At 49.0% G+C, this 70696-nt stretch overlaps 2 protein-coding genes across 12 annotated transcripts; one reads left to right on the top strand and one right to left on the bottom strand.

Annotated features, from left to right (window-relative positions):
* Positions 1–14113: 14113 nt before the first annotated feature.
* ID2 (inhibitor of DNA binding 2) lies at positions 14114–19733 on the bottom strand. 6 transcript variants are annotated; one of them, XM_054545680.1, is made up of 5 exons: positions 19339–19702; positions 17096–17170; positions 16047–16706; positions 15667–15730; positions 14114–14888 (listed from the first exon to the last, which is right to left on the bottom strand). In XM_054545680.1, exons 3-4 carry the CDS (start codon positions 16599–16601, stop codon positions 15674–15676), a joined length of 612 nt encoding a protein of 203 aa, XP_054401655.1. In that variant the 5' UTR covers positions 16602–16706; positions 17096–17170; positions 19339–19702; the 3' UTR covers positions 14114–14888; positions 15667–15673.
* On the top strand, positions 19035–32354 carry LOC100939321 (putative proline-rich protein 21). Of its 6 annotated transcripts, XM_054548419.2 has the most exons (6): positions 19841–20084; positions 20366–20675; positions 21081–21222; positions 22612–22897; positions 25321–25591; positions 26547–32354. In XM_054548419.2, exon 6 carries the CDS (start codon positions 30008–30010, stop codon positions 31238–31240), a length of 1233 nt encoding a protein of 410 aa, XP_054404394.1. In that variant the 5' UTR covers positions 19841–20084; positions 20366–20675; positions 21081–21222; positions 22612–22897; positions 25321–25591; positions 26547–30007; the 3' UTR covers positions 31241–32354. The 6 variants fall into 6 exon arrangements, with proteins under 6 accessions (XP_063569858.1, XP_063569860.1, XP_054404393.1 ...); XM_063713788.1 differs by lacking the exons at positions 19841–20084; positions 20366–20675 and adding an exon at positions 19035–19091; XM_054548418.1 differs by lacking the exon at positions 20366–20675 and having other exon boundaries at positions 19806–20084.
* The last annotated feature ends 38342 nt before the right edge of the window (positions 32355–70696 follow it).

The following is a 70696-nucleotide window of genomic DNA, read 5'->3' on the forward strand; positions in this document are numbered from 1 at the left end:
AAGAGCTGATTAGGTCATGGGGACTCTGTTGTTATTGTGGGACTCTGTTGTATTAGTGGAGGGTGGGTTATCCAAGCAAGTTTGACTTGAATTCACCCTCTCTTGCTCTCCTACTGTATAAGCCCTTTCTCACATTGCTATAAAGAACTACCTGAGACTGGGTAATTTATAAAGAAAAGATGTTTAATTGGCACATGGTTCCACAGAAAGCACGGCTGGGGAGGCCTCAGGAAGCTTATAATCATGGCAGGAGGTGAAGGGGAAGCTGGCATGTCCTATATGGCTGGAACAGGAGGAAGAGAGCGAAGGGGGAGGTGCTACACACTTTTACACAACCAGATCTTGTGAGAACTCACTATCACAAGAACAGCAAGGAGGAAATCCACCCCCATCACCCAATCACCTCTCACCTGACCCCTCCTCCAACACTGAGGATTACAATTCAACATGAGGTTCGGGTGGGGACACAGATCCAAACCATATCATCCACCTTCTGCATGGGAGGACACAACCCTCACCAGATGCCGGTGCCATGCTCTTGAACTTCCCAGCCTCCAGAACCATAAGCCAAATAAATTTCTGTTCATTACAAATTACCCCATCTGTGGTATTCTCTTATAGCAACATAAAGTGGACAAGATGCTCATTACAAATGCTTAATTTGGGAGAGGAACATCTTCTGTAGTTGAGGGAACTCCCGGCTTCCATGCTTCCTCGTGGCAGTGGAAGATAGCCCATCACATTCCTGATCTTCACTTTAAAAAGTGGCAGGTGCTCAGGTCACCCACATGAGAACCTACAATGCCTGAGGCATTGGGAACTGCCCACCCTTCCTCTAATGTAAGCCCCAAAGTGTCACAATCTGCAGAAACATTCAGGACTTAAGACGCACACTGCACTGTGTATGGATGTCAGGCCAGGTCTTTCCCATTACTCAGGGATCTTCATGACAACTCGCTGTGAGAAGCCACTTTCAATGTCCTCACTGACTGTGCAGGCTTGGTTGCATTTCCCTATGAGCAGGGGCAGTCATATGCATTCGTTCTCAGGAAGAACACAGCCTGCATTAGTTTTCTGTCACTGCCATTATAAATCACCACAAACTGAGCAGCTTAGAATGACACAAATTCAGTGTCTTACAGTTCTGTAGATCGGGAGCCTGACACAGGTCTCGCAGGGTGTGGGCAGGGCTGTGCTCCTCCTGGAGGCTCTAGGAGGGAACTTGTTTCCTTGCCTTTTCCGGCTTCTAGAGGCCGCCTCCCTCCATCTACAAAGCCAGCAGTGTTGCAGTCTCTGACCCTTCCTCTGTAGTCTGCTCTAATTATGGACGAAAAAGGTCCTTTGTTTTTAAAGACTCCTGTGATTAGACTCAGCCTGCCTGATAATCCAAGAGAATCTCCCCAACCCAAATCTGTGCCCTTAGTCTCAGTTGCAAAGTCCCTTTGTCATGTGAGGGGAACACATCAGGAGGTTCTGCAGATGAAGGCATGGACATCTTTGGGCGGATACTTCTGTCTGCCACACATGGTTGTTTTCCCACCTCTCTCACTTGTCTCTGCAGCTTCACTGCTCAGGTTTTACTCCAGAATCCAATTTACTCCTAAATCCAAATTCAGGAAGTTTCTAAAGGATCACTTTCCCTGCACGGCATGGCCGCTTTGCTCCTGTATGTCCTGCGAGCCCATGCTGGTCTCCCTCCTCTTCTATCACCATTGTGTTGCCTCCTCAGGCTTCTGCCCCTGAAATTCCCATCCTTTCCTTGTCCAATGATCGGCCAGAAGCCAGAGCCGCTCACTGGGCTCTGCTCCTCCAGCTCAGTGTTTTGGTGCCACTCACCTGGCGTTGTGTGTTTCACTGTGTCCTGCACTCCCAATGGCTCCATTGAGGCAATTCTTGCTTCCTGCCACGTAATCATGGGTTTCAAGGCTGAGAACTCACATTCTTTCTCTCAACATAGCATGGGGCCCATAAATCCCTGATACTTGTTTTACTTTTTGACTGACTAACCAAAAACATGATGAGAAGAGGACAAAAGACCTGGGGTGGAGATTCTGAGGACCAGGAATCAGGTTATGTAGGGGCTGCCTTAATGTTCATTCCTCATTCAGTCAATCAGTGCTTGTGGTTAATTTTAGTACAAAAAATATTGGTTGATTATAAAATAATGCAGGTTAAATAACTTTTTTTTTTTGAGACAGGGTCTCACTTTATCACACAGACTGGAGGGCAATGGCATGATCATGGCTCACTGCAGCCTCCACCTCCCAGGGCTCAAGTGATCCTCCCATCTCAGCATCCCAAGTAGCTAGGACTACAGGCATGCCACCATGCCTGGCTTTTTTTTTTTTTTTTAAATAGAGATGGGGTCTCATTTTGTTGTCCAGGCTGGTCTCCAACTCTTGGGCTCAAGTGATTCTCCTGCCTTGGCCTCTCAAAGTGCTGGGATTACAGGTGTGAACCACTGTGCCCAGCCAGGAATTTTTAGTAAACATTAAAATTGAAAAAAATCACCCATAGTCACAGCAAAGGGACCACTATTAGTTTTTCTTTCTTTCTTTTTTTTTTTTTTTTGAGACAGAATTTTGCTGTTGTTGCCCAGGCTGGAGTGCAATGGTGCAATCTTGGCTCACTGCAACCTCTGCCTCCAGGTTCAAGCGATTCTCCTGCCTCAGCCTCCTGAGTAGCTGGGATTACAGGCATGCGTCAGCATGCCCGGCTGATTTTGTATTTTTAGTAGAGATGGAGTTTCTCCATGTTGGTCAGGCTGGTCTCAAACTCCTGACCTCAGGTGATTCGCCCGCCCGCCTTGGCCTCCCAAAGTGCTGAGATTACAGGCATGAGCCACCGCGCCCCGCCACTATTAGTTTTTAAAAATGTTTTCCTCCAGCCATATCTTGCTCCTACCCACATGTGCCCTCTCTGTATTATACACAGAAAAAGATGTGCATTTATTTAACAAAAACAGAATTAGACCATTTCATGGGTAATTAATGAAATGAAAGGTAGAATAATGTATAAGAGAGTGCTATTGCAAGATATTTTAAAACTGAAAATGTGTATTTTGCAAAGGGAAAAAGTTCTGAGAAAGAGAAAGTTGAATTATTTTTGAGTCCCTAGGATGACAATAGAAACGTGTGGTCAGCCCGGGCGCAGTGGCTCACGCCTGGAATCCCAGCACTTCGGGAGGGGGAGGCGGGTGGATCACCTGAGGTCAGGAGTTCAAGACCAGCCTGGCCAACATGGCGAAACCATGTTAGCCGGGTGTGGTGCCGCGTGCCTATAATCCCAGCTACTCGGGAGGCTGAGACAGGAGAATTGCTTGAACCCAGGAGTCAGAGGTTGCATTGAGCCGAGATAGTGCCATTGCACTCTAGCCTGGGTGACATAGCAAGACTCTGTTGCCAAAAAAAAAAAAAAAAAAAAGAAAGAAATGTGTGGTTAATGAGACATTCAACTTTGGGGTACATTGCAACGTGGTCATGACGACAGTTACTAAAATCCTAAGAGAAATAATCCAAATCAAGTATGGAAACAAATTAGCCTAATATGCTGAGTTCGTGCAGACAATACTTACCTTCAGTTTAGTAACGTGGTCTACTTTGCAACAGCTTCTAAGAGTTGTGAAGTATGGCTTTTTTCTTCCTTTCCTCCCAGAAACTGCCTATATGATTGCTTACTGAGTCAGTCCTCTGGGGAATGTCTTCATTTTACTCAGCCCTTTTGATATAGCGCTCCATAAAAAAGCAGCAGGGACAACCTGTCCCTCTATAACAAACGGGGTAAGCACTGGCGGAGGTACCTCTGATGCACACTATTCTATTTGTTTCCTTAGTTATAATATTTAGGTTGGTGCAAAATTATTTGTGGTGTTTGCCATTAAAAGTGATGGCAAAAACTACAAATAATTTTGCACCAACTTAATAATTACTACGAATAATTTCAGTTGCTGCAAAATGATTGTGATAAAACAAGTTGTGATTAAAATTTTATAATGTGAAGTTTGGGTGCCGTAATTTTGACAACTTTACCTTGACACAGTATTATTAAATCAATAATAATAACAACAAATGTGTAACCTATAAACGAGAAACATTAAAAGAAATGTGGCTGCTAAATAGTTTGGTTCCATCACTCTCCTGCGCAAAGCTCTCCAAGGTCCCAGTTTACACAAAGTAAAGGCCAAAGCTCTTAGCGCGGCCTGTGAGGTTGGGTGTGATGGGCCTCCCCCATCCTGTCCCTTCTCCTCTCCTCACACTGGGCCCCTGGCTGCCTTGCTCAGGCCCACTGTCCCCCACCAAGCCCCATCGCTCCCCCACCACCCACCGCTCTCCCCCAGCCCTCTCCCCCACCAGCCCCCACCCCCCCACCTCCCCCCACCAGCCCTCCCCAACCCCCGTACCAGCCCCCACGGTCCCCCACCACCCCCCAACCCCCTCCCCTCCCCCCATCAGCCCCCACCACTTCCCACCAGCCCTCCCCCACTCCCCGCCAGCCCCCACTGCCCCCACCAGCTCCCAGCCCCCTCCACCCCCTCCACCCCCCCCACCCCCGTCACCACTCCCACCGCCCCTCACGGGATTTCCCTGGATCGCTGCTGCCGCCAGGCCTTTGCACGGGCTGCACCCACTGCCCGATTCCCCTTCCCGCAGATTCTGCGTGTTCGGCTGCTCCTGTTGTCCACGGTGCTCTCATGGAGCCTGGGGTACCAGTCAGGGCCCCGTCAGGAGACAGAACCCCCCCAAGCTCTCACAGAGAGAGTAAGCTTGCTAACTAGCTAGAATGTGTTAACTGGGGAGCTGAACAAACAGCACTCCAAGCTGTTACAGAGGCAGTGCCGCAGGCAGCATGCCCCCCAGGATGAGGGAGCAGAGGGGAAAGGCGGGAATGACTGAAGCTCAGAAGCTGGAGGAGGGTCCCCGCGCCTGGGAGGCTGAGCCTCTATGCAGGGGCCGCAGGCTCAGGGACGGGGGGCATCAGGCTGGTCCTCTGAGTGTGGGGAAAAGCGCAGTCTGGATTCGGGCGCAGCCACAGGGCGGCCAGGGTGAAGAAGTGCTGGGCGGGGCGGCTGGGACCCCCAGGTGGACGGGAAGTCCCCGGGAAGCACACGGGCTGCGGCCGCTCCCATCCTCCCGCCGCCCCCCTGCGGCTGCTCTCTCACGCCCCCCACTGGCCATGCTAACCCGGAGTCGGCTGGGCTCTGCAGGGTCCCGGCAACCGGAGGTTGAGGACGGAAGACAACACCTTCATACTTCATAACTGGTCACCTAGGTTCTCTCCCCTCTTTCCCTGCTTTAATTGTCTTCGAATGCATATGAGACACACTCATGGTCTGTCTCCTATTGCTGGAATGCAAGTTCCACAGGGGCAGGGATCCCGGCTGTTTCATCCCAGTGTCTGAAGCACCTAGAGCCACGCCTGGCGTAGTCCCATGCATGTTTGCCGAATAAATTAATACATCAGTGTAACTCCATCGACACATCAGAGACTTTCGGTGGCAAGAGGTATCCCCTTGTTTTTGCAGGAGCAGCTCGCTAGGGTGGATGTTTTGTTCCTGTAGACAATAGATTATACAACAAAAATAATTAGCAGGGAGAGTCCTGCTTTTTACCTCTTGGCCTGTGTGAGCTGGCATTGCCCTGCAGCAAACGCGGTTTGCAGGGAGACCACTCAAGGGCATCTACTTGTTTGGGGATGATTCTCTAAAAGTCATTGTCAGGTACAAAGCCAGGACTTGACAAACTTGTCCAAAAATTTCCTTCCCAGTCAAGATATTTTTAGATTGAACCAACTTAACTGGTTTGGATTAAATTTAAACTTGAAATTTTCACTCTTTAAAATATTTTACTTCAGGCAATTAAAGTTTCAGTTGACATTTTTTAAGAGTCTTTTTTTTTCCTACCCTGGGAGGCTTTGGCGAATTCTGGTAAAATTACAACATTAAGAATGGCCTTGTCCTTTTCTCTGCCTAACTTGCTTCCATAGGATTTTTGAAACTTCAAATATTGAAGAATTGTGTGTTTAAGAACTTTCTCTCAGAACTGATGAAACTTATTTAGAGCTTATTTAGAAGATTTTTGTAAAATAAAACTTACAGCGTTGTCCCCTAGGTGGAGAATTACTTAAAACTAAGACCACATTCCAAGAGGTGGCATAATCATATACGTGGAAATACACACGCCATTCTACTTATAATGGCAGCAGGCAGAAGAGGAAGGGAAGCCAGGACGTTCCTAGGCTTCGGCCACTTTTCTTTGCTGCCAAATGCTAAGATTCATGCTAGGCGCCCCTGTCATAGCGATGCAGCGTCTCAGTAGGTGTGAAAGTAGTTCAGAGTCAGAAGGGCGGAGAGTTAGATTGCTGTCTCAGTCAAGGTCAATCTTGAGGAAGTGAATGAGAGTGCCAAGCAGTGTGTCAGGAGGCCGGGGCCTTTTCAGAGAGTTAGGCAGTGGGGGCATCTCTGTGCTCCAGTACATAGAGGACTGGGTTATTTTTCTAACTTACTTATCACAAACATTCCCAAACATATGCAAAAGGAGTGAACGGAGGACACCTATGTGGTGACAGTGGCAGCATTTCACTATGTCTGTCTCATCCAGCCCTACTCTCTTTTTCTTTTTCTGGAGGATTTTAAAACAAATATTATATATTATGTCATTTCTCCTTACAAACTTCAGTATGCATCTCAAAAATACCAATTTCACACCTAAGGAAACAAAATCTTCAATATTATATAATACCCACCCCTCACTCAAATTTCCCCAGCAATCTAAAAAAAAAAAAAAAAAAATCCCTTTAGAGTTTCAGGATCCAGACAAAGCCCATCCATTGCATTTGGTGATGGTATTTTAAGTGTTTTTGGTGCTTGGCCTCTGCTTCTTCGTCATCGGCTTGTTGGGAAGGTTGGGCCGGTTGTCCAAGGACACCCTGTTCTGGGTTTGTCTGAACAGTTCCTGCGATCCCATTTCGCTTAGCCCTCTCCTGTTTCCCATTGACAAGAAGTTAGGTCTCAGGGATTGATGTTACCCCACATTGAATTTTTACTCTTTTCTTTTCCCTAAGAATACTTCACAGGAAGTGTTGCTGATGTCGATCATGTCCCATGATCATGGCCAGTTGATTGGTTTTCTAGAGATTGATCAGTGGGTTCAGGTGATCATCTCTTTATTAACAGCTATTATTCTATTACAAAATTTCTCATCAACCTTACACTTTATGAGTTTACTAAATGTTGACGATCATGGTCTAAGTCAATTACTACTTTAGTTACCACATTACAGTGACTACACTCATCTTTAGGGATTCAGCATGGTGCCTTTCTCTTTCAATCGTAGTTATCTGAAATCCAGCTCGTACTGGAAAGGCAGGAAAATGCTTAATTATTTCTCTTTAATTCTCCATTTTTAGAATGTGCTGGTGCCCTAGAAACCTCCATTGGTATCCAAAGCGTTTTTGCTTTATTTTTGTCTCCTCTTTATTTTTAGTCTTACTTCCTGTCCTAGATCGGGAATCAGCCATTTCTCCAAAAAACTCTGGTTCCTTTTAGTGGTGAGTGGTACTGGATCGTACAAACTGGTGTAAGCGTGTGCTTATTATCACCTGGTTGTCATTGCTTTTGGCATTTTCAGTGGAAAGCTATAAAAATATATTTTTAAAAAGAAGAAAAATGCATTTAAATTGATATTTTCAGTTCAGATATAAGATTTCAGAGCTTTTACTTCTTGAACGTTATGCTGATGTTTCATTTCTCTTACATTGAAAATCTTGGTTCCTAATGACATTAGTATAATTACTTCTTTGCTTATCCTACAATATACATATAATAGTTCAAAAATAACAATACCAATATTATTACTAGCGATGTGGCTACTAAAGGAAGTTTATGATTTCTTTGCAGTTCTTTTTGTCCTTAGAATAGATCTGCTGGGAATGTACAGTGAAACTGTCGAAGGTCAGTTGGGGTCATTTTTCCTCTGTGTGCGTATGTTACTAACTTGAGACGTAATTAGGTCCATTTGTTGTCATTTTTTTCTACTTACATATTGTTTTTTAAATGTAATTTGTAAAAAGTATTCACATATCTCAAAGTCAAAACCATATGACAATATACATTCAGAAATACCACATTTAATACAATATAATTGTAAAAATGGAGAATTAAAGAGAAATAATTAAGCATTTTCCTGACTTTCCAGTATGAGCTGGATTTCAGATAACCATAATTGAAAGAGTTAGAAAGTCATGGAGTCTTTCTCTGTTGCCCAGGCTGGAGTGCAATGGTGCGATCTCAGCTCACTGCAACCTCCGCCTCCTGGGTTCAAGTGATTCTCCTGTCTCAGCCTTCCGAGTAGCTGAGATTACAGGCTCACACTGCCATGCCCGGGGGCTAATTTTTTTTTGTATTTTATTAGAGACAGGGTTTTACCGTGTTGCCCAGGCTGCTCTTGAACTCCTGAGCTCAGGCAATCCACCCACCTCAGCCTCCCAATGTGTTAGGATTACAGGTGTAAGCCACCACGCCTGGCCACCATGCTGCAATTTCTAATGATGAATGTATTCACTGTAATGTGATAACTAAAGAAGTAGTCGATTTAGACAATGATCATCAAAGTTTAGTAAAACCCATTAAGTGAAAGATTGACACGGAATATACATTCAGAAATACCACAGTTAATACAATACTCCCTTTCTAACATTGCTTCCTCTCCTCTATTCTAGCCTCTCCCATCAATAACCATTTTTATTAATTTTAGTTTTTTCTTCCATTTCATTTCTCTGAAAATATAAACAAATATGAATCTATGTGTTACTATTACATCTTCCTTCTCATACAAAAGCTAGCACACCATATACACTGTTCTGCACTAGGCATTCTTCACTTGATGCTTTGTCCTGGAAAGCCCATGTCAGTATATACAGATCTCCTCTTTACATTACATCACCATGTATTAGTATACTAGAGCTTTTCCAAACAGTCCCAAATTTGGGTTGTTTCTAGTCATTTGCTATTAAAAACAATGCCAAATCTATTAACCTGGTGCATACAATATTACATATTTTTGCAATGTAACTTTGGGATAGATTTCTAGGAGGGAGAAAACTGGGCTAAAGAGTAAATGCATATGCAATTTTGCTAGATATCACCACATTCCTCTGCATAGGGGTCAGAGTATTTTATCATCAACAGTATACAAGATTGTTTCCCTCACAGTCTTGTCAAGAGTATATTGTCAAACTTTCGGATTTTTGCCCATTTGTTGGGTGAGAATTGTTATATAGTTTTTCATTTGCACTTGTCTTATTATGGGTGAAATTGGCCATCTTTTTGTATGCTTACAGGCTGTTGATTACTTTATCTGTGAACTCTATTGCTACTGTTTTCCTATTTCTAATTGTGTTGGATTTTTTCGTCTTAATTTTTAAAACATGTATATGAGGGCTGGGTGCAGCGACTCAAACCTGTAATCCCGGCATTTGGGGAGGCCAAGGCAGGAGGAATGCTTGAGCCCAGGAGTTTGAGACTACCTGGGTAACATGGTGAGATCCTGTCTCTACAAAAAAATAGAAAAAATTAGCCAGGCGTGGTGGTGCACACCTGTAGTCCCAGCTACTTAGGAGGCTGAGGTGAGAGGATCAACTGAGCCCAGGGAGGTTGAGGCTGAAGTGAGCTGTGATCGATGCCACTGCACTCCAGCCTGGGTGACAGAGAGACCCTGTCTGAAACAAAACAAAACATGTATATGTGCAGAATATTAGCTTGACTAAAAGCCTTTAAGAGAAGATCTATCTAACATTCAAGTTGCTTGAATGTTTACTGTGACAGATTCCCTTCTACTGCGACAACCAGTTGGTACAGTCTGCCATACTTGTTGGAGCTTCTCTCTCTATCCTTTCTGTCTCTTATCTTGAGTTCATATTTATCTTATCATAAAGATAAACTCTCTGTGCTCATTCTGGGTAATTTCTTCAGGTTCATCTTCCAGTTCATTAATTCTCTCTCCAGTAGTTTTTAATCTGGGTTTTAACATTTTCATTGAGTTTTCAATTTCAATAACTATATGTAAGCACTTTGATGTTGTTCGTTTTCAAATCTGCCTATTCCTTTATATATAATACTGTATATTGTGATTTTTTGTTTTTGCTTAATTTTTAAATTTCTTTAATCATCTTAGTTGTGCTTACTTTATAGCCATTTTAGATCTTTTGTTTCTAATCTTTCTCTTCATTTTAGCTACTGATTCTCTCATGGTAAATTGTTTTCAGTGTTTTTAAAATTTTTGAATTATAAACTGACTTTCACCCAACCATGAAAATGTGAGAATTCTGTGTAGTCTGTATTGAGAAATTTTCTCTCCAGAGAAGCTTTGCACTTCCGGGCACTCCAGGGGTATCACCAGCCAGAAACCCATTTTTGTGTTAATTTCTCCGCATCAAAACTTCTCAAACCAAGTAGGTAGTACATATTTGAATCTCCATTGCCCATAAGGGCATGTTTATGGGTAAAAATTTTCAGAGGAGATTTTCATTTCCCTCTTGAGCTCAGGCCCACACACAAGCTTCCTTATGATCTTCCTGAGCTAATGAGTATTATTTTTTCTAATCTATAACTGAGATTTCAGGCCTTCCAGGATCCTGGATGGTAGTATCAGTTTCAACGCCCTGCTTCACAGGGTTGTAAAAACTTGTCTGTAATTCCTGTTTGGCCAATGCCCTAGTTTACTGGGATTGGTGCCCTCACTCAGGACTGCCACAAATGTGTGCATGCTCTTCCCACTGTCTTTCTGTTGCATCTTCCTTCAGGGCCTCTGGAAAATCTCCTTCCTTCCTTCCTTACAGTCTCAGGCAGTGCTCCTCATAGTGCCTACTTTAGTCAGCCATAAACAAAACACATGTTGTTGAGCTTCTCAACTTATGCTGCCTCTGACTCAAATTATCTTTAATTAAATTAATTAATTTTCTGAGACAGGGTCTCGCTCTGTCACTCAGGCTGCAGTGCAGTGGCACAATCATGGAGCCTTGACTTCCTGGGCTCAACAGATCCTCCCACCTCAGCCTCCTGAGTAGCTGGGACTACAGGCGTGCACTACCACACCCAACTAACTTTTGTATTTTTAGTAGAGAGGGGGTTTTGCCATGTTGCCCAGGCTGGTCTTGAACTCCAGGGCTCAAGCGATGCACCCATCTTGGCCTCCCAAAGTGCTGGGATTACAGGCGTGAGCCACTGCCCCTGGCCTTCAAATTATCTTTACGATGAAATAGAAAAACATCCAACACGTTTCCTGGATCAGCATCCAGAAAGACACTCAAAGTCTGAAGCCCCTTTTTGCAGTAGCAAAATGCATAAAAAATTGGAAGGATGTGTGGGGTGTCAAGCTGAAGGGGATTGGGATGGCTCTGCACCTGCCCTGCAGAGAGCCGCATAAATTATTAGCTGTGGATTTTAAAAGCTCTATAAAGCAGCTCCTTATTGACAAGAATATTATTTTCTATTAGAGTCTACATCTTCACATTCTACTTGAAAGTCCTTTTTATGTTCCTGAAAAAGCGCTGGACTGAGTTCATCTGCCCACTGCCTGGTTGTGTGCCATTGCACACAATTCAATGCTCACCTCTGAAATAGACAGACTGCACGTTAGCCGACCTTCAGGGATGCAGCCATGGCTTTGAAAGCTAAAATTAAATGTAAACTGACCTGTACATTTATTGTTTGAGCTTAGTGTGATCTTGATTCCAAAACCAGTTACGGACAATACAAGAAAGTAAATCACAGTTCCATTTCATTTTCAAAAATAAAATATTGGCTAACAGAATCCACGGTGGATATAAAAAGTAATAATATATGATGTTCACGTAGGAGTTATTTCAGAAATGCATGGCTAGTTCAGTATCAGAAATATCAGTGTAATCCACCAGAGAAAAATAATATCAGTAAATGCAGTCAAAAGTATTTTACCAATTGACTCACAAATTATGATTTAAAATTCTATTAAAAAAAAAAAAAAACCTTCCAACAAGGCTAGCAATTGAAGGGCTCTTCCAAAAATTGAGAAACAGTATCTATTACAACAGAAGCCTACAGTCACATCCTACTAAATGGAAGAAATGTGATCGATTCTCATTAGGATTTGGAATAAGAAAAGGAGGCCAATTCCCACCTCCCACTGCTTTAACTAACGCTGGCGTTCTTGGTTAATAGTTATTAAGCAGTTCAGAAAAATTAATACAAAATTAAACAAAACCTCCAGGAAAGAGAAGGGAAAGCATTCTGGCTTTCATGTGACTTCACAACTCATTTATCCCCACAATCCAAGCATAGTCTCTTTTGAGACCAGGATCCTGTCTGATCTCTTTAAAAATCTCTGGGACAGCACCTAGCATAGAGGTTGGCAGCAGGTACTAATTTGCAAAAGGGGATCCTGTCTGTGCTATGCAGTAGTAAAGATTACATGAGATCCGCACGTGGAAACGGCTGTACACATGCTGGAGCAGCACTCATTTGGAAAGGCCGCACTCCCCGGCGTTTTCTCCCGGGACCTCCTCCACCCCACGGATTTCTCCTCGGGTTCCCAGTGCCCAGGCCCCAAGCCCCAGGCCCACCAGGCCCCGCGCGCGAGCCGCCGTCCTCGTGCCGGCCAGCAGGTGGCGCCCGGGCTCCACGGCCGGAGTCGGGCAGCGCGGCTGGCGCCGCGGGAAGTCGCCTCCGGGAGGGGCCGCTGCGCCTCGGCGGCGGCTCCCGATGTCCCGAGGCCAACGTCGCCAGCTGTGCCCGGCAGGGGCTCGAAAGGGCCCGGGCCGCCCCACGGTCCCGCCCGCATTGCTTCCGTCCGGGGACGCTCCCCAGGGCCATCCGAGCGGACTACGCGCGGGTCCCCGTGGCTGGGGGGCGAGCGTGCGGCCGGCGTCTGCGCCTCTCCCGGAGGCGAGGCCAGGGTCGGGTTGGGACCAGGGCGCGCTTCCCTCCCCGCTGCGCAGAGGTCGGCCGGGGCCGCGGCTGGCGACAGGTGGCGGGGACCTGGGGGCCAGGTCCGCGGGTAGCCTGCGACGGGGAAGCCGCCCCTACGGCCCTCAGGGCGTCCTCCGGGTATGATGATCAACCACAGACCGCCCAGCGCTAGCCCCGGCAGAGCCCAGTCCCCGGCGCGGATCCGCAGGGCGATCCGGGCGGCCGCGGCTCCGCGGCCCCCGCCCTTCTCCAGCGCCAGCGCCCGCGGGGACCGATCGGGGGTCAGGGCGGGGAGGCGCGCGGACTCCTCGGTGGCGCCGCCCGAACACCTGTTCGGCCCCAGGTGAGCCCCAGGTGAGCTGCTGCCCCGCCCGGATCCCTTCCTCCCCCGGTTCGCGTCCACCTGGGACCCGCCTTCCAGAGCCTCCCAGCCCACCTCGCGCCCCGGGAGCGAAAACGCAGACCAGTCTTGAGCACGTGGCCACCCGCGCGGTCTTTGGCTTGGAAGGGCTTCTGCCCGCTGCCTCTTCCTTCCAGCCCAGGGCGGCCGTCAAGGCTGAGGGCGATTGAAAAGTCCGGGAAAATGCGCCCAGCCCAGCCCCGTCTCGGGAGGCCTGAGGGTGGGTGGGGTGGGGGGGGGCTACAGATGTGGACGCAGGCGAAGCCAAGGAGGCATCAGGAGCCCGGGGCCAGGTGACAGCTTAGTTCCCTGGGCAAACAGTAACCCTCTGGTGTTTCTGCCTTCCGTTAAACCTGAAATCATGTTGTGAATTCTGTACAGCCTCTTTTCTTCTCCTGATTAACTTTCATTTACTCCAGAGAAGCGTCTTAACGCCCACTCAGACAGGTAGTGCTTCCACACTCCCAGACTCAACCACAACTCATTCTTGGCTTTAAACTCAGCCCTAAGGCACAGAACCAAGCTTTCCCTTAAGGACTCAGAGGCACTTACTTCTGTGCTCAAAGCCTCCCCAGTCCGTGTCAACTCAGCCCTCTGCCTTACCACACATCTGATAAGATTCTCTGTACACAAGTAAAGGCATCAGGGGTGCTGGTGGGGGGATGAGGAAGGGGATAAAGAAAACAATATGTATGTCGGGGGATGGGGGAGAGAGAGAGAGAAAAGAGCTAGTGAATGCCAGAGATCTTAAAAACCACTCGGAATTCAAGTACTGACTTCAGACATGTTTTATTATAATCTTATACAGTCTACATAAATTTGAACTCGTATTTATTTGGGTTCAGTTATAACATAGCATAATAAAAATCAAAGCACTGATCCTCTGAAATAAAGCAGGCAATCACCATTCAATAAACACACTTGATTTATTTTGTATAAAAGGGTTAAGTTTACAACTAAACTTTTATAAAAAGTTTAGCATGAATAAGTACATCATTACACTTTTTAATGCAGAAATAGACATCTCTGCCACTATACAAGAAAACTCTAATTAAAGAGTTCACAAGGTTTCACTCAAATAGATATATTTATATATAAATATATACACAGCATTCAGTAGGCTTGTGTCAAAAAGGTAATTTCTGACCAAAAGACTTCATTTAAGTGACTGAATACTGGATCCTTCTGGTATTCACGCTCCACCTTTGAAAAAAGGCAAAGTCTGCTTAGATTGGGCAATTCCTTGTGATTTTAACGTTTTCGCTCCCCATGGTGGGAATAGTATATAAAGAAAACCTTCCAACTGCAGAAAGGGCATTTAAAAGTCTTTTTCATAAATAACGAATATCACAGTCCAAGTGAGAGAACACCCCTGGGAAGATGATCATTCTTAGTTTTCCTTCCATTTTTTTTTCTTTTTAAAAAGGTCCATTTAACTTGTCCTCCTTGTGAAATGGTTGAAAAATAAGTTCAGCACTTAAAAGATTCTGTGAATTTGTTGTTGTTGTTGTTGTTGTTGTGCAAAGAAAAAAAAGAAGTCATGAACACCTGCAAAAGATTGGGAGAGAAAGGCATGTTTAAGAGAACGTAACCTAAGGGCAGAGGCGGGCGACTGGCGCCGGGAGGAAGCCACAGTTTGAACATTTAACCAAACACTCAAAGATTGGGCAAACCCTGGCGTCCAGATGCAACACACACACTCGCCTCGACAGCGCAAATTAAACATTAAAATAGCAGAGACTCAAGGGAAAAACTTCCCAACCCAATCTCCTATTTGGATCTCCAACAGCAGTGCTACAGGCGCCAGTCTGCTTCTTGTAACAATTATTTGATTGAAAACAGCCCTTTAGTTAACAGATAGGCAAGTCTGGAATCCCACATCACAGGGTCTAAGGCACAGGGTAGCAATCCTCAACTAGCCCAGAGAATCCCAAAAGACTATAGTTTTAGGGAAGGAGGATCACTAAGGAATTTGTGGCGATAAGATTAATTACAGTGGAGGTTAGTACCTCATAGTACCAGAGGAATCGTAGGAAGAGCCAGGGCATTACATTTGCTACAAAGCCAATACACACGTTCCTCGGCCGCCTTCGTAGTAAGTTATTGGCATCATTTCCTTTTAAAGGAAAATGTTCTGTGATCTCGAGCACCCAGAGCTACAAGCTCCTTCATGTCTAGTGAGACAATGTAGTACGGGTAGCACCGCGAAGTAAGCATGTATTTACCAAATCAGACATTTTATAGATACACAAGCAAAAACACATGCGCGCGCGCGCACACACACCGAGGAGCAGTTTACCCACGGGTGGCACAAGCAAACACTCACCGCTTATTCAGCCACACAGTGCTTTGCTGTCATTTGACATTAACTCAGAAGGGAATTCAGAAGCCTGGAGAGAAAGAGGATAAAGAGTACGAGGTTAAAACAATGTTAAGTAGAAAGGTTTTTTTTTTTTTGAAGTAATCCACAGACCAGCAAGTTCCATTAAACACGTTTATGGTAACAATTCAGATTCAAAGACGCATTAACATGTCAGAACTTACTAGCAATTTCACGCACAGCTCAATCTACATCAGATTCTTAAGAAAATAAAGTTAAATAGCTCATGCGAAAGTCACCGTCTGGGCTACGGATCTTCTAGTGACAGCCCAGACGACCGCGGGAGTGTGCGGCGGGCGGGGCGGGGGCCCCGGAGCAGGTCTTACCTGCAAGGACAGGATGCTGATGTCCGTGTTGAGGGTGGTCAGCGGCGTCCTGGACGCCTGGTTCTGCCCGGGTCTCTGGTGATGCAGGCTGACAATAGTGGGATGCGAGTCCAGGGCGATCTGAAGGTCCAAGATGTAGTCGATGACGTGCTGCAGGATTTCCATCTTGCTCACCTTCTTGTTCTGGGGGATGCTGGGCACCAGCTCCTTGAGCTTGGAGTAGCAGTCGTTCATGTTGTACAGCAGGCTCATCGGGTCGTCCACCGGGGTTTTGCTCCGGGAGATGCCCAGGCTGTGGTCCGACAGGCTGTTTTTCCTAACGGACCTCACGGGACTGAAGGCTTTCATGCTGACCGCGAGGGAAGGCGAGACCGGGAGGGAGCTGGCTGCCCCGAAGCTCAGGCCGCCGCTACCGCTTGCTGAGCTAACTGCGCTTGGCACCGCGCTCGGCTCAGAATGAACCCCGAGCCCGGCGGGGCGGCTTTTATCCGCACTCGCCGGGGCCACACGCTCGGGCTTCCCTTCGTCCCCATTGGCGGAAGGTGGCGCGTCCATCAAGCCGAGCGGGGGCTCCCATTGGCGGACGCGGGCGCGGGGCGTGGGCTTGGGTCTTCCGCATTCGCAGCCAATCCCCGCGGGGTGGGCGGGGCGCGAGCCCAGCTGGGGTGGTAAATAGAGTACAGTACAGTAAGTGCGGGGCGGGCGGGGAGCGGAGAGGAGGGGAGCGGAGAGGAGGGGAGCGGGGAGGAGGGGGGCGAGCGGGGAGGAGGGGGGCGAGCGGGGAGGAGGGGGGCGAGCGGGGAGGAGGGGGGCGGGCGGGGAGCGGGGAGGCGGGAGGCGGGAGGTGGGAGGAGGGAGGCGGGTGCGGGGGGGAGGGAGGCGGGAGGAGGGAGAGGAGGAGGGAGAGAAGGGAAGATGGGGGAGGGGAGGGGAAGGGGGAGGGAGAAGGGGGCAGACCCTGGGCGCCTAAATGTGCATTCCTAATTCTAATTCCAAGCGCGCGCCAAGACCCTTGCCCTGGGGGTGTTCCCAGACCAAGCCCTGCACACCTTGGAGCTGTCGGCAGCTCTAAAATCACAGCTACACGGGCGAGTTCAGCACCGCAGGGGGGAAGCCACAGTTCACTGCAACCCATCGGAGGGAGAGCGTGAGGAAAGATAGAAAGCATTTCAGAAGAAAGTGAAAACGCAAATTAGGTTGTCACTGAAGAGTCACGTTTGTAGAGTGAGTTCGTCTCTTCAGATAAGGAAAAGTTATGTTAACACAAACAAACCACCCACGCACGCATTCGACGACAGGCTTAGTGTGGGCTTTTGCAACCCGGAGCAGCGCGGGAGGCATTACTGTAAACTCAAGAAAATGAGTACTTATTGGAAACCATGCCCAACCTCGCCGGTCGTTAAGGAGCTCTCACAGGCAGGGCGCTTTCAGGGTTCCTTTTCAAGAAGGAGGCAGGGCTATTATAATGATCGTATTAATCGGAAATAATTAGGAGAATTTGCATGTTGAAACTACATTTACATACACTGCCCTTGAAAGGCTGCCGGTCTGTGCCCTTCAGTGTAGGTGGCAAAGTAATGTGATTAATTATGCACTAATTGTGATTTCTGGTGTCACATTCCAACACCTAGAGGAGTTCCAAAGCTTTGTGACAGATAGGTGGCCCTAGCCATTGATTGACATCTTCACACTAAGAAAAAAAATATTCTGTCATATATGAGGTTTGGAATCTTTTCAGCAGTGGTATTGAATACAGGTTCAAGGTTTTTTTTTTTTGGCTGAAAATCTTTAAGAACTCGTTCTTTCAGTCTAAATTTTAAAAAGTGTGCAGCTATTTACTCAAATACCTTAATTTTCACATAACTGTAGCTTATCTAGAATTCCGTCTTGACCACAGTGTGTCAGTTTCTTGTTTTGAAAATATTTGCTCCAGAAAACAATGAACTAGAAAACCCCAGGAAAGGCAATATTCAAATCTTATTTACTTTCTGCCTCAATCTTTACCTACTTTGCATTTCAGAAAGCGGAAGGGGCAGGCCTAGAGGCTGAAAGAAAAGCTCGATAATGGGGAAACTGTTTTTTCTTTCAATTAATGATTAATTTCTCAGCTGGTGGGGCCAGCAGTCTCTGACCGTCACGTGACAGCTATGCGCCCCATGACGCCTCTCCAGGGAGGCAGAGTGGGTGGCGCTGAGGTGGAGCTCACCTTCCTGAAATTCAGCCCCCTCAGTTTGGAGGAAGGAGGTGAATGGTTTCCTGTCCAGCCAGAAATTTGCGGAGGGCCTTCCCAAGGCCAGGCAATGCTGCCTGCGACTCTGTCCCTGACAGCGTTGGACGCACCGTATCTCTTCTGATATTAAGTCTGGAAGTGATTTACTATCCGAGTCCTCCCACAGTTCGAGCCTTTTGATGTACTTTGTGTGCATGTGTTTCTGTCACATACGTGCCACAGTGGAACAGATTTTGTTTTGACACTATTTTGGTTCATGATGTTATACTTTGACTATTTTACAATAATAGCCAATGTAAACAAACATCTTTGGGATTCTCAAATTATTACTTATGATTCTTGGACATTGCAGCTCTTCGATACTGACGCATTCCTAGCTTTTTCCAAGGACACCGTATGTTAACATCCGTGCCAGCCTCATTATCCCCACAGCCAGGCTCTGGGCTGGGCGGTAATGAGCATTGTGCGGTTTCACTTTACACTTTGCAAAGTTGATTAAGGCAGTGCCTTCTCCCATGATCATTTTTGTACCCTGATGTAGTAAAATGGCTAAATATGGTGAAAGTTTTCTGGTGTTTCTTTCTTTAGCTGCCATGTCAGAGTCCAGTCTGCCTGGCTGTGTTGAATTCGATTCTATTGGCACGCTACCCAGTTTTACATTCATTTAAAGATCATTTAAAGGGGATTACGAAGCTGTATAAGTTAATGATTTAAACAAGGCCTAAGTTACTAGTGTGTCTGTTTCAGCACGCCCAATATGAAATCACCTTAAAAATTGCTTTCGTGGGGGAAAATCGTGTCGGAGCATTTTCGAGGTGGGTTTAAAGGCAAGTCAAAATCTGTCTATTGGTGGCTTAGGTGGGTTTGCATTTGAGGCCTGCAAAGTTCAAACGGCCCCAGCTGAAGGGAGGGCTAGATCCGCGGGCGGTGGGAAGGTGTGCAGGGCTTCCGCTGGTGGGTGTTGGTGCGGTCCCCCTCGACTCCCCACCGGGACGCCCCCACCCCGTGGCAGCGACAGACCTGCCCGTAAGGTCCCCCAGCCTGGCTCCAGGGCTCACTCACTCCGCCTCTAGGGCAGGCCCCGCGGCGGCTCTCGCGTCCGGGCCCCTCGCGGTAATCAGAAGCAGCTCCGGGTCGGGAGCTCTGCGCTGGCCAGGCAGCCTTTGCCACCCCCGCGTGATGCGCCGGGGGGCGGGAGGAGCCTGCGGGGGCGGGGGGCGCGTCTCAAGGTCCTCCCTGCACATCTGGCGCAATGGGGAGCGTTCGCCTTTCTTTCCCGGGTTTTGTTCTCACAGCTGTGTCCATTCCGCCCGTGACCCCGCGAGTGATCCCTGACAGGTGATGAATTGGCGGCGGCGGCGGCGGCGGCGGCGGCGCGCGGGCCAGGCCGCGGCGGGGCCGGAGCAGGAGCCCCGGAGCAGACTCTCTGGCGCCAGGCGCGTGACGCCGCCCATTCACGCCGCCCTGCAGCCTTGTCCTCGCGGCGCCGCTCAGGCGGCTGCCATGGCAACCGCGCCGTCACTCAGCGCGCGCGCCCAGCTGATCAATGCCTGCGAGGCCCGGCAGTCCCAGGCTCGCCCGGGCCCGGCCGCCGGCCCGCGCGCACCTGCAGCCGCTGCACGTCTTAAGTTTCGAGTGATTTGGGAAAGGAAGGAGGACCGAGAAGAAAAGAAAAGGGATGGGGGGGGGGGGGGTAGGCGGGTGAGGGGCGGAGGAGAGAACGAAGGAAAAAAGCCGGGACAAGAAGAAAGAAATCTTCCTTTTGCAAAAGGAGGCATAATGTGGCTTAGAGGTTGCCAAAGCAAAAGGTTTTGCTTTATTTTATTTGTTTTTGCAACAGAGGCGTTCAGGGTGGGGCTGGCGCGAGGGAAGGGTGGATGGGGAGAAGGTCACTGTCTTAGCACATGGCGAGATTTATTTACTCCTTTGGATTATTTCGGTTTCTCGCCGGATGGCTTTGATCCTGGATTCCTAAAAATACGTTTGAAAGATTGAAAAGACCCCCCCCCCCGCCCCAACCTCCACACCGTCCTACTGCCTAACTCCTCGGAACCCTCGGAGGTTGCGCATAAACACTTTTTTCTTCCAGAACAGTCCCCCTCTCCGCCCTGGGGGAGCCGGGGAGGATGTGCAGTCCCACTCCTCCTGCTCGGCGGAGCCTCGCGCGCGCAGAGCCTAGCGCGATTCGCGCCCTCATTACCACTACAAAGCGCGGGCCAGACCAATCCCCTTTCTAATGCACCATTTTCGAATGAGAACATCAAGAGGCCAGAAACTTCCAAGTCAGCTTGCAGACGCAGACGCCTCCTGGGGTCCTGGCTTTAAGAACCAGATGCCAACATTCCCGGACAGTTTATGGCATCCGGATCCCTCAAGGGTGCTCATCTGCAGTTGAGAGTGTTAGTAGCAATTATTTATCATCTCTCCTGGAGAGGAGTTCCTGAACGTAAATGTCCTCTGCTGGCCCTAAAGCTGTGTTGTGGGGTGGGGGTTGGGGGGCCAAATGTTCCCGGTCCTGTTGTCTGGTTTAGCAGCATTTGTTGTGGTTTTCGAGGAAACGGCATCTGGATTACATAAGGATTCAAGTTTTTGCTTTACTTGTTTATTTAATGCCTTGGCAAGAGGGAGCCCTTACTCTGAAACCAGATAACCGATTTTGGGTTTAAAACAGCCTTAGATGAAGGGCCACTCGAGGGGAAGAAAATGAGCAAAGCCACAAAAAGCAAACAAGGGAATGTTTATTTTTCTCTTTTTGGATATTTTTGAAGACCTGCCTAACCTCTTAAACTTCTTGTCGCACACAGCTAATAAATGGCATTAACAAAGCGTTTCAACGACTACCACGGCTTAACAGTGGCTCCTCCCCTGTCCTGCCACCATTCAGGCTGTTATTCCTTCCAGGATTCCCGCACCGTCCTGTGTGCCCAGAGCTCTCTAGAGCACCAGGTAGAACTCCCTGCTAAATCCAATTGCTTGCAACCTTCTGATCCCCTTTTAGGGAGATCACTTTTCAGCTTGGTTCAAAGAAAGCAAAGTTTGGGAAGTTTGGCGGAGGGGCCGATTTAACTACGGACACTGCAAATATTTTGTTACAAATGCTGTGAAGTGCCCCGATTTGTGGCTGCGTTAGCTTTCACAAAGGATTTTCCTGTGTCTTTTGTTCCGGTCACCAAATTAAAAAAGAAAACTTGAGCGAGAGATAAGGTCTCGGAAAACAATCTTGGGCCGCCCGCGAGCTGGCGGGAGCAGGGCTGGCGTCGCCTTGTCTGCGCCGCCCCGAGGCGCAAGTCTTGGGGTCCGGCCACCGCAGGGAGCCTAGGTCATGCAGGGACCCTCCCTCCATCCCCTGTGCGCCCCCGCGCCACAGCGCAGCACACAGGCCACCCCTCCTCTGCCCACCAGCGTCCGTGGGAATCTGCTCCAGCCAGCGACAAGGGCGGGCTTGTCCGGAATCTAACTGCATCTTAATATTATAATGCGGCACCAAAAGGCAAAACCCGAGGCCCCGGCTTGCAGTCCCTAACAAGAAACACATTGTGTGCGCTTTTTCTTTTTTGGCTCAAGCCGCGTTCGCGCGCCGGCCCCTCCGCAGCGAGCCAAGTCCATGACTTCAGTGAGGAGGAACCCGCCTGCCTCGCACCACGTGCGCTCCCAGCTGGGGCAGCCGCCCTGTGAGCCCTGTCCGGGTCCCTGGGACGGGCTAGGGACTGGCCGGGACGCACTTGTCCTGGGCACAGGACAAGGGCTTTGGGGCACAGCCCCTTTTCGGCCGGGGAGGCAGGCGAACCGATCGCCCAGGCACTGGTGTTACCCAGGCGGCGCCAGCGCGAGTTGGCTGGTGGACAGATTTTTCAATAGTTTCAACTCCTTCTTCCCCTTGCCGCATTTTTAAGGCGTTTACTCCCAGATTCAGCCCTCTCCTCATAATAATGACAGTTTGCAGACTTTTCCTCTCCAGTTAGAGAGAGTGCGTGCGCGAGTCCTGCAAGACCCCAGCCGCGCGTCACCACGAACCATTCTGCGGGAGGGGCAGGACCTAAGGCTGTATCTCTAGGAGGGAACGTGGAGACACCGCGGGCGGAGGGGACCTGGAGGAGTTCTTGGAGGAGCAGTCCTAGGCACGGGGCGAAGGATTTACGCTCTAGCTGGTGGAGCGCACATCGCCCTGGTTAGCTCTGCGGTGGGTCCTGGGCTCTTCCCGGCCTCTTCCTGCCTCCGCTGACATCAGGGCCTCTCCTGTTTAGTCCTAGGCCTGCCCTTCATCAGGACTCCGCAGAAAAAGATGGGTAAATTAAGGCGTACATTTAATTTTAACCATCATGCCTGACTTTCTAGGATTCTGTGTGAAGAATACAGAGACAGACGTTCCCTTTCAAAGAAAAAAGGGCAACACGAAGGCCCTCTTTAAGGAGAGAGTAAACATTCACTTTAGGTAAAAAATAGTCTTTTACACGCCTGTGCACGGCACACCTCTTTTGCTGTTCACCTTGACCCCAAGACTTTGGAAAGGCTGCCCCCATTTCAGAGAGGAAGAAACGCAGGCACACGTGAATGACAGACTCCTCTGTGGTGGCCTAGACTCCAGCCAGCACTTCCTAGGACAGCCTGCCATTGTGCAAAGGTGTGTAACCTTGACTCCAGGTGGAGCATTGATTACTCTTTTAACCTTGAAATGTATTCCAGTCCTGGACGGCTGGATTGCCAAGAGCCAGGAATCTGTGAAAACAGTTTGTTCTCATTTTTCTTCCAAGTTAACACTGAATGACTGAGTTTGACCCTTTGTTAACTAAAGGTCAACTGACATCTTAGGACTTTTCAAACCTTAGTGTATGTAAGATACCCATGTTTACACCCAGAGTTCTGTGGCCACCTATATAAATTCTGATTCAGTAGGTTTGGTGAGCAGCCCAGGATATAGCATTTTAAGCAAGCATGGCGAGGAGATGCTGATGCCAGTGGTGTGGCGACCACAATTTGAGAAGCTTCAGATAAATAATTGGCCTCTTAAATGAGCCCTGGATAAATGGCCTCTTAAATGAACCCTGCAGTAGGCAGACTGCTGCGTGAGAATGAGCCTACTTGGACCCTTCAAGGCAGCGGTCCCCAACCGTTTTGGCACCAGGAACTGGTTTCGTGGAAGTCCATTTTTCCAATGGGGGATTGGGGGAGGGTTGAGGGAGTGGGGCTGGGGGATGGGTGGTGGGTACTAGGGGTACAGTTTTGGGATGAAACTGTTCCACTTCAGATCATCAGGCATTAGATTCTCCTAAGGAGCCCACAACCTAGATCCCTGGCACGTGCAGTTCACCGTAGGGTTTGCGCTTCTATGAGAACTAATGCTGTGGCTGATCTGACAGGAGGCGGAGCTCAGGGAGTAATGCTCATTCACTGCTCACCTCCTGCTCTGCCTGGGATTCCTAACAGGTCACAGACTGGTACCAGCCCACTGCCTGGGGTTTTGGGGACCCCAGCTTTAAGGAACTGTACACTTGTTTCTAGAAATTCAAGAGAAGGAAAATCTGTTATACTTACCCACATTTTCTCTTTTTCCTTTGTTTTTTCCTTCCTGATATTCCATTATTCTCCCTTTGATTAATTCCTTCTGTTTCAAGAGCATTTTTTGGACAGTCTTTTAGGGTAGGTGTGTTGGTGACATGTTCCCTTAGTTTTCCTGCATCTGAAGTCTTGTTCTTGCCTTCAGTCCTGCGGGATATTTTTGCTGGATATAGAATTTGGGGTTGACAGCGTTTTTTCCTTTTAGCACCTGACCTTCTGTGGTGCTTTCTTCCATCAAGGTTTCTCATGACAAAATCTGATTTCTCATATGAAATCTGCTGTTATTTGAATTGCTTTTTCCCCAATGTAAGTAAGGTGTGGTTTCTCTCTCCTTGATTTGTCTTTCATTTTTGGAAGTTTGCCTATGATCTATCTTGGCAGGGATTTCTTTGGGTTTATTCTGTTTGAGGTTCTCTAGACAGCTTCTTTTGCCAAACCTGGTAAATTTTCAACCATTATTTCTTCACATGCTTTTTCAGCCCTGCCCTTTTTCTCTTCCCTTTTCAGAACTCCAATGACACTGATGTTAGATCTTTTATTATAATCCCAGAGGTCCCTGAGACTATGTTAATATATTTTTTAAAAATCTGTTTTCTCTCTGTTGTTCAGTTGGTCAATTTCTGTTGTTCTGTCTTCAGGTTCACAGATGGTTTCCTCTGCCCTCTCCACTGTTCTTTTGAGTCCATTCAATGCGTTTTTACTTTGGTTATTGTATTTTTCAGTTTTAAGATTTCCCTTTCATTCTTCTTTACATCTTCTGCTTCTTTACTGAGTTTTCTATTTTTTCATCTTTTTTTTTTTTGCCTGTTCATAATTGCTCATTAGAAGATTTTTCTGATGGCCCCTGCAGAGTCCTTGTCAGATTATTCCAACATCTGTGTCACCTCAGTGTTGGCAACTGTTGATTGTCTTTTCTCGTTCAAGTTGAGCTTTTCCTGGTTCTTGGAATGATGAATGATTTTTTTTTCTTTTTTCTTGAAACCTGGGCGTTTTGGGGGTTATGCTATGATCTGGAGCTTATTTAAATCTTCTATTATAGCGGCCTCTGCTGCACCACCCTGTCTTGGGAGGAGGTGCTCCTCACGTGGCCTCCATTGACATTGTGGGGTGGAGGCATCTTACCACTGGAAGGTGATGAATGTCACAGTTCTTACTCAACCTTGACAACCTCAGTGGGGAGAGAGCAGTGCCTGATTATCCCCTGGGTGGTGGATGGGGTGGGTGGGTGTTCAGGCTCCCAGGTGGCCTCTGCTGATGCTCATTGCTGACCTGCAGGGATGACTGTCTGCTCCCCACCGCACCTTCTCTGACACCATCCTGTTGTTCAGGGTGGTGTCTCCTGACAGCAGACTGAGGGGGGCCATCTAGCTCTCCACTCCCCTTTGCTGTTGGGGTTAGAGTTGGGGCCACAGTCTTTTCTGTGGCGTTTGGTTATAGTGGGGCGGTTATAGTCTAAAAGGTTTTGGTTTTTTGGCTTCTCTCCTACAGTCACCATGTAACAAATGCAGACATCTCTGAGATCACCATGCAGTGAGGAAGTCCAAGATGGTGGCAGGAAGAGGCCACATGGAAAGGGCTAAAAAAGGGGCCAGCCTCAGTCATCCCGGCTGAGCACCTGGCTGGGAATAAAAGAGGACTCCGTGGATGTCCAGCCCAGTAAGATGACCTCAGCCCCAGCCACCAACTGACCACGCACACAAGACATAGTGAGGCTGCCTGCTGGAGCCTGGCCAGTGGGACTGTAGAGTAACTCATTGTCGTAAGCCAATACTTTTGTGGGTGATTTGTTTCATAAAGTGGCCTCCAAAAGAGAAATTGGGGGTATAGAGTTTCTAGGTACTATCTTGTGCATTCATTGTAGTTGTAATCATTGATAATTTATTTGTGTGTTTTTCCTGAAAGTTTTATAACAACATGATTTATAGTGTATAAAATAAACATATCCCTACACCCAACAAACTTGCCTTTTTTTTTTTTTTTTTTGAGACAGGGTCTCATTCTGTTGCCCAGGCTGGAGTACAGTGGCATGATCATGGTTCACTGCAGCCTCAACCTTTTGGGCTCAAGCAATCCTCCTACCTCAGCCTCCCAAGTAGCTGGGACTATGGGCATGTGTCACAGCACCCAGCTATTTATTTCTTTTTTGAGACGGTTTCACTCCTGTCACCCAGGCTGGAGTGCAGTGGTGCAATAGCTCACTGCAACCTCTACCTCCTGGGCTCAAGCAGTTCTGCTGCCTTAGTCCCCTGACTAGCTGGGACTATAGGCACATGCCACTGCACCTGGCTAATTTTTGTATTTTTTTAGAGGCGAGGTTTCGTCATGTTGCCTTGGCTGTTGTTAAACTCCTGAGCTCAAGTGGTCCTCCTGCCTTGGTCTCCCAAACTGTTGGGATTACAGATGTGAGCCACTGCACCTGGCTAATTTTTGTATTTTTTTGTAGAGATGGGTTTTCACCATGTTACCCAGCTGGTCTCGAGCTTCTGGGCTCAAGTCATTTGCCTGTCTCAGCCTCCCAAAGTGCTGGGATTACAGGCATCACTGCACCCCGCCTAAAAGTGCCTTAATTTTAAAAGAAATACAGGTTTTATTTTATATATGTCTAGTATATTCTTAGGATTTTTTTTTAACCAATAAGAACCCCTACCAACTATCCCCCAAGATATAGAATTTATAACCCTATGTGATGACTGTATGTTTTGAACCAAAACCAGGTATGATGAATGGCTAACAGCTCAGGGGCCCTGGAGACACAAGGAAGCCTCACTGGTGAGAGGTGACTGCCTGTGGGCCGCACAGTTTCCTGGAAAGGCAGTGAGAGCATCTGGTACCTCCAGACACTGCAGAAACAGTGTCACAGAAACATCTCAGAGGCGTCACTTCTCTTTATCAAGATTTTAAAGTGATTTCAACATTAAAAAAAAACAACAACAATGTAAAGAATTTGAGTGTGGAGTGATGATCATGCTTCCAGGTTTAGGATCAGGCTCTTTCTCCCATTGTCTTGTTGATTTAAGGTGCAGGAACTCCTGGGATGGTGTTGCCCAGTGACACAATCCCAGTGTGGCCATTTCTGATCCTGAGAAAGCAGTCAGGAGTGGGTGGATGCAGTTACAGTTCATCAAGTCCTGCTAGTTCAAGTCATGAGTCCTGAATTCTCCAGGAGGAGCCACTAAAGAAATGCAAAAGCAGGCAATCCTTGCAATAAAGTGGGATGAGGTTCTTTGGTTGCTGCTGTTATGGGGGTGGAGTGCATGTTGGGGCCTGGGGAGTGAGGCTGAGGGCTCCCCCAGTCTGTCCCTCCCTGAGCCTGAGCTCTTGGTTCCCACCCAGTCCTTTGTTTCTTTCGTCTCTAGGAGCACCTGCACCCCTGGTTTGCAGCATGTCCTAAGATGAGTTACCATGAGCCCCAGGTTCCCATATGTAAAGGATGGGCAGCGCTTCCTCACCTGCTTCTCCACTGAGCCCTTACAGAGCCCTCAGATGGAGACTGCTGCTTTCACGTCTTGCAGGCCAGCAAACTGCCAGTGTGAAGGATGCCCAGGTAACCCGCCCACGCCAGAATGGCCAGGAGATGGTGGAACCAGAATCTAAGCCCACGCCCATCTGACTTCAAAGTCTGTGCTCCTGATGTTTGCACCGAGTCACCTCCTAAGACTTGCTGCAACTGGATCACGTCCATTTACCTATCTCTGAGAGAAATGCAAGCTTTAAAAAAGGAAATATTTACTATGGATATTTTACAATAGTTCCAAAACATGAAAGCTTTAAATAAGATATTCTTAACCATCCTCACCACATCTTCAGGTTCCCTTACAGCCACTTTGTTTTGATGATTGCCCATTAGAAAAAAAGGCTATGCTTTCTGTAGGTTTTAAAGGAATGGTGGTGAAATAGGGAGCATTCCCTGAGCAGATCCTGCCTGCGGGCACATCTCTGAGCATTGGACCAGGCGAGAAGAGCCCATGTGTTGGCTGCTTTGGGATCCCAGCACTGCCAATGGCAGGTGGGCTGTGACCCAGGGAGAGAACCTAGCCTTTTGCATTCTCTTGCCCCGTTTGAAAATGGAGATGATAGTGGCGCCCCGCTCAGTGTTATTTTGAGGATTCGAATGTGTCTCAGACGTAGTACCTGAAAAAATATAAGTGCTCAGTAAATACGGTTGCCAGATAAAATGCAGGAAACCTATTTAAATTTAAGTTTTGGCTGGACAATGAATAGAATAATTTTTCTTAGTATGAGTATGTCCTTATATTTTATCTGCTAAATTTAGCAACCTCCTCAGTAAATGATCACTACAATTGCAAAAACTCCTTATGACAGATATAGTAAATCTGTAAAGAAATAGGAACTTGCATTTATTTTTACTAAGCTCTGACTGGTTAAGATAACTGGGCAAGAGAAGACATCTTCGACTAAACTTGCAGCATATAGAGTATAGAGATTCAAATTTGAAGTCCTATAGGACTAGAATGGCCAGAGGTGAACTGTAGTGAGCTTATCTAAAGAGTACCAATTTCAAAAGTTCCTCAGAGACTTAAATGGGCCCACAGACCCCTCCTGTGTCTTTGCATAAGCCAGCTCATTATATCAGTTATAAATTGATTTCCAGAGAAATGTACCCTGGAGGTCCCTCTCCCACTTGAGATAGGACTGGCCAATCCAGATGTCCCCCAGGTGATGTTGGCTCAAATATAGCTCCATAAATTGGAGAATCTATTCAAGAAAACAAGCAAAACTATTTGTGACTGAGTTAGCTAATGCCAGCTGGTATCTTGAACAAACCCAGATCTCTAACATGCTAGTTTATTTCATAGTGTAAAATGTGTGTTACGGATGGGCAGACAGCTCTCATTCAGGCAGTGACAGATGCAAGCTCTTCCCATTTTTGTGGCCCCATTGTATTCAGCTTGTGGCTTCCAAGGTGCCTGGGATCATCTCCACTGAGACTAAGGAAGAGGAAAGAGCTTGGACAACTGCACTTGGCTGGTTTTTCTGGATCAGGCAAGGAATTGGCTCCAACACATTAGCTCACATTCCATTGGTTAGAACTGGGTTTCTCAACTATTAGTACAGGGTGAGTGTAGGATTTTGGCACCATGGGCATTTGAGCTGGCCAAAGGCTAATCAGAGTTAGAACAAAGCCACAAAGCCTGTGAATGGTGTTTATTGTTGTGAGGGGCTGTCTTGTGCATTGTGGAATGTTCAGCAGGATGCTCTCTGGCCTCAGAGACTCACTAGATTCCCATAGAACCCTCCTCTCTCCTCCAGTTGTGACAACCACAGTTGCCTCCTCTCCAGACATTGCTAGATGTCCCCGGGAGGCAAAATTGTCCTGGTTGAGAACCACTGTGTTAGAACTCGGTCACATGGCCACACCTAACTGCGAGGGAGGCTGGAAGATCTAGACGAGTAGTATCCCAGGAAGAAAATAAAACTGATTTAGAGGCTGCTGGCCAGTCACTTTCAGTGACCTTGAGCATACTTATTCCTCTTCAGCTGTCAGGACACTCATGCCTGTTTCTGAGATGTTTTCTGTGTGAGGGGACATAGTGACAAGTGGAGGGGTGACATGTTGGACTTGGGTAGGGTGAAGAGGATTGGAAACCACCATCATGTTTGGCAGCATTGAATGTTTATGACTATTTGAATAGTTGTGACAAGGGTACAGTGAAGGAGGAAATAAACATTTTTGAATACCCCTTTACAATTTGCAAAGCACTTTTAAAGGTAAGAGTGAGTTCCTAGACCATATTAGGGTGAGAATGGACATTGTTGGCTGCCGTATCACTGGGCAGGGGCTTTGAGATTTTTGTCTTCAAAAGGCAGATTAGATTTGGACTAGAAGGAGAAATGTAAAGACCTGGTATTTGAGTGTGTTTGCAGAGGGGAATTGTCATTTGGAAGCCCAAGAAAGGGGATGGCCCATTGGCACATATGGTACATTGTGTTTTCATATAATTATACCTGAATGAAAGCAAGAGGAAACGTGTAGGAAGCTGTTTACATAGTCCTTTTAATAATGTTTACATGAGTTAATGAACATGCAAACGTATCTGATGAAAACATGTCAGTAGTGAAACAGCCTTGTGAAGAATCAGATCTTACCTCAGGCTGGAAAAAAGGACTGGTTTTCCAAGCTCAAATATTGCAGCCAGTGTGAACAGTAGCACAAATGACTTTGAGCTTTAAGACATCCATCCATCCATCTATCCATCCCCTCATCCGTCCATCCCCTCATCCATCCATCTATCCCTTCTTCCATCACTCCATCCAGCCATCCATCCCTTCATCAATCCATCCATCCCTTCATCCATCCATCCATCCCTTCATCCATCCATCCATCCATCCCTTCATCCATCCATCAATCCATCCATCCATCCATCCATCCTTCCTTCCATTCTTCCCTTCATCCATGCGTCCATCCATCCATCCATCCACTCATTCATCCCTTCATCCATCCATCCATCCATCCATCCATTCCTTCATCCACTCATCCCTTCATCCATCGTCTACCATTCATTTGCCCCTTCATCCATCCATTCATTTATCCATCCATCCATCCATTTACATCCATCCATCCCTTTATCCGTCCATTCACTCATTCATCCCTTTATCCATCTATCCATTCCTCCATCCATCCATCCATCCATCCATTTATCTATTCATCCCTTCATCCATTCTTCCATCCATTCATCCATTCATCTTTTCATTCATCCATCCATTGCTCACTCCATCCATCCATTGCTCCATCCAACCATCCATCCATCCATTCATCCCTTCATCCATCCATCCATTCATCCCATCATCCATCGATCACTTCATCCATCCATCAATCCATCCATCCATCCTTCCTTCCATTCTTCCCTTCATCCATGCGTCCATCCATCCATCCATCCATTCCTTCATCCACTCATCCCTTCATCCATCGTCTGCCATTCATTTGCCCCTTCATCCATCCATTCATTTATCCATCCATCCATCCATTTACATCCATCCATCCCTTTATCCATCCATTCACCCATTCATCCCTTTATCCATCTATCCATTCCTCCATCCATCCATCCATCCATCCATCCATTTATCTATTCATCCCTTCATCCATTCTTCCATCCATTCATCCATTCATCTTTTCATTCATCCATCCATTGCTCACTCCATCCATCCATTGCTCCATCCAACCATCCATCCATCCATTCATCCCTTCATCCATCCATCCATCCATCCTTCCATCCATCCTTCCATTCATCATCCATGTGTTCAGCAAGTATTTACTGAACACCTATTATGTGCGAAGCACTCTCCTCAGAACTTAGGAAATACCAGTAAACAAAATCAACAACAATCCTTCACCACCTGGATGTTACAATTTGATGGGAAGAGAGAAAGAAATAAAATTGGTGAGTGAATCACATAGGTTATTAGAAGGTGATAAAGGTGTAGGTGATAAAGGAGAAGTGCCAGGAGCAAGGATTGGGTACAGTTGTGAATAAGGTGGCCCCAATAGGTTGCACTGAGAAGGTGACATTTGCACAGAGACTTGAAGAAAGCAAGGAGAGAACATGACTGTACCTGGGGAACAGCATTTGTGGAAGATGGAACAGCCAGTGCAAAAGTTCCAAGGCATGAGTGCCTGGTGCATACACGGAACATCGAGGCCAGGGTGGCAGAAACGCGGTGAGTCCAGGAAGGGAATAGGAAGTAAGTGTAGGAAGGTGTACAGTGGGGTGGTGTGGGGGTGGAATTGTGGCAGCCAGATGGTGTTGGCATAAGGCCTCTTGGCCCTCGTTAGGATTTGATTTACCATGGTGCAACACACCCATGAGATTGGCAAAAATTAAAAAGTCTGACAACAGAAAATCTGGAAATCTGGTGAGGATGTGGAGCAGTGGGAATTCTCCAATACTGCCAGGGGGCATGGGCATCAATCCCACCACACTGGAAGGCAAAGGGGCATTCTCAGTAGAACTGAAGATGTGCCCATCCTTGACCCCACAGTTCCAGCCGTGGGCATGCGAATGAATGTGCACACGTGTTGACTGCGGCGTTTGTTTGTAATTATGAAAACATCTAAGTTTCCATCTATGGGAGAGGGGATAATGTGGGAGTGCCCTACAGTGGAGTTCTAGAGAGCAGTAAAAATAAATGGACTAGAGCTGTACACGTCAAAATGGATGAAGATAAAAGACATAAGGATGGGAGAAGAACACCTGGCCACAGAAGTATATGTCCAATATGATGCTGGTGTATCCAGAGTGTTCAAACAAACAACACAACACTACTCATTGTTTCCAACATGAGTATGAAAGTATGGAGCAGTGTGGAGGGCCAGAAGTGCTGAGTCCAGATGGTTACTTCTCCAGGCGGGGGCCGAGGACCAGGGCTGGAGGTTTACTCCAGGAGCTTCAGTGGTGCATGCCGAATGTGCTGTTTCTTGGGCTGGGGGACAGAGATGTGCATGCTGTTATACACTCTATATTGAAATGATTATATAACAATATACTAATTTATCATGTAATAAATTTGACCAGAAAAAAAAAAACTGTTCTGTGGCTGCTTCCATGACTGGATTTCACGTTGTAGGTTTCTAAGCAGAGAGTCCAAGAAAACCAAAGGAGCGGCGGAAGGATAAGCCTCCCGGGTGTTCTGGGAGTGTCCCTTTGCCCTTTGCTTGGGCTCTTCTGTTAGCGTCGAGAAAACCTGGGATTTGTGACAACTGGAGTCAACCTGGGATCCTGGCACCAAATGCCAGCAGGAACAATCCTCATCTCAGAAGTTGAGATGGGGTTCTTTCTGGAACATGAGTGCAGTTCGAGAGCTTCAGGTAGAAAGCCCAGTCGTCCTTACCCTGCGTGGCCCACCCAGGATCTTGAACGGGGTCAGCCTCAGGGAGCTATGAGCCTGGTGTCTGAGACACAGCTTGGGCCTTTGTATTGCTGGAAGCACAGGGAACCCTGAGGGTTGATCAACTGCCCAGCAAAGACAAACTGGCATGCTCGTCAGTGTGAGAACAAAGCCACAAGACCTAGGAGTGGCTTTCTGCAGATCTGCTGTTTTTCAAAAAAACTTGTGCTTGAATGTGTATAACATAAAATTTACCATTTAAGCCTTTTGTGTGTGTGTGTGTGTGTGTGTGTGTGTGTGTGTGTGTGTGTGTGTCTTGAGATGGTGTCTTGCTCTGTGGCCTGGCTGGAGTGCAGTAGCTCACTGCAACCTCCACCTCCCAGGTTCGAGCGATTCTCCTGCCTCAGCCTCCCGAGTAGCTGGGATTACAGGCACCAGCCACTACACCCAGCTAATTTTTTATATTTTTGGTAGAGATGGGGTTTTACCATGTTGGCTAGGCTGGTCTCGAACTCCTGACCTCGTGATCCACCTGCCTCAGCCTCCCAAAGTGCTGGGATTACAGGCATGAACCACCACGCCTGGCCCATTTAAGCCATTTTTAAATGGACAATCTGTGGCATTAAGTGCATTCACGTTGTGCCACCATCACCATCATCCACCTCTGGAACTTTTTCATCTTCCCTAATGGAAACTCTGCCCATTAAACAGCCACTCCCCATTCCCCTCCCGCGCAGTCCCTGGCAACCACCCTTCTACTTCCTGTCTCCACAAACGTGACTACTCTAGGTACCACATATAAGCAGAATCATACAGGATTTGTCTTTTTGTATCAGATCTGGGGTTCGTATGCTGAAGGAAACGGCATGCAAACTCTTTTGTGTGAGTGGAGAGAGGACCTGTGTTTTGAGTGTCAAAGGAGTTTCTGCCCCAAGAGGTCTTAGAGTTACCAGGGTGGATCCTTGACTTTTTGGAGGAACGTGTCAGAAGATGTGCTCACTCACATCCCTGAATTCATGGATATTGCCAATGTGAGAATGGCAAACCCAGGGCCTAAGTGTGGCCACTCTTCACGCAGCCCTGGTGGAGCCTTACTGCTGCTCAGAATCCTTTTTTTTTTTTTTTTTTTTGAGACAGAGTCTCGCTGTGTCGCCCAGGCTGGAGTGCAGTGGCACGGTCTCGGCTCACTGCAAGCTCCGCCTCCCGGGTTCACGCCATTCTCCTGCCTCAGCCTCCCCCACCCGAGTAGCTGGGACTACAGGCGCCTGCCACCACGACCGCCTAATTTTTTGTAATTTTTAGTAGAGATGGGGTTTCACCGTGTTAGCCAGGATGGTCTCAATCTCCTGACCTCATGATCCACCCGCCTCGGCCTCCCAAAGTGCTGGGATTACAGGCGTGAGCCACCGCACCCGGCCCAGAATCCTTCTTAACACGGTGTGCCGGCAGCCACAGCCACCTGATAGGAAACATTTGCCATCTGTGGTCTGTGGCATGTAAGTTACTTTGAAAACTGGAGGTAACACAGTCTGAAGCATTTACATGACTTCTTTGTGTCCTTAAGGTAAGTCAGCGGATGTGTGACAAGTGCTTGGAACCTCCCCGGCTGGGGGCTCCCTTGCCTAGAGACCAGCTCCTACCCATGCCATGCCTGTCTTCCAGAGCCCGTGACTCCAGCTCTCATTCCACGAAGAGGACACACTTCATTTCTCCTGGATGTTTTTTGTTATTGTTGTTTATTTGTTTGTTTTGAGACAGTGTCTTGCTGTGTCACCCAGGCTGGAGTGCAGTGGTGCAATCATAGCTCACCACAGCCTCGGCTTCCAGGGCTCAAGTGATCCTCCTGCCTCGACCTCCCAAAGTGCTGGAATTACTCCAGCCTCTCCTGGGTCGTTGAAGTCTGTGCCTGCCCAGGGCTGATGCTCAGCTAACCAGAAGTTTTCTGGGCAGTGTGAGTAGTTTTTCACTCTCCCCTCGAGCGGTGATGCTAAGTCCCCTTTATGGAGTTTGCTGTTCATTTCTCTGCCCACAGGGATTAGAACTTGATAGCAAAGAGGAGTAGGGCATCAGGCACTGGCTGGGCCCGCACGAGGTGTGCATTTAACCCTGAGCACGCCCTGAGGAAGCAGCTGTGCTTCAGGCTCCTTGTGACATGAGGAAGAAGCTGAGAGGCGGAGGCGAGCAACGTGTCTGAGGCCGCAGAGCCGCCAAGAGACCAAGGAGCAAAGCCACGGCACCTGTCCCGCTCCCTTTTTTCAGTCAAGTATGAGGAAAATAGTGAGGAAAGTTATTCTTATGTGGAGCAGGACAACAAAAACCCATAAACAACCTTCTCATGTCGGCTCGGAATTGATGGTCATCTGGCTGGTAATGGGATTTTACTCTTGTGTTCTTGAAAGCTCTGCCAGGAAAACCTCACTAGAATGGCCTGGAAGCTTCTGGAAAATAAGGATTTGTAGACCCGTCCCCACCCCTGCCTATCCTGTCAGAATCTGTGGTAGAGTAGGGAGTAGGCCAAGGAATTTAAAATTTTCACAAGATTCCTGGGCACTCCTCTAATCATGCCTGGAGAAACACTCTGCAGACCCTCAGCTTTTTAACGGAGGTAGTGATATTGTTTGGCTGTGTCCCCACCCAAATCTCATCTTGAATTGTAATCCCCATCATCCCCATTATCCCCACATGTCAAGGGAGAAACCAGGTGGAGGTAATTGAATCGTGGGCGCGGTTTCCCCCATGCTGTTCTCCTGAGAGTGAGTGAGTGAGTTCTCACGAGGTCTGATGGTTTTATAAGTGTTTGGTAGTTTCTCCTGCGTTCATTCTCCCTCCTCCTGCCCTGTGGAGAAGGTGCCTGGCTTCCCCTTTGCCTTCCGCCATGATTGTAAGTTTCCTGAGGCCTCCCAGCCATGCTGAACTGTGAGTCAATGAAACCTCTTTCCTTTCTAAATTACTCGGTCTCGGGCAGTTCTTTATAGCAGTGTGAGAACAGCCTCATACAGGTGGAAGTGTGGCTTTGAAACCTGCATTTTAGACAAGATTCCTCAGCTGATTCTTAAGCACACACCACTTGTGAGCCACCGTCTTCAGGCGCTTATCAGGCACTCAGTGGCAGCGGTTTCGTTTTTCCTGACATTTTGTGCTTTTCGCTAGTCATGGCCATACGGTGATGAAAAGTGGCCATTTTATGATAGAATGGAGGTCCTAACTGTTGGGGACATTGCAGGAACTGCAGGAATTAACCTATCACATGTTTCATTGAAAAACGTGATGATTTATCATCAAAATGAATAAGTTCTTTCACTTCAGAATGTAAACCATATACTATTAGAACGAAGGACATATTTAAAAAATACTAAATTGAAGTGATCTTTGTGTTGTGATGGTGACTGAGTTCTGCTTTGCGTTTTTGTTACCACTTTCATCCTTGAGTTTCTTTGGTCCTGTTCGTTGCCCTGGCTGCAACTTGGCTTTTTTTCTCCTCTGTAGGCAAAGTTCTAGTGCATACAATCCCAACACGATCGTAGTGTTCTGTAAGAGCCTCTGTGCTCCAGCCAGTTGGGGCACCCATCTGGATCTGACTCCCAGCTCTGCCTTTTCCTCCTTCAGGAGGCAGGGAGGCACCGTGCCTGTCCCAGCCGCCTCTAATGACCTCCCTCAGGACTTCTCTAGGTGAGTGACTCAGCATGACTCAGCTTCCAGACTTTTTCTGGGAGCCAGAATATTTTGCCACACAACCAACATAGGGTAAACATTCACACTGCCTGAGTACAATAATTGTAAATTAAACATGCCAGGGAAAAGAAAAAGGCCTAGATCTCCTCACTCTCAAATGGAGAGATCATCAGCTCAAGAATGAGAACAAGTTGACAAAGCCATCCCCCCCACCACCACTCCGCTCCCTGGGGCTGCCGTGTGGATCTGTTGCTCAGAAGGTGGCCCTGAGAGAGCAGAGAAGACACAGGACGCCAGGGTCTATGTGGAGAGGGGCGGAGGGACGTGTCTCTTCAATTTAAAGATAAAACAGATGTGGTCCCAGCTACTCTGGAGGATGAAGCAGGAGAATCGCTTGAACCAAGGAGGCAGAGGTTGAAGTGAGCCAAGATCGTGCCACTACACTCCAGCCTGGGTGACAGAGTGAGACCCTGTCTCCAAAACCAATAAGATAGAGTGCTAAGAAGGAAACGGCTCTGTTTGTTTGAAGTACTTGCCACCGTGGCTGGATCACCTTTATGTGTTTGCAGGGAGCAGTACCGTTATTCCCAATTTTTAAGTTTGGTGGAGTTTCCCCTTCTTTTTCTTTCTCAGCCGCGTGGAGTTATGGCAATTGAGAAAGGCCAGGGCAGATGCTGACATTTGGCAGCCTCCACAAATGGGATTTCAGTGCTGTGAGTCCTGTGGTGGGGCCATCCTGGCCCCGCTCTTTGGAACGTAGCTGCTGGGAGCACCTCTTGCCTCTGTGTTCCTAGGCTCGTGGTGTTATGCCTCTGGGAAAGGGCAGTCTCTTAGAAGCAGCTCGTGTGGGCTGGCTTTCTCATCTGAGATGGCTTCTTGGCATTTGGTGTTCATGTGACAACGCACACTGTATTCCCCGCCTTTCAGAGTCTGGAGTTTTCTTCCCCTGAAGTAGTTTTTTCTGCTTTGGAAGATGTTGCTTTTTAGGTCCTAAAGTGGAGTTCGAAGGTTGGAAGAGTTTAGGTTTTTGTTACTGTTTTGTTTGTAAATGCTTGGCTCTGTGCTCATGGTTTTAAGGATCTGGGAGTGAGGAATGAGACAGAGATGTGCGAGTGGAGATTTTTTGAGGGATGCTCTAACCTCAGGGTCAGGGTTGGCCATGAAGGCAGGTGGCTTAGGTGCCCTTCCTGGGTCATGCTGTCCCCTGCCAGCCTGCTGCGGCTCTCAGGACAGCACCAGTGAGCCCTGGAATGCTCTTGTATAATAGGCTTCCTGGAAGAAGGGCCTCCCTCGTCTGCCCTTTGCAACCCTGTTCCCCTAACGCGAGAGGGCATGGCCCAGAGCATTGAAGGAATGAAGGCAGGAGACGTAGCTGGAAGGTGAATGGAAAATCCTCACATCCACCTATTCACTGATTCTCATTTTAAAATAAGAGATCAGTGTCTCCAGTGCACCCCAAGTCAGTGAGCATGGGGCATTGAGAAGGTCTAAGTATACCCTAGTATACTGGAAACTAGTTGGGCCAGGAAGCCCAAGGAGGAGTAAGAGAGGAAGAGGGCGGTGTGGACATGGAGGTACAAGACCCCCAGAGCTGCACGCAGGCTGTAGCCATCTACACATGGGTCTGCAGCACCACACAGTGACACCAAACATTTGATGCTGTAGGGAGCAAGAAAACATCTGTAATCAATTGCTTCTTTAAAAGTGTGGTACAGGCCGGGCGTGGGGGCTCAAGCCTGTAATCCCAGCACTTTGGGAGGCTGAGGCGGGCGGATCACGAGGTCAGGAGTTCAAGACCAGCCTGACCAACATGTTGAAACCCTGTCTCTACTAAAAATACAAAAATTAACCAGGTGTGGTGGTGCGTGCCTGTAATCCCAGCTACTCAGGAGGCTGAGGCAGGAGAACTGCTTGAACTCTGGAGGCGGAGGTTGTAGTGAGCTGAAATTACACCACTGTGCTCCAGACTGGGCGATAGAGCGAGACTCCGTCTCAAAAACAAACAAACAAAAAAAAGTGTGGTACCCACAGGGTCAGAGTTTTATTTTGTTGTTTGTTTTTTTAACTGACAGTATCTTTTTTGAATTTGTTTCAGGAAAAAAAAATGTGAGTTCTGAATTTTCTCCCCCAGTTGCCCACCTCCTTCGATCCCAGATACCTGGGGCTGTCCCCTCTTCCCTGTGGACAGTCACTCCAGCCCTGGCCTGAGACTGGATGTCAGCCCTGCCTCTGTGAGCCCTGCCAGCCCCCTCTGCTGACAGCAGCTGCACGCTGATGTCCAGACTCCGCAACCGGCCTGAAGCCTGTCAGGGTCCGGCCAGCCCACTGTCCAGCCTCAGCTTCCATCTCTTGCTCCTCTCCCACGATGCTCCAGCCATCTGTGTGGAGCCACACACACCTGCTGTTCCCGGGACAGCCCTGGGTGGATGTTTGCTCCTGCCTGCTCCTCTCCTGGGAACACCATTATCCTCCCCTTCACTGCTTGGCTGACCCTTCTCTGTCCTTGAAGCCTCAGATATCACTTCCTTTGAAACCGTCCCTGCTCCCCTGGGCTGGATGCCCCTGCCTGTGTGTCTTCCCTGGAGCCTGGCCTGTACTGGGCTGGGCTGGCCACTTTCTGTGATCTCCTTCAACAGCGCCACTTTGATGGCCCAGAGCAGGGGGCTTTTATCCCAGACATGGCAGGTGGAGCAGTGTCCAGGAGCCAGAACCACCTGTCTCCCGGATGCTTGAGGGTGGTGATTTTTGAGTGTGGTCCAGGATGTCCAGACCACTGGGGAACCGGTCAGCAATGTGGACTCTCCAGCCCCAGCCTGAGCGGTGGGATCCAAGCCTCTGGGGACAGCCCGTGGTCTGCTCTGACCAGCTCTCCAGGGACTGTGCTCCTGCCCAAGCAGGTGAGCCCTGGCAGCTCTGCAGATGGGCAGGTGGACGACGATCCAGTCCAACCCCTCAGGCAGCCTTTCCGGGGCATTCAGACTTCAACGAGGGTGACATCGTGTCCTGAAGGCACACTCAGAGGACAGAGAGTTTGTCACCCATAGCTTAAAACCAATGTCAACCAACCACAGGGATGAAGCTGGGGCTGGCCTGCAGAAGAAGAGGGGACTGTGTGTTCGTTGGGGGCTCAGCAGAGGGTGGCCAAGCCTGCCTGGGCTCAGAGGCCTGGAGCCACACATGACTGGGTTGGGAGATGATGCCAGAGGCCTGCTCAGCAGCCAGGGTGCAGGTGAAAGTCCAGGGCCCGAGGGGTGGACGTTGCCCAGAATTCTGGGGGTGGTACTTGCTGTTTTATCAGACCAGGACATGGAGCTTGTCATGTTCCAGACTTAAATGTTATTGCCAAAAAGAAGCCCTAAACAGGCCACGGTGTTCTGTTTTTTTAAAATTACGGTTGAGAAATAGAGGTCTGGAGTGATGACAGGACGGCCAAGGCCACAGGCTGCTGACGAGGGTGGCACTCTGCCCTGCCCCCGCCTCCAGGGCAGCCCTGGTCTCCAGGAGCAGTGTCCTCAGAGCCTTGCTCAACCGTGGGGGCAGGCGGGGTCCCCAAGGTTGGCCCCACCTCCAATTATTGGAGGCTTTCTTTGAATTTGGGGTACATGGTTCCTTCTTCAATTTTTGTCCAGTTCCTGAAGGGGAAATGTGCACCCCATGTCCACTCACTGAGGCCTGTGCCACACTGAGAGAGATAACTGGACGAGGCCCCCAGCCTGGCACCCCTCAGGGAACCTGGGAGCAAGGTCCCATGGGTAGACGGTCCCATGCCCCGTACACGCATCTGATGCGTTGAGGAATTCCCCCTGACGTGTTCCAACCAGGCGTACATAACGCGACGTCATCCTGACAGCAAATAGAGCTGACCGTGCCCTGTTGTCTCAACACTTATCTGTGGACACCATTTAAATACCTTTTTGGAGATGTTGCTGTGTTGCCCAGGGTGGAGTGCAGTCATGATCATGGCTCACTGCAGCCTCGAATTCCTGGCCTCAAGTGATCCTCCCACCTTAGCCTCCCAAAGTGCTGAGATTACAAGGTACGAGCCACGCCTGATGCCTGGCCACTATGGGGCACCATTTATAGAGTGACTTGTGGCCCTGCAGTTACGGGTAAGTAGAATTGGACCTAAGAGACACTTTGGCACCGGGGCAGCTGTCAGCTCTGCCATCAGGGCCACAGTTGAGCGTTCGGGAGCTTTTGGTATCCACATAGCCAGTCTATTCCACACAAATGAGGCCAGAGGAACACCCTTCTAGTGAGCGGGGCTTCTGCCACTGTTCTGGGCCGAACCACAGGGCAGCCCTGCAGTTGGCAGAAGAGGGCAGGTTTCTCACCCAGGCTGCCAAGGCTTCCTCTGAGGCTGCATCGGGCATCCCCTCCCAGGTCCCATCTGTTCTCTGCCAGCCCCGATGTACTCCGGGCCCCGCCCCCCCACCCGCCTCTTCCCGCTTTCAGCCCCTGGGATTTCCTTGGGGTCTTCACGCCGCTCTTCCCAAGGTCGTCTTGCTGCCCTCACACAGGTGCGGCCCATCACCCTGTTGCTGCTACATTTTGTTCAATGTCAGAGCATCCTATGGAGCCACCTCCTCCTGCCTCCACTGTAGCGATGCCTTTGAATCCGATGTCTTTCTTATCTCTCATCCCCACAGTGAGCACACACAGTAGCTGATTCGTGAATAGCTGTGAATTGCTTGAATTTCCTCTGTTTCTCCAAGGAAGGAGGCCCTTTCCTTTCCCTGGCGCCACCTCCCAGGGTCTTCCAGGGATGGGAGCTGGGGCATGAAGAGTGTCATGGGCACACCGGGGAAAGGCGTGTTCACTCTGGGTGAGGTGACCTGCTCTGGAGAGCACAATGTCTCCCAGGGGCTGACCGCGGCCTCTGCCTCCGCGTGGGTTTGAACAGAGGCCGTTTTCACTGCGGCCTCATTTCCTTGCGGTGCCTGGCACCATGCCCTGCATCATGAATGGTGAGCAGTGCGTACGCAACCCTGTCCCGTCGTCTTCATCTGTCACTAGAGCAGGTTTTCAGAAACTCAGATCTGGGCTTTCACTCTCCGTGGTTTGCCCAGCTCTTGAGGACAGCCGCTCCAGTGCTAGCCCAGCCCTCACCTCTGCAGCCTGACCTCTCAGCTCATCCTCCAACCCACCAGAGCTGTCTCACCTCAGGGCCATTGCCTTTACACAGACCCGGGGCCCCCATGACCCGGTCTGGAAGTTCTCTCACTTAAGACTTAACTATACAAAGCCTTTTGTGGCTGAGCACTTCAGTTAGAAGAAGCTGTTTCCTCCTTCATCTTCCTACCCTGCCCTGTGTGGATTCCCGTTGAGGCAGGAAGATGCTCAGGGCTGAGCTCGGGGCGGGGGGATATATCTGATAAGTGCCTGTGGCTATTTCTGCTTCCTCCTCCTGCCCGATGTCTCTTGTTCACTGTATTGTTTCCCAGCGTCTAGCTGGGACAAGCACATAGAAGTTCTAGTTAAAATTCATTAAATGAATAAATGAAGTTATTTCACTCTCATCATAAATGAAAGGAAAATGTGTAAAGACATATACACAATTCATAGGTTTCCATGACATCATAAGAAACAGGCCTCTTTCTCTGGAGTGAAGGCTAACATCACGTTTTGATTGACTTATTACCTTTTTAGAGTCAGGGTCTTGCTGTGTCACCAGGCTAGAGTGCAGTGGCATCATCGTAGCTCACTACAACATTGAACTCCTGGGCTCAAGTGATCTTCCTGCTTCAGCCTCCAGAGTAGTTGGGACTACAGGCATGTGCCAACACACCCAGTTAATTTTTCTACTTTTTTGTAGAGACAGTGTCTCATATGTTGTCCAGGCTGATCTTGAACTCCTAGGCTCAAGCAATCCTCCCACCTCACAAAGCTGTAACCTCAGCCTCCCAAAGTGCTGGGATGACAGGTACGAGCCATCACACCCGGCCTCAATTGACTTATTTAATTGGCACAATTTTTTTTTTTTTTTTTTTTACCTCTAGAAGCCTTTAAGTTGGGCTTGAGAAAGCCAGATCTCAGCCACTGGGTTTGCTGACTACATATGCTTTGGCTAATAGGCCAAAGGTTGAGTGGGGAGAAGCACACAGCTGCTTTGAATTTGTGGTGCCCAAAAAAGCAGGGAGAGAAAAGTATAAACATTAGCTAGTCCCTGTTGATTTAGTTGGTTGGCTTTGTAAGGCTGCAGGGTGTAGAAGTCAGCTTTTCTTTCTGGCTTCTGACGGACTCATTTGCCGAAGCAAGACAGAATTGCAACCTGCCAGGCATGAAGGTACCATGTGAATTGTTGGAATGGCTGAGCTTCTGTAGATTATCTTTTGCTGTTGTATTGCCCAAAGGTACTTTGCTTTTGGAAATCTATCATTGCCGTTCTTAATTTTCAGTGTTATTGCTGCCATTTCAAAAGGGAGGGAGAAACACATTTTCTTTTTCATTAGTTTGAATGTCACTCCTTGAAGTTTGTTCCTGGGGAGCGCTCCTAGGATGCCCTGAAATTTCTGATTTATCACCTAATGAAAACCAGCGTTTTCAGAGCAAGTTCATGATTGATCAAGAAGTTGAGCGTTTTCTCTGAGCAGTATGCATCACTGAAATTTACATGCAAATGAAAATCTCCATGTTTAGCCCCTCCCTTCACCTAGAAAATAACACCACCCACAAATCCTGCTGCATCTTCTTCCATTTAAGATGGAACCAGCCCATTCTTTGCCTTCTCCAATATTGTGAACATTTCTTTCCACTTGCTGAGTTAATCTTTTGGAGAAAGATTAAGGAAATAGAGTCACTTAATTGCGGGAGAGGTCGGGGTGACGGACAGACATCGTCAAGGGGTTATCAAAGATTCCAAAAGGTATTAGGCTGCTCATGTCCTTCTCTGCACGAAACTGCTCCAGTACTCATTCCACCCCAGAAAAGCAAAGTGGCAAGGGAGTGCTCGTCAGGAGTGTTTTGAAACAGTTTTGGCCCATGTCACTGTCCCTAATAGACTGAAAGCGAACGAAGCCAAGAGGCTCAGCTGAACCGTGGCTGGGAAATTCAGACCCCAGTCTCTTTTCTGAAGCGTATGCATGAGACATTATTTGTAGAGAAAATCAAACCCTCCTGATTTCGGAACAAGTTGGTGGGAATTGTTAGGATCAAGCTGCAGCGAGACAGTCAGTGTTCTGAGGTAGATGGAGAGCCTTAGAGCCAGTGCATCCAGGTGGTGTGGATGGTGGTGACAGTCACCCATGGGCTCTGCTTTAGGTTGAAGGCAGATGGTATGAGTGAAGACTGTAGCAGAGAGGACACAGGTTGGATAAAGAGTAACTATTGTGATAATCAGAGCTTCCAAGCCTGTGGGAACAGGCTGCTGAGTTAACATCATCATCACATATCTTCAAGAAAAGGCTTGACAGTAGACTAATATCTGTGTGCCCACTATGGGATAGATGTGTTCATTTATTCATTAAATTTGAACATCAATGCAGTGGTAACTACAAGGATAGTAGTATGGGAAACAAAGATAAAAGATATAAATTTGTCAGTGAGGCATGACAAATATATACGTTGCAGTGTAATATGGCAAGTCCTAAGATAAGAGGCAAGCTTGGGTGCCAGGAAGCCTGGGGCCCAGGCCTAACCTAACCTGGGGAGCACTGGTATGGGCGATGGGATAAGACTTCCTGGGGAAGACGAGTCTTAGGAGATGGTAGGTGTGTTGGGCAATTCATTCTTTTTTTTTTTTTTTGAGACTGGGTCTCACTCTGTTGCCCAGGCTGTAGCGCGGTGGTGCAATTATGACTCACTGCAGCCTTGACCTTCTGGGCTAAAGCAATCCTCCTGCCTCAGCCTCCCCAATAGCTGGGGCTACAGGCATGTGCTGCCATGCCCATCTAATTTTTAAATTTTTTTGTAGACACAGGGTCTTGCTATGTTGCCCAGGCTGGTCTTGAATTCTTGGGCTCAAGTGATCTGTCTGCCTTGGCCTTCCAAAATGCTGGGATAACAAGTGTGAGCCACCATGCCTGGCCATGATGGGCAATTCTAATAATAATTCTAACAGTGATGACAGGTAAGCAGATAATACTGGCCATGCCAGGGACTGTGGTAAATGCATCAGATGGCTTCCCTTACGCTCTCCTTACTCACAACAGCCTTTGGAGGTGGTTGCTCTTACTTGGCAGTTTGAGCCTAGGTAGGGTGTTGAAGCAGAGAGAAAGGGCAAGGCAGGAACAGGCAGGGGGCATTGAAGAGGTGCACCCATCTGGTCTGGCTGCTATGATGAGCATTAAGGCCAGGACCTCAGGCCAGGCCACGTCCCAAAGGACTGAGGAGTGTGGAGTTGACCCTGTGGGCAGGGGTGCTTCTGATGGGGTAAGCTCTCGAAGGGAGTGACCAGTGGTGATTTTGGAGTAGGTGGGTAACAAGGCAGGATTCATTCTGTAGCAAGATCCCTGTGTGAAGAGTACCTTGTTGGGAGGCAAGAGGAGGAACAGTCAGGGAACCAGAATCAGTGTGCAGAAGTTGGGAGAGAGGGCATGTCAGGGTACTCCACTAGCCCCAACCTTGTCCTGATGAAGACACTGAGGCTCAGCATAGACCTCGGAAATAAGCAGGTATGTTGCAGGATTCCAGTGCAGCTCTCTGGACTCGGAGGCAAGCAGGCTTTCTACCATGCCATAGACACTGAGTGTGACCTTTTGTCCTCTCTGTTTTGTGATTTTTGTCTAAATCTTTCCATCCAGCCCCTCAGGCTACAATGGGTCTCTTTCAGGGTCAGAGAAGAGAGAAACCCTTCCCTCTGAACCTTTCCTCTAAGTTCCGCTTCAGTAGGCATTTGTGGGCTTTGAATGGATAACTGGCCTCCTGGCTCATGTGGCTTAGCTGGTGGTTCTGGAAACAAATCAGCTCCCAAGTGTGGCCTGCCACAGGGCTGCTGCCGGGGTCCCTAGAGGCCTCTGGTACACGGCAGACAGCCGCTTTCTCCCCGTCTCTCAGACACGGTCTAGGTGGCCCTCTGCTTTCGGCAACCCGGATCCTCCTTGTTGTATTTTCAGCCTGCAGAACTGAGCTGATTCACTTTTATGGAAATACACATTTTAAATATTTAGTTGCTCATGGAGAGTTTTGTTTAAAATTACTTGAAATTGGAACTTTTCAAATTGGAGATGTTTGAAAATCTTTCTTAAACTCTGAAAATAAGTTTACTTCTTGGCTAGGATGCGAGAGGAAGAAATTTCATCCCAGACGATCATTATCTTGAAAAGTGAAGAAGGAGTCAGTAGCGATCAGTGAGAGGGCACCTTGCTCACAGGTCAATGTTGGGCGGTTCTCCAGGAGGCCCTGTGCTCCAGGCCCAGCTGCCCTGACTGCTGGGACCTGCCCAGCAGCTACTTGGCTTGTTTTGGTCTACGCCTTTAAAGAAAGTCCTGGGAGCACTCAAGTTGCCTCCTCCCTTTTTCTTGAAATGTACATTAATGCCATTAACTATCAGATTCATCCCCACACACCTTCCTTTGATAAGCCCAGGTTATTCTGGCCAGCACTGTTTGGCCATTGTAGAGGCCTAGCATGAGCTTCCGGCAGGATGCACGGGTATCCATAGCCTGTCCTGGTTGGCGCCCAGCCCTGGCCCACACACATGGCTCGCCCTTAGGTAACAGAGACAAAGGGTGTTGAGTAGTACTCAGTGAGAAGACAAGCTTCCAGCTCCTGAACTGAAGTATTAAGTTTAAAATGTTTTCACTTTCCAAAAAGTAGAAGAGATTTGTAGGTAGAAGAGTTTGCTGGACACTAAGATGGGAGTGAATGAGCCTTGTGTTGAAACCACCACCTTCCTGTTGAATTTGACCCCCAGTGTTGCAGGTGGAGCCTGGTGTAAGGGCTCCTGGGTCCTGGAAATGGCTCCGTCATGAATGGCTTGATGCCATCCTACAGTAACAAATGGGTTCTTGCTCTGTTAGTTCCTGCAAGACCTGCTTGTGAAGAAGAGCCTGGAACCTCCCCTCTTGCTCTGTCTCTCTCTCTCTCTTTTTTTTTTTCTTAATTTTTGAGACAGGGTCTGGCTCTGTGGCCAGACTGGAGTGCAGTGGCACAACCTTGCTCACTGCAACCTCTGTCTCTCGCGCTGAAGCCATCCTCCCACCTCAGCCTTCCAAGCAGCTGGGACTACAGGTACATGCCACCATGCCTGGCTAATTTTTGTATTTTTTGTAGAGACTGAGTCTCACCATGTTACCCAGGCTGGTCTCAAACTCCTGAGCTCAAGCAATCCACGTGCCTCAGCCTCTCGAAGTGCTGGGATTCCAGGCGTGAGCCACCGTGCATGGCATCATCTTGCTCTCTTGCTTCCTCCCTTACCATGCGGTCTCTGCACACACCGGCTTCCCTTCACCCTCCGCCATGAGGGGAAGCAGCCTGAGGCCCTGCACATGCAGATGCCCCATCTTCCAGCCTGCAGAACCCTGAACCAAATATACTGGGAAAAAAAAATTACCCAGTCTCAGGTATTTCTTTATAGCAACACAAATGAACTGAGACAGTCCTCATGCTGTACCTTGGATCCCTAGACTTGTTAGTACCCTCTGACCTGCAGTTCCCCATCCCCCCTACACTGTAACTGCAACTCTACTCTTTCTATGTATGTATGATCCTGCCTTTATTGAAAAATTTGGCATTTTCTTCATCATGAATTATTTAAAAATTTTAGATTAAGAGGGTACATGTGCAGGTTTGTTACATGGATATATTGCATGATGCTGAGGTTTGGGCTTCTAACGATCCCAGCACGCAAGTAGTAAACATAGTAACCAACAGGTAGTTTTTCAACCCTTGTCCTCCCTCCCTCTCCTCTTTTTGTATCCCCAGGGTTTACTGTTCCCATTTTGTGTCCATGTGTACTCAGTGTTTAGCTCCCACTTATAAGAAAGAGCATGTGGTATTTGGGTTTCTGTTCCTGTGTTAATTCGCTTAGGATAAAGGCCTCCAGCTGCACTCATGTTGCTGCAAAGGACATGATTTTATTTTTTTATGGCTGCATAGTATTCCATGGTGTACATGTACCACATTTTCTTTTTCCAGTCCACCACTGATGGTCACCTGGGTTGATTCCATGTCTTTACTATTGTGAATAGTGGGCCATGGATTTTTGCATTAATTTTGATTTCTTAAATATTGCATTGAAAGATGATTTCTCTTGATCACTGAGTTTTTTGAAACCTCGTAAATTCTCCATTCAAGGTCTCACTGCTCTCAAATCATCCCCCTAATCCTGGCCCTGAGGCTGCTCCACTGTGCGCTTTGATGTCAGCATCACTTAGCACAGGTTCGGTGCTGAAGTAAAGGAGAGAATCCCTCCGGGAAATGGGACCCACACGGCCTGCTCTTATTCCACCTTTCCAGGCTTTTTCTCTTTCCACACAAAGGATTCCTGTCTCTGGTTCCCTGGGTCCTGCTGCCTGTGACCCTTCTGCCCCATCTCTGTCTGGCGAATCTCCTCCTCCAAGGGCCTGTTCAAATGTGCCCTTTGCTAGTGGCCTTTCTAATTGCCCCTCTGAGGACCCCCCATGCTCCCACTGCATCTGTGTGCCGCTCTGCCCAGCCCCAGTGGCTCAGCTTGGTACCATTCCCCACGGCTTGTCTGCAGCCATCTTCCTCACCAGAAGGCGAGCTCTTCAAGACCGCATGCTTTATTTATGCCACGCATGACTTTCTTAGTGTGTGTGGGTGTGTTGGTCATGCGGGGCATCCGTTGAATGATTAAAATAGTGTTATTGGATGCTTAAAAGATTTTTCTAAGTATTAATATACCATGAGTTTGAAACAAGTAACTGGCCAAAGGCGTGTCCTCTCCTCTATTCCTGTGTTTCCTGGACCTTCCATGGGTCCCTTCATGGATCCCTTCCATGGGTCCACCAATTGCCAGTCTCTGGTTGGCTGCTTGTGGTGGGGCCAGGGAGGAGTGGAAAGGTTACAGTTGAGACTGCAGGAAATTTGGAAAACCAAGGTCAAATAGGAAGTCTTGTGGCTGGACGGGGAGCAGGGGAAGGAGCTAGGGGAGGTTCTTGGAGGGCATCTCCTCTTCCCCACCCCCTGTAGAGCTCATTCAACAAATATTGGTGACCAGCTGCTGGGGTGAACTGGATTGGAGATAAAGGAGTTGTGCTGTCACCTTGGACAAGAAGGAGGAGCCACCAAGAAAGGCTGGGACCTGAGGGAAGGAGGGCACCGAGGGGAGTGAGGGGTGGCATCTCAAGGCACCCAGTGCCTGGATGGGGGAGATATTTTGACAGAAAGGAGGAAAGTGGTGATTATGTGACATTTCCCTAAAAAGTAGATCTTCAGAGTGATCTCTGTGTGTGTGTGTGTGTGTACGTATATAATATATACACACACATATTAGACATATATATTATATACACACAATGTACACATTAGACACATACACATGCATGCATAATATATACACATGTATACACATTATACATATACACATATACACACGTAATATACATATATACATATATACACATGCATATATGTAATATATACATCTATACACACAAGTTATACATATATACACATATATAATACACATGCTATACACTCATACACATGCATATAATCACACACACATACACATATATACACACAATATACACATGTACACTCATACATATATACACACATGTAGATAATATACACATATATACACGTTATACATATACACGTTATATACACACATGTTATACTCATACATATATACACGTGCACATATATACACATGTACATGTACACATATATACAAATAACATACACGTTATACACATGCATGTATAATATACATATATGCACATGTTATACGTATAGTATATAGACACATAATATACACACGTCATACTCATACACATGCATATATGTAATATATGCATATGTTACACACATGTAATATATACACATACACTCATATACACACATGCATATATAATATATACACATGTTATACATATACACATAAATATATACACATGTACACATGTTATACAATCATACATATATGCACATGTATATATATACACACATTATACCTATACACATATATATACGTTATACACTCATACATATATACACACATGCATATATAATATATACACACGTTATACCTATACACATATACACACATACATTATACACTCATACACATATATAATATGTACACATATATACATATATAATGTATCTAATGTATAATTTATATGTTACATATAAAATATATTTTATGTATAAAATAAATATATATTATGTACAAATTATAATTTTTAATTTATATACATATAAATATATACATTTATATATAAACATATATGTATATGTTTTCTTTAAACTGAGGTCAAAGAAATAGGAAGTTAAATGTTATAGGAAGACTATTGGTAACTCTAGCCAAAGTAACTTGCTAATATTTTTAGTTTTACTGCTCTGGAATGCTTAAGGAAGATAAATGGGTTTTATTCTGAGACTCCAGTGCACAGATTGAGTATTATATGCTGGACTTCAGAGAAGCAGTGAGCAATGATTTAGGGAGGTCGTAAAATGAGGAAAGCAAAAACCAAAACACAAACACTGGAAAATTGGAATCCAAGAGATGATGGGGGCCTGCTAAGGATGGTTGAGTTATCTGTTACTGTATGACAGAGCCCCCACCCCCCACCCAAAATGTAACAGCCTGGCATAACAGCCGCTTCAGGGGTTGGTGTGTGGGTCAGCAATTTGGGACAGCCTGACCTGCTAGAGACCAAGAGGCCTCTGGGGGCCTCAAGGCTGCTGCTGGGGAGCCAGGCCGTAAAGGGGGCTCTCTGTGTGGACTTTTATCATCCCCAGTCCACCCTGGATTTCTGTATGTGGCGGCGCCTGTCTTCCAAGATGGCAAAGGTGGAGGCTGCCGTCATCCCACTGCCTCACTTTGCTCAATTGCAGCAGCCATAGCAGCCACAGGCCAGCCCAGATTCAGGGGATGTGGATCCCCCTGGGATGGGAGCAAGGGCAAAGCTATGCTTCCCACAGCTAAGCCCACAAAGGGGATCTTTGGAAAGGGGATTTCCAGAGGAAGGCGGCTGACAGTTTCACCAGAGAGAATTTGGGGTCCTAAGGGGAGGTCTGAGATAAGGGTGCACATTTTGGGTTTTTCATGGGGAACAGGGGAGTCGTGGAGTTGCATGGGGCCATGTCCCCCAGCAAATGCCCCTCACATGTGCACAAGGGGTCCTGTGCACCAGTTTCCACTTACAGGCCTACTGCCTCGCTGTGCAGGACATGAGTGACTGGAAGGAAGCTTGTGGAAGGAAGTTCCATGGAAGGAAGGATGCGTGCAGTGTAAAGTTGGAGAGACCCAGAACAGGCATCAGGGAGCCTCATCCCCTGGAGGCAAATGTGTCCCCAAGAAGCTTCTAGGCCACTTAGGAGGCAGTGGCTCTGAAGTCAAGGCAGGGCCCTCACTGTGTTACAGGATCTTTAGGGTGTTGCTTTTCTGGCCAGAAACCTCTGTGGCTGGTGGCGCCTTTGCCCAAGTTCTTGTCCTGTATCCAGGAAGAATGAGGTATGCGGACAAGTGGAGGGGTGTTAGAGCAACTCTGAGGAGGCTGCAGGGGGCAGTTCCTCTCTGTAGGCAGGTAGTCTTGTCCAGTATTCAGCAATCAGCAGAAAGGAGGCCCTGGAGAGGGTGGTTCCTCTCTGCAGGCAGGTCCCCATTGACTTTCCAGCTCTCAGCAGAGAGGGTAGATCGTCTCTGCAGTTGGTCCTCCAGTGCCCAGTCATCTTTCCATCCTCTTTGTCCTCTATCCTGCTCTGGCTGAGCCTGGGGCTTTTATGGACCTCAGAGGGGAGGAGGTACATGCTGATTGGTTCATGCATGGCCATGTGTAGGGTCAAAAAAGGCACCACTTTCCTCCACTCTGGTGCAGGGATCTGGCAGCCCTTGGCCTGAAGATGGGGTCTTTCCACGAACCTGCCTCCTTCTACCCAGGAATCTGTCTGCCTCCTGCTGCTGTTCATGGCACCCCGGCTTGGCCTGGACTTTGCTCCAAGATCAGAGCAGGTATCAACAGCAGGGAGAAGCCAGGCAGCAGGAGCAGGCACTTCTGGGCCTGCAAGGGCAGGAGGGCCTTCCCAGGTCCCCAAGAGTGCAGAGATGCCTGAGGCTGAAGCCGCTGGCTTGGGTGGCTGCAGTGGCACCTGGGAGGGCAGGGCTCCTGCCTGCTTCTGGCCCTCCAAGACCACGGGAGGCCCAGGTCTGCTGCCTGGCTTGGGCAGCTGCAGCCATGCCTGTGAGGATGGGGCTGCTGCCTGCTCCTGGCTCCTGCTGGCTCCATGGAGCATGCAGCCCCAGCTGTGCCCCCTTGCAGCCTGGGCTGGGGGCTCCTGATCCTTGCTGGGCCCCAAGCCAGCATCCGGGGCAGGGGTGACATCTCCATGAGCTCTCCCCATTGCCCTGGTGCTCCAGGATGGCCTGGGATGGAGTGGATCTCGGGCCCTGGGCTCGGCCATCGGAAGTGGCAAGCTTGGCAGCCATCTTGACTCAGGGCAGACCCCAGGGACCCGGCCCTGGATGGCCTGTGTAGAGCCTTCTTCTGAAGTATAGAAACCTGGCACCCTAGGCGGTGTGGGCACAGTGGCTATGCCACTGGCCAGGTCCCCAAAGTGGTTGCCACTTCTACTTCCTGTCCTGGATCCCCGAAGTGCAGCCCCAGCTCTGCACTGGGGCCCCTTTCTGCCCAGCCATGCTGCTCCCCTGCTGCGCTGCTCCCCCTCCTGAAGGGGATTGGGCTCGGCCCCATTGCAGCCACCCCCAGGGCAGTGGGCTGTGGGGGGCCCTGTCCACCTCCTCCCCGCACCCTTCCTGCAGCAGCTGGTGTGATGGTAGTGCCACACCACATGCTCATTGCTGCTATCAATCCCTGCTCTGAAGAGGTACATCTAATTGCCGTTAGGATAGGGACGATGACTGCTTTTAACTTAGAGGCCTATCTAGGGTCCCCAGTGTAGAAAGCCATCGTCCGCCATTTGCATGGCCATTTGGAGTTTGGTGGCACATCCGTTTCTTCTGAACTGCAGTCACAGATCACTGGTTGGTTCACCCCCACAATGGCCAAAAACTACAAACAGCTCAAAAGAAAAGCTTCCTTGATTCTGGAAAACAAAACAAAGGATCAACCATGTCCCAAAAAGTCAAAAGAAGATGACTTCAGTCTTCCATTGGTTCAGTTCACCTGGTCAACTCCTGTTCAAAATCTTCAGTTATCAGAAACCTACACTGAGGGCTGAAGATGGTCCTTTGAAGAGTGTCAAAACTAGACAACACTTGTCCGAACGTCAAAATGTCCTAGGCTAGTCACATCAAAAACACGATGGATAAAGAACTGGTCGCCTCTGTAGTCTCCAAGAACCTAACAGTAACCTTAATTAAGACTGAGAACACACACTCCGACAGCAGGATTTGAGGAGGCCCCTACCATTTTGGAGCACATATTAACATGACTCACTAAAATATAAACACCTTGTTTTGACAGTTGGGGGGTTGTGTTTTTTTCTTTTAAAATCAGTATGTGGCCCGAACAGGGAGGAACCTGGGCGCCCCTGAGGGGCTGCGCCGGGAGGAACCAACAGCCTTTACTGGGGCCAAGGCGCAGGGGCCGCGCTTCCTGGGGCCGTGACTCCACTGGGGCCTCGCAGGCGCTCCGGGCACACGGATGGATCCCGGGGAAGGGGCCAAGGGCAGAGCAGGGCGCATGTCAGAGTCCCGGCCACCGTCTCGGCAGCTGCCCTCTCGGAGGCCCTGCTGGCCGCTCCGGGTTGAGGCCAGGAGGTCGCCATGCCCAGGGGCGCGGAGCCTGGCATGGATCGCGGCTTGGGAACAGGCACGTGGCCCACGGGGCTCCTCTCGGTTCCTCCCCAGGCGAGCGGGCCGGGGGCAGCCCCCAGGAGTCACCCGTGGCCTGGGCTGGCCTGGGGGTCATGGTGACTCGGTAGCCTCGCCCCAGCCGTGCAGTCCGGGGAACAGGAGCCCGCGTGGCTTCCCGGCGCCTCCGCCCCAGTCGCACTTTGTAGTGGCCCCGCCTGAGGCTCCCATGCCCTGGGCACCGAGGGGCAGCGCCCCACCCTGCTGACTTCCCGCGCGGTGCTCATAGGGCCTCGGACGGAGGGCGGAGCCTCGGTGCTTGTCGGAGGGTCTGGGGATCAGAGGGCGCAGCGATGGGGCAGAAAGCCAGGTCGGGCTGAGCAGTGAAGCTGAAGAAGGAGCGCGATGGGAAAGTTGAGGAGTGAGGATGCGATTCTAGACCTACAGCTGCTCCTTCTCGTGGGACGAGATGGGGGCAGCAGCCGGGGTGACTTTCCCTGCCTTCCTCACTTGGCATGAGGAGGAACGACTCGGCCACCAGGGAGCGTGGGGCGGAGGGGGCCCCCTGGTGTTCGTGGGGCCTAGGGCACCGGGCCAGTGAGGTCCCTGGTGTGTCCTATCGTCCCCTGCCTGCCTCTGGGGCTGGTTTTTCTGCCATGGCAAAGGTCCTGCAAGGGTCCTGCAAGGGGCCTGCAGGGTCTCAGCTCTCAAACCCAAGCTCCTGCCCTACCCTCCTCCAAGAGCTGGTCCTTGGAGTGCGGCCCCCCTGGGAGGACGCTTCCAGGAAGGAACCTGTCCAGGCCTGGGCAATGGGACCAGGCCCTTTGGGCAGAGATTTCTGGGCTCCCAGGTGCCTAGGGCATGGTGTAGAAGTTGGGGCACGGGCTTCCTGTGGGCCGACCCTATAGATCCTGCCTGGCTTTGCTAGGACTACCCACTTAACAAAACACCACAAACCGCCAGGCTTGAGCAACAGGAAGCCCTTGCCTCATAGTTCTGGAGGCTGCAGGTCTGGCAGGATTGGCTTTTCAGAGCACCCCTGTCCTTGGCTTGGAGGTGGCCATCTTCTCCCTGTGTCTCTTCACATTGTCTTCCTTTTATGTGTGTCTGTGTCCAACTTTCCTCGTCATATTAGATAGGGCCCACCCTAATGACCTCACTTCAACTTACTACCTTTGTGAAAGCCTGATCCCCAAATAAGGTCATACCGTGAGATTCTGGGGGTCAGGACTTCAACATATGGATTTTGGGGGAAAACAATTCAATCCATAATTGATTCAGTCTGTAGCCGGGTTGAGAAGGGCTCAGCCAGATGTGGGCTGAAGCGAAGCCCTCAAAAGCTCAGGGCCCAGGACAGGGTCCTTTTCCTAAGGACCCTAGAGGCGATGGGCAGTGGGGAGGGGTGAGATGTGTTGGGAGATGAGCCCAGAGAGGTGGGGGCCCTGATGAAGGGGTTGGCACATGGGTGGTGGTACAGCAGGAAGTCTCTGAAGGGCTTTGGGAACGGACAGTACAGTGACCAGATCTGTACCCCAGAACCCTGACTCTTGGTCCAGGCTGCACCCCAGACCGGGGTGGGACCCCATCAGTATCGGATGTGTAGGCATGTCTGTGAAGCACTGCTTTAGAAGCCTAGCTGAGCATGTGATGGTTAATTTCATGAGTCAACTTGACTGGGCTAAAGGACACCCAGAGAGCTGGCAAGACGTTATTTCTGGGAGTGACCCCAGCAGGCAGAGTACTCCTTTTAAAGACAACTGAAGGGAAAATATCCACCGGCGAGGCATTTCCTAGTCCTGTGACCAGGAAATGATCGAAATGGCTCAGTTTTGACCTTCAAGCTTTAGCAAGGTGGTCAAGGCCAGGTGGTATGGGAATGGACGCTGGAAAAGCCTAGGTCATGCTGGCCTGTCTCTCTGTTCCCTGCAGTGGAAGCAGGGCCTCCTGGACACCTGAATGAAAGAGATGCTCTGTGTGTCCCCGTTATCAGCCAAAAATGCATCTCATATTTAATCAGGAACATTTTATCCAAATCCTTGCTCAGATGTGGACACAGGGGAAGAAAGTAAAACAAGTCCGGGCACCCAGAGCCCATATGGGCCACAGACACACCCTGTGAGCACTCATCGGAGGGGCTAGTAACACTCCCCCCAACACCGTGTGACCCCTCTCCGGGATAGCCCATAACTGTTTGCAGTGCAATGAATGTGACATTTATTCTCAGCTATGTGCAGAGTCAAGTGAGGTTATAGCAAATAAAATATAGAAATATTCATTTTCCTTCCAAAAAGGGCTCTTAAATGTCAAATCAAATGAAATGGAATCATTGTATCGGGGCAGAACACATATAGCTTGCAGATTGTGCAAACTCTCTATATGTTCCCCCAACCTGGCTGCTCCCTGTAGAAGCATTTTATTGACCTAGGCCAGTTAAATAAAGTTCATATACACTTATTAGTTGAGCAAATGTCATTTGCTAGAGTCTGACCAAAATTCATTAGCTAACTTCTCCTCGCTTTCAGCTCCTCCCACCCCAGAAACCTCACACTTTTTGTCTGGTTTTCTTTGCCGGACTAATTATAAGGTTTTCTGACAGCAAGCATACATGAACTAGTTGAGCTCTGTAGTCCACCTTTAACACCTGAAAATGATCCACTAAAATTCCTGGCATGCAGCATCCAGACGTCAGCATTTCTGGGCCCCGAGGCTTTGGGAGCACGCAGGCTGTGGGAAAAGCAGGAGGGAAGCCTGGGGCTGCTAGGCTAATGCCCAGGAGTGGCTGGACCAAGTGAGTGGCAGCCTGCCCCATCCTGAGAAAGCCAGTGCAGGAGGCGCAACCGAGCAATAAACATGCCCAGCTCCAAAAGGCAGGCCTCTGTGCACAGATGTTGTGATGTTATGAGATAATTTTCAGGCCTCAATGGAGTGAAAGGGTGGATTTGTCAGAGAGCGGCATACCTATGGCGGTCTTTTCACTGAGCAACACCATGATTTCATTACCATGTCAATTCTGGGAGAAGGCCCTGATTTAACACAGCAGTTGGCTGAATGCATATGGAGCGGGTGGACCTCTGAATGAATAGTGAATGGAAAACCGGCTGGAATCTGCCTTCAGCTTTGTTTCAGGATGACCAATGTAAGGGACCCCAGAGCTTGCAGCACAGATGGTAGGAGGGGACTGGGACTCCGCTGGGCTTCTCTTCTTTTCCTTTTTATTATATCACTTGCGGGGGTTCCTCTGTATTTGTGTACATATTTCAATTGCCTAACTAAATTTGCAGCAATTTCTCATTCTACTAAAGCAAAATTAGCTTTGAGGGGAATTAGAGATGAAACACAATAACATATGTAGCAATAAGCATTAAAATTTTGTGCTGTTAAAATTGGAGTTTCAAAGACTCAGTGTTGTGAGGTTTAGAAGTAATTGAAAATGTAATTAAGAAATCATGAAAAAGACAATTAAAAGTTTGAAAGACAAGTTCAGAGTTACTTCGGAAGTTCTCCAGTGTGAAGGGAATGTGCACATTCTCACGTCGGTGCCTGCGTACATCCAGAAAAGAAAGGTTACGTGCTTTCAGAGAGCAGGGTGGCGTCCGAAGGGCAAGTACTGTAAATCAAAGGACTCTCTGGCATTATCTAGCTTCCTTTCTGCTTTAAAAGTTAGAACAGATGTCACAAGAAAGGACAAAATGGATTTTACCCATCAAGAGAGGCTTTTCTTGCCATCCTTAATAGGAAGCGCCTTGAAATGTTAATGTACACAGTTTGTGTTGCCGGGGTTTGCATAGGGATGGTGGGAAACAGCTCTGATCCCAACAAAACCTTTTGTTATTAATCAAGAAAATCTGGTCCGCTGAAGCAGCAAAGAGCTGAAAATTAGTGAGCCCACTAGCAATGAGGCCAGTGAGCAAAAATGCAGCTGAGGATTCCGACGCTCCCGGAAGACCTGGTGGTGGGGCCATGCTAGATCCCATGTGTCTCCCTACGCTCTGCGGTCTCCCAGCCTCCATATTTAAAGGGGAAGGAATATTTCTCTTGTATCTTGAGCTTTAAAATCGTGTGTTTTCTTTTTCAGCAATTTCAAGAAGCAGGCTGGAGAACATCCATTAAAAGCGCACTAATGAAGTGGTGCTAAGAAAAGAAAGCTAAACACCACAAAATCAAAGTGGAGCATTTTGCTTGGCTAATGGGCTTGATTATGAGATTTTACAGGCCCTTTTATAAACTTGAATTTTATTTTGTGCTGGGAAACAGGAAATTTCTGTTTGGCTTTAAACATACACGATCACACCACCAAATATTCCTAATTTAAAACTGTGAGAGTAGAAAGAGATTTTTATGTCTAAGAGAGGAAGGGGCAAAAGCATCCCCAGCCATGGTCGTGAATAAGCACAACCTTCAATACTTCTATTTTAGAGAAGGGGAAATTGGGGTCCCGAAATGAAGTGTGTAGCTGCAGCCACCCTAATAGCCTCCCTTTCCTCTGAGCTTCCGTGGCTGTCATAATCAACAACTAGTTATAGGGTGTCTAACATTGTACCTGCAGTTCCCAGGTGAGCTCGCTTTGCCGGAGGGGTTCTCAACCTTGTCACCGCTGACATGTTGGACCCGATAATTTTTTGTTGTGGGGGCTGTCCTCTGTCTTGTAGGATGTTTAGCAGCATCCCTGGCCTTCATCCACCGGCTGCCAGTAGCATACCCTCCCGTTGTGACTACCAAAAACGTCTCCAGACATTGCCAAGTATCCCTTGCAGGCCAAAATTGCCCCTAGTTGAGAACCATTGAACTAGATCAATTACCTGCTGTAGGGTGATGGACACCACACTTTAAACATTCTAATTCCGCAGTGTCCAGCCTGGTGGTGTTGGGACCAGAGCCATGTGGTGAACACACGCTGGTGGAGGAGATTACTGAGAGCCTGCTGAAGGATGGCCAAGTCCATTCCAAATTCCAAATCGGTGCAGTTTCAATCTCTTCCTCCATAAGCTGGTGTTGCGTGTTCCCTTTTTGTCCAGCAGCCAGGCTGGGTGAGGGACAGCAGCAGAAGGAAGCGAGAAGCCAAAGCAGTCCACAACTTGGAGAATCACCTCTGTCTTGGATGCTGATGCAATCGGCTGCATTCAAGGTTTGCATATGCTTAGCTGCATGGGTGGGTGACGTGCTAATAGAACAGCCGTGGGGCTGCCATTGGGCGCCCATTCTAATCTCTGGCAAGACTTTTAAGTGAGGCTGTGCTACTCTTCGAATGATGCCTATTATCCTTGTAGAAACACCTTGCTATATGGAAGAGTGAATTTTGGGAAAGTTGCCTGTATATAGAATGGTAAGCATTCACTTGTGGAATATGTATTGAGCATATATTGTCTATACCTTTCTATTAAAAGCAAACACAGAGCAGATCTGTTATAAAGTAAAACATTTGTTTCCTGGACCATCATCTTCCTTACCATCCTGAGTGGGCTTAAAATACAGTAGGTCAAACTCAAGAGAAAGCACTAAGAATTCCAGTGGTTGCTTGGAGTCCCTGTAGAAATACTGTGATCACTTTACACATGAGTTCCACAGGAGACTCAAGAGAGTACACAGGAGGTTAAGGGCATTCATAGTGGTCAAGCCGAGTTACATGATGAGTCCTTAACTGTGACTCTAGGTGTTGATCATATGGACAGTCACTGCTACACATGCACCACAGGGAGGCCAGCTTCCTTAGCTGTGTGCAGACATGGGGCTTAACAATTGGGGGCTCCCAGAACAGGAGGTCCTAGCTTCACCAGCACTTGGGTTTGTAAATGGCCATGCTAATTTTACTTTGTCTGTTGAGGAGCCTCTGGCATGGTTGACATGGAGCCATCAGGAGAAACTTGGCACTTTCAGGATATGGGGGATGTGGGAAGGAAAGACTCTGTGTGATCAGGGACAGCTTAGAAGAGATGACCTCAGGGAACCTCGCCTCAAAGAAGCTGCTTTTATGGTCTGTGTGTTTTCATCAGGCCTTAGGTTCCTGCCTGAAACTCTGTTAGGTGGATGGAGATTCATTTGGGTTAACAAAATTTGTTCTTAAACCAATGCACATGCCTGCACAAGTGACTTCATGAGACAGTTGAGGGCCCAGATCCCTTCATTTGATAAAGGAGGCAATGACCAGGGAGGCACAGTGCCCCGTCTGCTGTCATCTAGCTCAGTGCGGTAGGGCCAGACTGATAGCAAGCCATTGCCTTTGTTCCCTGTTGCTTTCTCCCCGGAAGGGTGCCCAGCCAGGGGACTCGATTCCTCGCCTGCACTGAGCAGACAGGGCCCTGGGCTTGGGCACAGGGAGCAGAGATTAGTATGGGCTGAGAATGGAGGGGTGGGATGGCCCATCTGTCCCCAGCCCCTCAGGATAGGGTGCTTTCTAGTGGGCTTTGGAGTCAGAGGTCAGGATCTGGCACCCACAGAGAGAGGAGCACAGAGATGGCAAGGGGAGAACACTGACTGAAGACAGATGCCAGCCCTTCTGCAGTCCACTGATGCCCACTTTGTCTGGAGAGGAGGAGGGCACTCCCTCTCTGGCTCTCCTTTCTCCTGGAACTGGGCCCTGTTCTGAGACTGTTATTAGTGTGGGAGACCAGCAGCTCCAGGGACTAAGTCAAATTCTGTGGGCTAGCCTGGGATCTACAGGACAGCTAACACATTGCTTCTGAGGGACAAATGCATTTTGCACTGGAGTTGTTGAACTTCCTAGTAATTTTTTGGACCACATCTTGCAGGTAGGTTGTGGCCAGCGGGAGAAAAGGACATCACCATTTCCACGGAGGTGATTGCATAGTCAATACACAGGGGAATTAGCGTCTCTCTCTCTCTCTCTCTCTCAATTGGCCTATCCCAACGAAAGTGCTAGAAACAGGTCGTACTCAAAAGTAACTTGGTTAACTGTCAGGCTTTTAAAAAAAGGGTCTGCTGGTGTTTAAGAAGCCGAAGAATATCCTCCTTGACTGAGATTTCACCTACGGGGGCGTGAGCTTGGAGCAGAAAAAGGCTCCATTATAAACACCTTAAAAATAGACAACAAAGGGAATGCTGACACGCTGGCCGTGGCCCCAGCGCCAGCTCCAGCGGGCAGTTAGGGAAAGGAAGGGTTTTGTGTGGAGTTCAAAGCCCTGAGTGAAAGCTAATGAGGACCTTTGTGTTGGGGCAAAAGACAGTGAGGGAGCTTATCAGAAAGGAGTGTTAAATTACCTCCTCTGTTTTCTGCAGGTTTAAAAAAAGCAGCCTTTGGAACTCCTTGAGGGGTCTGTCAAGTCTGTTTCCCTGACGATGAGGGGTGCATGAGATGTGTGGGTCTGTGCTCGTGCAAGACAGCCCGGTGCTCCTAGGGGCACAGGGAGGGAAGAGGGCAGTTTAGGGGCACAGTTACCCCAATAATTGCTTGAGTCTTGTGAAAGTCAATATTGATGAGAAGCGTGAATGGTTTTGGGGGGTCAGAGGGTGTAGGATGTGAGGATGAGCTTCAGAAAACTAAATCAGTGCAAAAACCAAGTGCTGATAGTGCTGTGTCTGGATGGATCTCGAAGGGACTGTATCTCGTCAGGTCTTTGATTCTAAGTTCAGGCATACGGGAATAAAAATCAGCTGCTCCAATTTAAAATATTGCCAACATCATAATAGTATTTATTTGCTGGTAGAGGAGATCTCTCTCTCTCTCTTTTTCTCTCTCCCCTCCTCCTTCCCGCTCTTTCTCTCTTTCTCTGCTCTTCTCTCTCTCTTCCCCCAGCTCTATCCTCTCTTTCCTGTCTTCCCTCTCTGAGTCTCTCTCTCCATCCCTCTCTCTCTCCATATATAAATGTAATTTATTATATGTATTTTATTATATGTATAGTTATATATAATTTCTAATATATTTTAAATTTATTATGTATATTTTATTATCTATATATGAATGTAATTTTCCCCCATAACTGGCAGGGAGGATCTGGGCAGGAGGGGTGAGAGTGGCAGCCCTGGCTATCTTCTGCTCACTCAGTGATCAGTTTCCAGAGCGTGCTGTGGCCTCTGGCCCCATTACGGATGGGGACATGTACCCAGCCAGGGCCCCACACCCACACTTAGGGAGCTCCCTCATCCTGACAGGAACGGTCTCTCTGTGTATTCTGGGCCTTTGGGATTGGGCAGCTGCTCACTGAGAAGAGCTTTCAGCTGGGAGGACCCTGGGGCTGGGCGAGCCCTGATATTTCCAGGTGCAGAGAGGTGCCAATCACCCCTCCCTGGAGGACCCTTTTGGTCTTGCACACACACCCCCTGTCAGGTTCCACTCCAGGCCAGGATTTCTCTAAACTGCTCTGGAGTCACTCCTGGCAAGAAATCTCTTTATTTTGCCCTTTCACTTTCCCCCATCTATGCAACAAGAAAAACAACAGCAACAAGAGCAAAAAACCTGTCTCATGAACAAAACAAATCCAACCATGCTCACTTGGGGGAAAAGGACACAGTACTATTACAGCGGACTAGGAACAAACATGACAAATTATCACATGAATGACGCGGAATGAATAGTAATGAAAGAAAAGCGGCAAATCACAGTGAGGCAGCAACTGGGGAAGCACGTCTAGCACTTCAGGACCATTACCCTGGCCGAGGGTGACCATCTCATTAAGACGTTTGCTCCGATTTCCGCTTGGTGCTTCCTCCTATCGGGTCTTACAAAGTCTCCAGCTCTGTACAATGTAAACAGAAGGAGCAGAGGCTGCGGCTCTTGGGCTGCAGAGAGGAGGAGAGCATCTCAGGAATGTGAGGGAGGAAAATGCAGCGGAGGGAAGAGAGACTTGAACAGCTTTGTCTCTTTCATGCTTTAGGAGATGGAGATTCTGGGCAGAGGAGTTCTGGGGCCTGGGAGCTGGGGCAGTTCCAGCAAACTTGTGGCAGACAGAGGCCTGGAGAGGAGGGTGAGGTGGAGCCGGAGGGGAGAGGGTGTGGGAAGCGCCGAGCACAGAATCTCAACGGCCCAGAGGTCTCCAAAGTCTCAAAGCCTCCTGCTGCATTTTCAGAACAAAATTCGTTAAAATTCCCTTTCTTTAGAAATATGTTTGCTCTCAGTGGCTTGACTGGAACTTGTGGGCATTGAATGGGGCCAGGTTTCGGGGGAGGAGAGGGCTTGTGGGGGAAGCTTTCTCCGTGTCACTCCACGTTGGCTTCGCGTACTCCTTGGACTTTCTGAGTAATTAGCCCTCAAAAAGCCACCCCGATCACTCCCTGCTCAGAACAGAGCGCTGGGCAGCAGGGGCTTTGCAGAGCCTGAAAGGTCTCCAATAACGCTCAGCAAATAAATAGCCTCTTGTGGAGCACACAGAAAAGAATTCCCGCTGGCTTGACTCCTGTGATCATGCTGCCTCTCCCACTCAGGAGAAGCATTTGCACAGTCATGATAGCAGCCACCCCGCACCGGGCGCTCGGGGTCTGCCAGGCGTCTTCTCAGCCTCACATGCATCATTCTATCTCACCCCCACAGCAGCCCGAGGGGTGGATGCTGCCATTCACAGACGAGAGACTGAGGCTCAGAGAGCAGAAACGGCTTGCCCATGGCTGTGCAGACAGTTAACAGTGAGCTGGGATTTGGCCCCCGCCAGTCAGAGCCCAGAGCCTGGGCTCAAACCCCTGGCTCTGCCACCCTGTGCTCTTATGGAGCTGGGAAAGGACAAAGCCTTCAGCAGCAATGTTTTTTTTTTTTTTTTTTTTTTTTTTGCTTTAAACTCCTAGTTCTTAATTGTTTAAGAACAATGGATCACAATGGATACATTTCAAGAAAATATTCATTTTATATTCTATATTATGTAATTATATAATAATAATGTTAATCACTTTAAGGTGGCAAAGTTTGCCAGTTATTCTTTAATTAAAAAAACAGGCTGGGGTTGGGTGAGGTGGTTCATGCCTGTAATCTCAGCACTTTGGGAGGCTGAGGTGGGAGGATTGCTTGAGGCTAGGAGTTTGAGACCAGCCTGGACAATATAGTGAGACCCTGTGTCTACAAAAAATAAAAATTAGCTAGGTGTGGTGGCAGTTGTCTGTAGTCCCAGCTACTTGGGAGACTGAGGCAGGAAAATTGCTTGAGCCTAAGAGCTGGAGGTTACAGTGAGCTATGATCCTGTCACTGCACTCCAGCCTGGGTGACAGAGAGATACCCTGTCTCTTAAAAAAAAAATTAGCACAGATTCTAGATTTTGGTTATACTATTGTCACAGCTGCTGGGCCTGCAGTTCTGCCTGCAAGGATGTCTTGTGGGCCTTGACAGAAAAAGGTCGAGAAATCTGTGTCAAGAAGTGGGTGGGTTTTACCTGCCAGTTTCATGGCAGCTTCACAACTTCCCTGAGATGGGAGTGCTGTCTTAAGAGTTAAGAAAACCTAGACTCAGGCAGATGCATCACTGTCTGAGGTACATGGCTAATGCTGTGAGTAGAATTGCATTCCCCAAACGCAATAGGATACGTCCAAATCCTAACCTGGGCACCTGTGACTGTGGCTTATTTGGAAATAGGATTTTTGCTGATGTAATCAAGTTAAGATGAAGTCTTATGGGTGGGCCCTAATCCAATGACTGGTTCCTTATTAGAAGACGGAGATTTGGACATGAGCACAGAGCACCATGGGATGGTGGAGGCAGAGACTGGAGGGGCACATCTGCAAGCCAAGGAATGGCAAAGATTGCTGGCAAAGCCAGAGCTAAGAAGAGGCACAGGCGGGTCCTCCCCAAGCCCTCAGACGGGGCATGACCTTGCCTACACCTTGATTTCAGGCTTCTGGCAACCAGAACTGTGAAGAAATACATTTCTGTTGTTTGAAGCCATCAGTAATTGGTGATGGCAGCCCCAGGGAACAGAAACACCAAGTGTTCACCTGGCTTTGATGGTGTGCTTGAACAGGGCTATGTTAGGTAGTGTGGGGTTGCTAAGAGGGTGAGATACCGCCTGCCCTTAGCTCATGGGTTAGGTGGGGGCAAGAGGACAGGGCACTTCAGATGGAAGGAGCGGCCTGAGCCAAGACAGGCAGGAAGACATGCACCAGCCATTTGCTGGTGAGCAGGGAGGACCCGGGGCTTGGACCCGGATACTGATTGGGACTGCAGGATGGAGCCAGATGCTGGAGCCAGATGCCAGGAGGTCTTGAAAACCATGAAGAGGAATTGAGCTGTGGTGTCCTACACAATGGGAGCTTTGAAAGTGCGGGAGTGTGATGAGAATGCCTAGGATATCTGTGTTCATCAAGGGGTGGATGGTGGGGAAGGAAATGGCTTCCCCTGCCGTACCAGCAGTGGGCCCAGAAGAAGGAAGAAAATCAAGAGTTTCTTTAAGAAACAGGGGTGCTTACAGGTGAAGTGGGGGAAGGAAAGTGATCTGGGCAGGTCGGGGCCTGTGAAGCGAGGCTGCTGTCCAGGAAAGGGATAGGGGCCTGAGAAGCTCTGGTGACCCTGGGAGACTGGGAGAGAGGTGAGGACTGGAGAAGGATGCAAGGAACAGAGAGATGGCTGAGCAGGGCAGAGCAGCCTGGAGGAGGTGAGGGATGTCAGCTGCTGAATGGGCTGTTGACATATAAAGCGTATGTGGTTCCTGATGATAAATAATCCTGGAAGGGAATGAAATACCATGTTGGAAAGTGACTCAGAACCCAGGCACGCTGGTGCTCTTGTCGTGTGGGCGGCCGAGTAATGTGGAGGGAGATGAAGGGGTTAGTATCTCATGAATGTGCGTTGGCGGCTGACTGCCCTGGAGAAAGTGTTAATAATTAAACCGGTTGCGCCACCACTGTGGGGCCAGGGCTGCTGCGGGCTCCCTGGGGCTGACCCCACTCCTCACCCACCCTGTTGGTATGTGGTCCACACGAGAAGACCACAGGAAGCTCAGACTGCGGGCTCTGAACAAGGCATTTTCGTTTTGGAAGCTGCCAGGACCGGAAATTAGTGAGGCTGATTCGAAAAATCAATTTAGCTTGACTTGAATTAAGTAAGGAGGGGGACGAAGAAAGGGGGAAGGATGAGGGAAGGAACTGGTGTTTGATGCGTCCCAAGGGAAGTTCTTGGCCCCCTGGTGAGTGGGAATGCTCAGCTCCTCTTTTCCAATGGGGAAACTGAGGCTCAGAGCGGTTAAGTGGTTGGCAGAAGACTGTGCAGCTGGAAGGGTGTCTGAGCAGGAATGAGGAGGATGACCTGTTGGCCCCAGCACCCCCAGCCGAGTCCTCACAGCTACAGGACTCCCTCAGGCTTCCAAAGCTGCGAGACAGGAGGCTCCGGGCCCCTGGACAGGGAATTGGAGGCCCAGATCCCACCTGTGGCTCTGCCCACATCTCAGGGGACTTTCTGGAGAAGGCTGCCATTACTTGCTGTGTGCCGTGACGACAGTGTAGTTTCTGCCTTCGTCTGGCAGGTGGGGCAGACCAGATGACATTTTAGGATGCTGCCCCACCCTAGGATGGCAGATTCTCTGACTGCTGGAGATCTGAGGTGATGCTCAAAGTCTTTGTTGTTGAACAAGCGGGGGTCTGCTTGGGGAGTCCCTCCCACCAGATATTGAGTTATCAGTGTCTCATGCCCAGTGAGCTTCCTCCCTCTCAGGGTGCTGTCCTCCAACCCCGCTGCTTTCCCACGGATCCTGAGAGGGCACCACCACCATCCAGGGCTCTGGCTTCCTGTCTGGGCTGCTCCACTTCTTGCCCCGCAGTGCTTCACCCCACCACCCTGTCTCTCCGGGGTCTGCAATGAGAGGTGCTGTCTCTGACAAAGGCGCCTGTATCTCAGAGGCTGGCCTGGGCTCCTCGGGACTCACACTTCACACTGAATCTCACCCACGGTTCAGGGCCCCTCACTGGGGTCCCTGGGATGTCCTCACCACCTGAGGATTCCCCCAGCTGGAGCTGCTCCAGGCCTCGGGCCCTGTCGGGGGCTGTGGCCCAGATGTTAGGAGTGTTCTCCTCAAACTCAGGCCTTCCAGCTGTTTCTCTTCCATGACTTACAAAGCAGCAGAAATGCTGCCTCCTCAAGGAAGCCATCCTACGAAAGAACGACACCTCCTCCATCCTTCTGCTTGAACAGGATCTTCAGTGACTGCCTGTCTGGGCGGTGGGGTTGGGGAAACTGTCTGCTCAAACAGGACCTTCAGTGACTGCCTGTCTCGGGGTGGGGGGGGGGGGAAGGGGGAAACTGTCTGCTCAAACAGGACCTTCAGTGACTGCCTTTCCCGGGGCGGGGGGCATTCCCCAGTGCTGTGAGCCCACTGGGTACCTGGTGGGTGTTGCTCCCTGATTACAAAGATGACACATGGGGAGCCCAGAGGCTGCCTAGCTTCTCCCAGGCTCTGGCTTGGACCCTCGGGTGCCTCCGTATTCACAGTCTCTTGCTCAGAACACCTTCCTTGGACTGTGGTGGGCAGAATAATGGCCCCCAGAGATGGCCACATCCTAAGCCCTAGATCCCATGAATATGGTGCTTTGCATGGCAAAGGGACTTTGCAGATGTGAGTAAGTGAAGGCTATGGAGATGGGGAGATTATCCTGGATTAGCCAGGTGGGCTTGATGGAATCCTGAGGGTCCTTAAATGTGGAAGAGGGAGGCGGGAGAGTCAGTGTCCCAGTGAAATGTGAGACTCACTGGCCATGACTGGCTTTGAATGTGGCAAGAAAAGAAAAGGAAACAGATTGTCCCCTGAGCCTCCAGAAGGAACCAGCCCTGCTTATTATATTATACTTTGATATTAGCCCAGTGAGACCCAAGTCTAGGGCTGGAAACTGGGCCACAGGAAGTGAAGGATATGGGAGCCAGGAGGTTCCAGAACCTTCCCCCCGATCTGCCTGCATGGTGATGCCTCATCTGTGCCATTTCAGAGAAATACGCTTCTTCACCCCCTCCTTCTAGCTGACCTGCAGGGCCCTGGCTCACAATGTTTCCTCACAAGCCCTGGGAGGGGGCTGCACCTGGGAGGTGACTTTCTCTGGGCTCTGGAAGCTGCTCCGTTGAGCTGAACAAATGGGCCTGGAGACAGGCAAAGCATGAGGGCTGGAGAGGGAGGAGTGAGGCCTTGCACCTGCCTTCAGAGCTTTCTGTTAGCTGGGGACAGGTGCGTGCACAGGGGACCCTAAAACAAGGCAGTGCTGGGGACACGGCCACAGGGCATTGGAGGAGCTCCAGAGAGGGAAATTGCTTTTGCCTGGGGCAGCGGGAAGGCCTGCTGGGGTCTGCTTGGGAAGTCCCTCCTGCCAGATATTGAGTATCAGTGTCTCATGCCCGGTGAGCTTCCTCCCTCTCAGGGTGCTGTCCTCCAACCCCGCTGCTTTCCCACGGATCCTGAGAGAGCACCACCACCATCCAGGGCTCTGGCTTCCTGTCTGGGCTGCTCCACTTCTCGCCCCGCAGTGCCTCACCCTGCCACCCTGTCTCTCTGGGGTCTGCAATGAGAGGTGCTGCCTCTGACAAAGGCGCTTGGGAGGAGCGTGTGGAGCAGGAGAAGAGTGCCTGGGAGCAGGGGTCAGCAGGGACAGGGGCCAGGTCTACGCAGAGGATGCTATGGTGGCCAAGGGGAAGGGCTGGGAGGGGGCTTTGCAGACGTGGAGAAGCTTTAAGGTGGTAGGTACAGAGGCATGACCAGAGAGGTCGGCCCAGGTTCCTGGTGCTCCGGCTTGTATTTTTTTCCTGGCACCCTGGGATCTCCTAGCTCCAGGGGAGGTGAGCGATGTGCTGTGGCCAATGGGCTGTGAGCTGTGCTGATAGGATCCCTGCTCTCCTGCCCTGCCCCAGAAGATGGGAAGCCACGTGCCCACAAGTTTGGGTCCCACCATGGTGCAGCCTCCCATGGGCCCAGGCCCTCAGCCTGTGGGGACATGTGCAGTGGGAGAGGGGGGTCTGGATTTTGTCAGCCACGGAGACTCCTCGGCAACTTCTTACCCCAGCTCCATCAGCCTATCGAGGAGGATTAACTAGGTTTAGAAGTAGCCCCATGGCCTTGGGAAGGACGCATTGTATGGGGTTGGGAAACACAAAAGCACGATGAGTTAATGTTCACGGGAGGTGGGGAGACCCAGGCAACAATCGTGGGTGGTAGTCCAGGATCCTGCGGTGACCACCAGGGCAGAGCCGGGTGGGGCGGTGGCCACAGAGGGGCAAACGCTGCGTGGAGGAAACTCTTAACTTCTTGCTTCCAAACGAAACGTCCCAGTTTGAAAAACTTCCCTCACCCCCTGCCCCCCCACCGCCCCTCAGTTTCAAGTGTGTGAGTGTTTTATCCATTTTCTTGGGAACCATATTCCTGAACCCCTAAGCACCTGAACCCTAACTAATTTACCCTGAACCCACCTAATTTACCCTGAACCCCTAAGCACCTACAGGTTTTAGAATGATGAATAATCCATTTTGGATAAAGGCAATCATACCTGGGTTCAGCCAGAATGGGAACTTTTAAAAGCAAATTTTTTTGGAAAATAAAATTTTGAGACTTTTAAGTTGAGAAATCAGTGAAACCAAGTACAATATCCCATTAGAAACAGCACATTCATGAGCACTTACTCTATGACTTTATGAGTAAAAATACTGTTCCCTGAATTATTAAAGGTGAGCATATCCCACCTTAAGATTATTCATACATAATAATCATAGCCCAATGTCCTATAAAAAAAACTTAATGAAAGTATGTACATACAGAGGCATTCACTAATTATATGCATATTGCTCAGTGAATGATCATGTCTGCTGCCTTTGATTTCTTATAAAGTGACTTTTAGGGTAAAATAAATCAGAATTTTATGACAGGTGGCAGGGTGCTTTCTCATTACATTTTCTGTGCATCAGTTTGATCAACCATGAACGTACTGAGCCCTCTGCATTTCTGCTGCAAGCGCAGCTGAAGTTGATGGAGTGTCAGTCCGTGCAACCTGGCTACGTGTCATGATTCGCTTGCATTTTTTCTCTTAATCCCTACAAGGGCTTTATTTGGTGGCTGCTTCTTTATTTGGTGGCTTCTGTAACACTCTCTAATTCACAGGATGAGGAAACTGAGGCACAGCGGAATTGGGTAGTTTGCCAAGAGTCATACAGCAGGTGGGGTGGTGGGGCCATAGTCCAGCCCTAGGCGGTACCCAGGGCTGGATTCTCCTGCTCTCTGGGCCACAGAGAGGGACTGCACCCTCTCTTCTCGCACGTGGCTGGTGGCCTGGAGGTCCTGGGCTGTGTGGTGTTCACACCAGGCCAGAGCAGGCATTCCTTCTATGGACAACTATCAGATGGCTCTCCTGTCCCAGGCACTGGCTGGGAATGCACAGCCTGCTGGGTGGGGCGGTGGGGAAGGTCCCATCCTTACTCCCAATGTTGCTCATAGAGAGAGACTCTACAGTCTGGCACCAAGGGTATTGGTATTTAGTGTGAAGAAGAGGAAAGAGAAGTTTGAAATGGACACATTTTTCATTTTAAAATTAACTACATGGATTTGTCAAGTGGAAATTAGAACCATGCTGATTTCTGAATGTTTGCACACCTAAAAAAAATCTGGCGGTGACAGGCAATACTTCCTAAGCTCTCGGGCGTGTGCGTCCACTGGGCATCTTAAAGGCACAGACAGCATCCATGAGACAAGATGGCAGGGGCGGGGGTGCGGGTGCTGGTCTTGCCTTTATGTAAGAAACGTAGGGGAACATTTCTGTCTTTTTTGGCGGGGGGACAGGGTCTTGCTCTGTCGCCCAGGCTGGAGTGCAGTGGTGCGGTCACGGCTCACTGCAGCCTTGACCTCCCCGGGCTCAAGTGATCCACCCATGTCAGCTTCCTGAGTAACTGGGACCACAGGTGCGCTCCACTGTGCCCAGCCAGGGAGCATTCTTTCTCTCAAATCACATGAAACCATTGGCCCCAGAATTTTAAAAAGAAGAGGGTGACACCACCCATGATCATTTTACTCCAGATATCTAATAGTTTTGTGGCAGGTTAACTCAGCTAGCACTCTTTGCAGGGTGGGGCGCAGGCCCCCCGCCCCGCCCAACCCTCCGCTTTCTCTTCCTCAAGGGGGCTCCCGGCCAGGTGGGGTAAGCAGGTTCAGCCTCTTGCGCCTTGAAGTAAGCGATCTTGCATTACAAAGTGCCTGAGTCACTCCTTCTCACATGGGACTGACTGATGTAGATGGCAGGGACACAGGGGCCCCTGGGCTGAGGCCGGCCCGGTGCCAGCCAGGGGAGGGAGGCTGACCCCAGTGTAAGAGGAGCTCAGGAGATGAAGAATGGAGACCACCAGGAACCTTCCGACTGCTTTCTCCGTGCCATGTCAGTCAGGGTTGCGCAGGTGCCTGGCCCAGTCAGCCCTGGGAGGCCCTAGTGCATGACTTCCGGGCGTCTGCCTCAGGGCATCCCTGCTGCTCCTTCCTCTTCACCTCCTAAGCCACCTCCCAGGCCTTGGTGCTGAAGGAGTGGCCGGAACTAAGGAGGGGCTGCCATCAGATGGATGGGGCATCCATAAGGGTGCAGCGGAGG

Source organism: Pongo abelii, chromosome 12 (assembly GCF_028885655.2).
Source record: "Pongo abelii isolate AG06213 chromosome 12, NHGRI_mPonAbe1-v2.0_pri, whole genome shotgun sequence".
Classification (NCBI taxonomy): Eukaryota; Metazoa; Chordata; class Mammalia; order Primates; family Hominidae; genus Pongo; species Pongo abelii.

What these genes read in the sequence shown, in the direction of transcription:
- ID2 (XM_054545664.1), bottom strand. Translation starts at nt 16,601, where the DNA reads ATGGACGCGCCACCTTCCGCCAATGGGGACGAAGGGAAGCCCGAGCGT. An exon ending in TCAGCATCCTGTCCTTGCAG is followed by an intron (nt 15,731 to 16,046) that starts GTAAGACCTGCT and finishes CTTTCTCTCCAG; the next exon opens with GCTTCTGAATTCCCTTCTGA.
- LOC100939321 (XM_063713788.1), top strand. Translation starts at nt 30,008, where the DNA reads ATGACTTTGAGCTTTAAGACATCCATCCATCCATCTATCCATCCCCTC.